The sequence below is a fragment of the Panthera onca genome, chromosome B3 (genome assembly GCF_046562875.1).
Source record: "Panthera onca isolate mPanOnc1 chromosome B3, mPanOnc1 haplotype 2, whole genome shotgun sequence".
Taxonomy (NCBI): Eukaryota; Metazoa; Chordata; class Mammalia; order Carnivora; family Felidae; genus Panthera; species Panthera onca.
The window spans coordinates 57,207,270-57,279,358 of NC_138344.1; the positions used below are offsets into that span (position 1 = coordinate 57,207,270).

General features: G+C 38.7%; 1 pseudogene; it reads left to right on the top strand.

The window, feature by feature from the left end:
- The first annotated feature begins 4,205 nt into the window (after positions 1 to 4,205).
- Positions 4,206 to 36,322, top strand: LOC132669658 (elongation factor 1-alpha 1-like; annotated as a pseudogene).
- Positions 36,323 to 72,089: the final 35,767 nt, after the last annotated feature.

Genomic DNA, 72,089 nt, shown 5'->3' on the forward strand with positions numbered 1-72,089 from the left:
CACTTAATCCTCCTCACAATAACTTCATTAGTTAGAGACACATTCTCTCCATTTTATGCACAAGGAAATTGAGGTTCAGAAAGGTTAAGTAACTAGCTCAAGGTTTCCTAGCCGATAACTTATGGAGCTCTGAACCCAGAGCCTACATTATTAACCACTATGACATATTGTAAGGTGGTATGTACATGTATAATAAACCTCCTTCCAGGGCATATCCCCAAGAATTTAAAGAGGACAAGAAGGAAAGAGTCCTTCCAATTTATTTTTCTCCTTTGTGAAATTTGTGCAATATTTCTACAAACCTCTCCATGAAGTGAGTAGGAGAGGATAAAAATATTTATTTGTGGGGCACCTGGGTGGCTCAGTCAGTTGATCAATCAACTCTTGATTTCAACTCAGGTCGTGATCTCGAGGTTTGTGGGATCAAGCCCGGTGTCCGGCTCCATGCTGACAGTGCATAGCCCACTTAGGACTCTCTATCTTCCTGTCTCTCTTCCTCCCCCCCACTTGCTCTCTCCCTCTCTCACAAAATAAATAAATAAGCATTTAAAAAATATTTATTTGTAACCCTTGGACATTTTCCTGGAGTCTCTCCCACTAATGTTAAACCATACTGATCTTCACAGTTTGCATTTTCCCCAGATAGAGTTCCTGAAAATTAGATGAGATACCAGATTGATTTCAAAACTTGCAGTACTGCTAATATGCCTTGTACTCTTTCACCTTACTGCTTTGCTAAATTCTGATCCCTTGACTGGGGATGCCCTTGCATTTTTTTTTTTTTGTCCCTTTATTCAGGATCATTCCTTCCTCAAATCCCATTCAAGATGTCACTGCTTTCAGGCATCCTTACCTGAATCATCCTCTAACTCAAGATGGCTTGGATAAGGTACCATCACCACCATAGGCATCCTTAACCCAATATGTTTTGCTCTATTCCAAAGCCTATCATACAGTTCTGAAATGCAATAGTTAGAAGGTCTAGTAGTGGTCATTTGTCACCTGTATCTATGTTCTCTCCATATTTAGGAAATGTTTCACCTTATAAGACTTGGTGGAAATTAGAGCTGATTTCTTTCTTATATAGTAGATCAGCTGTGCTCGCACTGTCTTTGGAAGATTTGGATATGCCTGGAGCAAGTTTTCCTGAAAATAAAATTTCAGGGAAGTTCCTCAGGATTTGGGAACGAAGTCAGACCTATTTGGGAAAGGTAGCAGACTCTTTTTTAGAGCTACCTATTACTCTTGTAACTAAATGCCTGATCATGGATTAATTGCTGACCATATGAGATGAACAGTTCATTGTTAACTGGGTTTTATCTAATACACTAGCCATAAAATCAGGCAGGCCTTTAATCACTCCATCATCAGGTGGAAGTGGTACGTAGAATATCTGGCTTAAGAAGTCCGAAAGCACAATTATTTTACATGGATATGAAGCTTTCGTTTCAGTGCAGCTAACCCTTGCCACATAGTCAAACTTCCTTTAACCACTACCTGTGGATCAGTTCCTAGACTAGTTGGCTGAGGAGGAAAACATCCCATCCTATTTTGTACATGGTGTCACAGGTTAGGTTCTCTGGAAATCGATACTGAGATGGAGTTTGAAATGGAGAATATTTATTAGGAATCAATACCTGGAAAAAGAAGGGGATAAAGGCATATTGAGCAGAAGAGGAAGCTGAATGGTGTTGGAGGACCAATAAAACTTGTTCAACCCCAGAGAGAACTCTAGAACGTAGTCTCCAGCACTGTCCTGCTCTGAGCCCAAATGCCCAGGCCTTTATACTTTCACCTCAATCAGTTGTTTGGTATATGCTGCCTTGGGAAAGTTTTGCCCTTTGGCAAGGTGGCTTTTGCAAAGGAAGCAAACCCTGTAGGAGCTCACAGATGGAGCCTGTCTGATGACAGATGAGACAACTAATCCTTCCTTAAAAGATTAAAAAATCCTCCTGGTGACGCAGAACTTTAAGCTGTGTATCTGACTGTTCGCTTTACCTTGGAGGAAATATGACCTGAGTTAAAGCTCTTTATTCTAAGATAACAAATTGGAATATTGGTGTAAAGGAGTTTCCGTGAAGCATCGATAGACCTCTTGGAACGGTCTCAAAATAGGAGCACCTTGTTTTTAGTGTCAACATTTATCAAAAGTCCTCCTTGGTAAGGAAGATTTTCAGCAATGAAGTGGACAAAGTGGATCTCTTTGTGAATGAATGTTGTTAAGCCTCATTCCATGGTCATTCCAACCTTTATTCAATAGGCTCAAAAACAAAGTAACCTTGGTATCAAGGATGAAGTTTTGTAGGAACTCAACATTATGAAGCACACCTTTCCAAGGCTGACCTACTTACATCATTGGTGACTGATCAGTCGATAAGCAGCAGGAACCAACATTGAGTGACATTCTCTCCCAATATAGGATAATATCTCAGGGGAACCAGCCATCCAGTTGAACTTCAGTTACACTGGATCCTTATCATCAAGGAATAAATGACAATTGGATATTTTTATCTGGCGATGGTTTTGCATTCTCTGCTTACCATGTTTATAGCAGCATCAGCAACTGAGGAATCACAGAATGCCTTATTAAACACTGCAGTGAGCTACAAACATACTTCTAACTAAGGAATACTCACTTTAAAAAAAGAGGCAAAGACAATGGGCTTATAACCACATTCTTTAAAAGCATTTGGACATGTAAAATGATGGGATGGTCTATTAAAGACCCAGGCACTGTACCAGCAGCAAATTCTCTGAACTATATTCCAAACTATAATGCTAATTTTCCTATCACCAAAACAAACATATGGGTCTTGGAACCAAAGGTTGGAAGTGGGAGAATCTCCTGTTAGTATTAGACCTAGTGTTGAACGACCCACTTGAGAATGTTTGCTTCCTTTGCCCTGTAACATTGGTGTTTAGTTCTCAATCTCTAGTGATGGGATGTTTCCAGCAGCACATGGAGCTCTTACCTTGGTTTGCTGCTGCAAGGGAAGGAAAGGGAATGGATAGGTCCTGTAGATTGCCCCATAATTCTCTTTCCAAGTGGTAAAATTTAATGGAAGATAATAGCAAATCTGTACAGGAGTGCCATAAAGCACCCAGATCCTTCCATGATAAGAGCTTGGTCAGAGAACCCTAACCAAGAGATGTGATGGCTGAAAGCAAAGGGCACACAGAACTGTTCATAAAAGAAGGAAATCGTGACCAATTATTGCCTCTAAACCACCTTCAGAGATAAAAACCATGGCTCTTATCCATGCTTCTTTTTTTCTTCTATATTTTATGCAATTAAAAATGTTAACTTATTTTTGTCTTTTTTTATATCTCCCTTCCCCCACTATCTTGTATAGCTATGGTAGGCGGTGGTGAAACTTCCAATCTAGTCCACACATTACAGCTGCACCTGTGACAGAACTAAAGGTACTTTTGGCAACACCAAAAATTGTGAGTTTTACTCCTCTTGGGAAGGAAGGAAGAGTGCTTGTGGTAGTATAAGAGATTTTTGTATCATGCTAATAAAACACCTTTTTTTTTTCAGTTTAAGTGTTTCTACTATAACTGGTCGACGTGTTCCTAGAAACCCCACATCCTGGAAAATCGCTTATAAATGACTATAGAGCTTACCAGAAAAAGTAGATCAAGGCAAACATTTGAGGGTTGAGTTTGCTGATCTATGCAGACACAGGCAAACTATACAAAGAGGAGGCAGAATCACACAGTGAGCCCCTGTTGGGCAGAGCACATGCCCAGAATAAAACAGGAAGGAGAATGTGAATGGGCACCACGTATAATACTGTGCTCCTCCACAGCTTTCTGTGTTCACCTGTGTTCACTAGTTGTTACTTGAGGGGACAAAATATTTGTGTACTGAGAAAAATCATAAATGGACCAACACAACGTCAGTGTTATATTGACATCATTCCCTTGTCAACAAATCTTGTAAGACACACACATTATCAGAGTAGGCTGTATAAGTAAGGAAAGAAGAGTACACATTCATTTGAGGTAACCAAAAGGAGGGACTATAGTGAACATTTGTCACTGTGGTTGTCCTGTATACCAACGCCATTCTTAAATTTGGGGAATTCCATCATAGAAGCTGAAAATGTCAGAAATTCACTTCCTGGCTTCTCTTTTACCTCGACTTGGGCACCTAACCGAGGCTCACCGGTTTACAGACCCATAGGAGTTTTTAAACCAAAATGATTGATGCAAAGAAGCAGAGGCCAGGAGAAAGTCTTCCAGGTGATGATGACAGCAATTGCAATAAGATCAGGTCACCTGGAGTGGGCATCAGGGACAGAGGTCAAAGTGGCAGCTTCCAGTGCCTGTTCCCAGATGTGTTTCCAGGGCAAGCTGCAAACAGGGTCCAATGCTTGTGCCTGCAGCATAGACACCTTCACTGCTTCTATTATGGTGTCATTTTGGACCTTGTTTCTGACTGTCTAGACTTAACTCTGATTCTTTTGCTTTCTGGGTGATTTTTTTAGCTACTGCATGTCCTTTAATGAAATTCTTTACCTGCTTAACTCAGAGAGCGTAACTTCTGTAGCTTGTAACCAAGAGCCCTGACAGTCACAGTCAACTAGACTGTGAACAACTTAAGAAGAAGGACTCTGCCTCTTATCACAGAATCCAGAATGCATAACCCTGGACCTGGAAGGCAGGAAGTGCTAAATAAATGCTGCTTGTTGTGCGAATAAATGAAGAGATGTGGTTGTGAGAAATATATTTGCCTGAAAAATGAGATCCAAGTAATTAAAATAATAACAAATATATTAAAACTAGAACAGCATTAAGATGCTAATATGATCTTAATAGTAAATATTATAATTATTACAATGTAAAAATTATAAATGGGAGCAATAAATATTATAAATGGGACCACTGCCATTTTATTTTAGATAATCATTTCATGTTAGACTTGTATTAAGAAAAGAACACTTGAGGGGCACCTGGGTGGCTCAGGTGGTTAAGCACCTGACTTCGGCTCAGGTCATGATCTCACCGCTTGTGAGTTCGAGCCCCGCATCGGGCTCTGTGCTGAAAGCTCAGAGCCCGGAGCCTGCTTCCAGTTCTGTGTCTCCCTCTCTCTCTGCCCCTCTCCCACTCATGCTCTGTCTCTTTCTCTCAAAATAAATAAACATTAAAAAATGTAAAAAAAAAAAAAAAAAAGAAAGAAAAGAACACTTGATATCTATTCAGTTGTGTTTTTTTCCCCTTAGCCTGGTGCTAAGATAGTTGCCCTCATTATGCTCTCAGCTGCCTACTGTTTCCTGCTGCCAACATTGGAAATTTTTACTAATTATTCAGCCTATAACCTCCATCAACTGAAGAACAGTGACTCACTCCAAATTGTATAGCAGTTAGTGCAAAATATGGCTGGCATCGAAAGCCGTTAGTACTTCAACTCTGCCTCTGAGATTTCCAGAAAAGTAAAACAACTTTAAAAAAAAATACAGGAATTCATGATAGTAACAGAACGAAAAGAAAGTAAAGATATTATGTATAAATTATTGAGAGTTGATATTTACATGCAGGATATCCTTGTCTTTTAAGTGTAATGATTGATAATTAAGCAAATTTCATCCAATATATCTAATGGCTCCAGCAGCCCTTCTCAGTATTCCAATCAGTAAAACTTGGATGCACGTTAAGAGGCCAGCTTCTCAGATATGTAGCCCAGAAGAGATCAAGGTAAAAAGACAAGGTTAATAGGGAATGTGAATGGAGTTGGGCTACAGGATATATGCTGACCTGCTCTTTTGCTCTGCAGTCAACAGCAGATGCCTAGATAGCCATTGATTAGCTTTTTGTTTCACAAAAAGGAAGTTGTTATTATTGTTCCTGCTTTAATCTTGACAGCAGACAAATGGGAAATTATACATATTAGCAACACACTTTTCTCTAAACCTATTTCTTTCCTTTCAAAAAAAAGGGGGTAAAAGTGATGTAAAGGAGGAAACACATATATAAATACAATATTCATTTTAGGTCTGGATTCAAAATTTGAGCATCATTTTGTTCCCACCAGCCTAGGCTGAAAGGTACTTTCGTTAAGCAATTTCCCAGGCCTCGTTCCACATGTAAATGTCTTAGATTGCTATCTATCTATGAAAAATAAAGAAACAAATGCAGGAAAAGGCCTACTGTCTCTGCAAATGGCTGACGATTTTCTACTACTCTTTTCCTTTTAAAATGTTCTCATAGAGCCAATTTCCATGCATTAACCTGGGAGAGCTATTACATTTGAACAGGTTCCATGCTGGCAAACTGCATTTTGGAATCACCAAGGGTCTCCTGATGCTTTATTATCAGCTGACTAAATTAGTCTCCTTGCCTATGGTTTTACACTTGGATGGGTAGATGCATTACCTCACACTCTTGAACTCTAGGAGTGTAATAGCCTCTGAGGAATAGCCCAGGGCTCCTACTAGCAGTGAAATAGGCCTCAGGGTCCACTTATGCAGATTCTTGTACTGTGAGGATCTTCCCTGGATTTTGCTTGGTTCTTCAGATATGAAGGAATCTCAAGGAGGTGAATTAGTTTGAAATTCTTACTAGAAACCCAAGATCCCAACTCTAGCCTCTCTGTGCTTTCCTTCTAATGGTTACCACCTGCAATTGTCTTTGGAGGAACAGCTTTGGGCTACTGGAGCAGATTTGCCTGCAGGTAGAGAATCAGAAGTCCCCAGTACTTTGTATGGCCAACACCTCCCTTCTAGAAGAAGCCAACAACCAATTATTGACTTATGTGAGAGTATGAAAGTCTAGCCTCCTGGAGACAGAACAAACCTGAGGTATAATTTGTACTTCAGAGCTCCCCATAGGATCGAACCGAGGCTTGAACCCTTATTTGGCTTTTTCCTCTTCCTTGTCCTGCTTCCTCTACTCTCTACATTCTTTTCTAAGAACGCTTTTTAATACTTGTTCAGGAATCCTTGTCACAGGGCTTGCTTCTGAGGAATCTGACCCAATACACCGTATTGAGAAGTCAATACTTGCTTCTGCCTGAAGGAGAGATAGTATTGGATTTGGAAGTGAAGAGGGAGAAGTAACTCCATGTCAAGAGGGACCTGTTCTGTATCGGAATGAACAACATGAGGAAAGGACCAGGCTGGAGTCAGGGACTGGCATGATGATGTGTTGGAGTACAATGAAGGAGAATGTTATGGCTGGATTAAAATACTGTATAAGGAAAGGGAGGAGGCGTCCCTTCACTTCATCTTTACGCTCCCTGTAAGAACGAGCTTCTTAAAAACAAAATTCCCCTACCCGGAAGTCATGATTTAATTTGTTTATTTTCCTCCCAGAAAACCTGAGAGATAAAATCATAAGTATGCATGTCAAGTTTAAAGATGTGCAGAATAAATCATTTTAGGAGATAGAGAGGAGAGAATTTCTTTCTGGCCCTTAATGCAATGTGGATTGCTCTCTACAGATGCACAGAGTGGACGGGTAAAAGGAATTCTAAAGGATCTGGGTGGAGTAAAGACTGGCTCTGGTACAGTAAGACATTCCTTCCCTGCTCCAGCCAGACCAGTTTGTTCTCTAAGATTCTTTGAGAGTTACTTTTTCTGCCTCTGAGACAGTGAATCTGTGCTTCTTTCTTTTGGATGTTCCTTGGTGCCTAGACTACCACTTTGCACATAGAATGAAAACATTTTTTCCCAAATGCTGTTGGACTTGGGCAAATTAAAACTCTTTATATTTTCATCGTGTACATACCTGAGAGTGAATGGTTAAGAAAAAAAGTGAATAAAATAACAAATAAACACAGTTATTGTTTAATCCTTAGCACGACATGCAAAGACCTTCATAATAGGCCCCAAGCTGCATTTGAAGCCTTCTGCTATTCTCCTCCACATACATAATTGGTTAATCCTTTTGCTGCTGTCTTTGCCACATTTCCAACACACTATACTATTTCACACTCTCATGCTTTGTTCTGCTGCTCCTTGAAATGCCCTTGTACTTTTTCTCTGCTCGATAAACTTTGCTTATATTTCAACACCTAACTAAAATTTCACATTCTTTATGAACTTATCCTACATTTTCAGGAAGTTTATCATTTTTGCCTCTGTTTTGATCATATTTGGAATATACCTTTAATATAGTGTTTAGACTGTTACCTTTAAATGCAAACAACAAGACCATGGGATTGTGGAGAGATGTGTTTTTCATCTTTGTTTCTTCTCCCCACTGTAGTGCTTGGCATACTCCTAGCTCTCCATAAATAATCTATGGATTTTGAAATGAATTGAATAAATTTGGATTAATAAGGAAAAACCAAATTCCAAAAACTCTTGGATGATAAACTGACTTGAATTGTAGCTTAAATATAGGGTGGAACATTTTGAATTATTTGAGTAAGGGAATGAAAAACTGTTAAATGTCTGGTGAGATAATAAAACCATCACTATTTATTTGCTCTTGCCTCCAGCCTCTCCTAACACCCAACCAGACTGTGCATTGGTTTCCAGTAGCATGAGCCAAGTGAGAGAATGCACATACTGGTCACTATAATTGCGATTAGTTTAAACATTTCTTATTTTATATATTCACCAACATATTTGAGAAGAGAAGTGGTTTCCAAAGAGCCTAATGGTCAAGAACAAGGAACTTAAAATGGAGATATTTAGATTAAAATACTGACATTACCAATTACAGCCATATAACTTTGGCAAGTTATTTTTCATTAGTGAAATAACGCACTGTTTCATAAGCTGTTGTAAAGAATAGTGTTCTGACTCAAAAATTGGGTATTATAAATAGTAATATTATTGAGATTTTCTCTGACTCCCTTTCATTATGGAGTTTCTGCCAGGGTGCCCCATTCAAAATGTGCCAGCATTAAGTTTTTCCATAGGTGGTTAAGAGGAGAATGGAAATTCCAGATTGAGGGACCCACCATGTGGAGGCATAAGAGCATGTGACATGTTTAGGCAATGAGTATCATGGCTTCTCTCTGATCCCGTCCTCACCCATCTTCTCGCAGACTGAAGCACTGGCTAACCTAGGTTAGTACTCCTCAATCTCAATGTCTCTTTCAGATATTATGGGCTTTCTGGGCCTTGTTTAGCTATAAGGACAGTCTCAAGACACTGATTAGTTTTCAACTCCCCTTCTACTTTCTGCTGCATAGACCTGGCCATAGGTCCTCAGGCTCCCTGAGGCAGCAACATCCCTGCTGAATCTCTTTGTGACTTAGGTAATATCTAGGCACTTGTGACCACCATGGGATCATATGTATTTCTTTTAAAGACTATACTCTCAGTACAGAGTCTCATCTCTTCTATTTTGAATGTTGAGTATCTACAGAAATACTGCAATACATAGAATACTACAAAACATAGAATACATAATAGTACAAAACATAGCCAGGAATTTTCAAATGTGAGAGAATCTCTTGATTCAAACCACACTCTGGTAAAGTGAGTGATAGGGGCCCCAGATTTTCCCTGGAGGTTTATCTCTTTCTCAGACTCTTTTGCATTAGGAAAGAAGGTTTATCATTTCTTAAACTTTTACGTTCCTCTCTCCTTTTCATATATTTTCCATTAATATAAGGCTAAAGCTCTTGGTTGATGAGAAAACAGTCTTTCTCTCATTACCGAGGCTCTCCTTTGTTTTATGCAAAATTTGTTTTATAAAAGCACAGCAACATGGTAGGGTGGTTTCACCTACTTCTCATCATAGAATTTACTTGTGATCATGGAGGTCCATGTCATTAATTGTTTCAACTCTTCTTCAGCATGACCATCCTACACCACAGGGCTCGCACTTATCATTCCTAAAGAGGCCAACTTTACCTCCTACACTCCCCATCTTGGATCTCCAACTTCTCCTTGAGCAACATTGACAGTAACCCATCCTCCTCAGTTAATCACCCCTCTGGACACTCATTTCCTAATTTATCCTCTCTCTCTCTCTCTCTCTCTCTCTCTCTCTCTCTCTCACACACACACACACACACACACACACACACCTGCACCTTCATACAAACACAAATATCAACCACAAGGACTGACCCCCTGTATAGAATATGTTTCCCATTCTATCATAAGCATAGAGCAAGACTCACAATACTTTTTTATACATACAAAAAAATCTCTATACCGCTTGAAGTAATAATAAATGCATATTCAAGATCCATAGGGGTTATGGGGGTACATATGGAATAGTTGTATTATAACACATATGCAGCATTTCACTAAAAATTTAATCATTAGATATTTCTTTTTTGTTTGTTTATTTTTGAGAGAGAAAGAGAGCATGAGTGGGGGAGGGGCAGAGAGACAGAGGGAGACACAGAATCCAAAGCAGGCTCCAGGCTCTGACCTGTCAGTGCAGAGCCCAATGTGGGGCTTGAACTCATGAACTGTGAGATTCAGGGAGTAACAAGAGATTCAGGGAGTTTATGTCAACAAATCCCTGAGGTGACTTTTTTTTGTTGTTGTTTTTGTTTTTGTTTTTTTCCTTTCCTCTCAAATTCTACAACTTCCTCCAAATTTCCCCAATTGATTTGGTTGTTTCCACCTAGAAGTACTTCATAACATTCAATGGAAATATTCCTAAAACTGAATTTACCTTCTTCACTCAGTCAGATCTATTTATAACACTTCCATTTTCCTCAGTCATTCAGGCTTGAAAGCTGACAATAATCTTTGGCTCACATCTATTCTTGATCATATCTGATCTATCACTGGTTAGTTATTCTTCCTAAATTTCTTTCAATATGAAATCCTTTCCATATTCCCAGTTCTGGGCTGTTCAAAATCCTCAACACCTTCTGCCTGAGAATTATAAACTCTATTAATGAGCCTACCATCCTCCATTGCTAATTCTTGCTACCCATCATTGACAAATAAAGCTTCCTGAAAGATCAGTTTCTTGGATGCCATTTCTCTGTTCAAAAATCTCCAGTGGTTCCCCAGTGCCTACTTGTTGAACAAGTAAGAATAACTAGTATCATTAAATTATTCTCCTATGACTCTGATTCAAACAAGCAAGAAATGGGAGTGCACATAGTTTGGGTTTATCACAGGCACCTTGAGGTATCGATATGTTGCTAACATATTTAACTGTCTTCTAGAAGTAATTGGCCAAACAAGAAGAAAAAGAAAAAAGAGTATGGGAGGGAGAGGAAAAGGCAGAGAAAATAGAAGAAAAGAAAGAGAAAGAAGGAAGGTGGAAGAAGAAAGAAGGGATAGAAACAGAATAGATGAAAAGAAACTCACCTAAGAATAATACATAATTGCTTCTTTCCAGATTGCTTCTTCCTTTCAACATCTGGATTTCTCTTTTCATGTAAGGCTATTTTCTAATTTAAAAAAAAAAAGTTTGTTCTAAGTCCAGAAAAAAAGTAAAACTCATGAAACTAAAAAAAAAAAAAACAAAAAACAAAAAACAAACACATGATTTGCTTTGATTTTTATGCTTTCTTAGAAGATATTAAACCAAGATAGCTCTCTCTTCCACTTTTCCAATTTAGAAAAGGGAAACAGGAAAATATCTTTGTGACTTTCTCTCATAAAAGTCAGAACATCCTGTATATTTGAACCTTACATTGCTCAGATGTGGTACTTAAAATTTTTCTTAAGATTTTTTTTCTGCCACCTTTGCTTATGTGTTGATCAGTATGCCAAAGAGAATATTGAGACTGAGAAACAGTAGTCTATGTTTAAGGTGCTTTACTGGCACAAGATATAGAAAATAAACATCTTTAAAACTGTCAAGCAAGTTTCTCAATTAATGTATGCTTTTAAGAGTGAATACTGAGACCAAACTGAGAAAATGAAATTAAGGATCAAAGTATCCTTCATCCAAAAATAATTCTGTTTTAAAGAGGAAGAAATAACAAGTAATAGCTGCTTCTAATTTTAATATTGAGCTTGGTTCTTTAAGTCACCCTGTAGAAAATCCATTGGGAAGTAGACCCTAATGTGAAGGAGTTGAGTTAAGGTCTTTTAATTAAATTTAAAGATTTTTCTACCCATGGGAAAGGGCATAATTAGCTGTTTTCTAATGCATTTGACCTGAAGATGCTTGAATCAGCAGATAATTGAATGTATTAAAAGAAGTCGCAAATTCTAATTATGAGACTTAGTTGTTGAAGTAGGAGGGAAAAAAAAGTGATTCATTATTTATTCAAGAGAGTTTATACAAATGTAGAAGGGGTAGAGAAACAGGCAATTACTAACTGTCTCAGGCCGAAGACTGTGTATCTTCACAGGGTGACTCTTAGGAGGAGAACTGAGAATCAGGCAGTTCAGGACTTGAGTCTATTTTGTTATTTCCACACAAGATCTCAATCTGAATGCCAAATAAATCACCACTTATAGAGTGAAGTGCTCACAGTAGTAGAATGTACCAGCTGGACTGATGCCTGCATCACAGATTAACTCTGATATATTGGGCTTTGGTATGTTGCTGTGATGTTTCTGAGGGCACATGCATCCAAATCTATAGGCTAACAAGCTGTGCTCAGATGGAGTCCTACTGAATAAGTACTTGGGTCATATGGTGCTTACAAAATTCGAGTAAGGCATGGTCTCCTTTTAAAGGAAAACAAGTTTTATAAACTCCAAGTGGGAAATTATTTAATTATTATATTACCTAAGTATTGATTCATGTTACAGCTATGAATTTAAATATGTATTTTTACACTTACTAATTTGGGTACAATTTAAACAACAGTCTATAAAATAAATACAAGCAATGAACCAATAACAGTCAAATTAACAGAAATTAATGTGATGGATAACACTGTTTTGCTAAAAATGAATCTCCGCTCAAGACACAGGTATGGCATTGACTGCAAGGACACAGATCCTATTGAGTTTGTTATGCCTAAACTGTTGTGTGTCTTGTGGTGATTCAATTCTCCATCACTCTTCTTTATTTGAACTAATGCGAAACTGATCTTCTTCTTTCATGCCATGAAGGTATTTGGTTTTCATTGGCATCAATAAATCATTTAAGTCAACCATTTATCTCTCTTATTAGGTCATGTATAAATACTGGAGTAATACCAATCTGAATAAAACTAAAACAAACATAAATTCAGATGCTAAATATCCTGTGTAGTATGTTGCATTATTTTACTCTCTTAGCAGATCGAGAAAGTATCATTTCATTCCTCATGCATTCATGCGTTCATTTATTCAACAAATAGTGCTTGCTATGTATTAGCTACTACAAATGGTGATGAGTCTGCTGCTGACAAGGATGGCAATGGTGATGATGTTGATTGGTATTGCACAATCCTTGATCAAGAAAATAAAAAACCTTAAAATTAGATGTTCAGCGATAAACCATGTATTCAAAGCCCTATAATTTCAGGCTAGGTTAAAGTCATTAGAGAAGTGCATGAATATGGTTAAGAAGTTTGAAAATAGCAAAACACATCTCACTGGAATGAGAAATATGGCTCAAAATTAAAAATAATTATAACAGCAATAACATTGATGATGATGATGCTTTACACATGCTATTGTCTATCAGGTGCCAGTTACTGGTTCGTCTTTACCTTATTTAATCTTCACAGCAACCTAATGAGATAGTTATTATTTTCATCATTTTATAGATAGGGTAATTGACACCCAAAAGCACACAGTGAATAGTGATAAAAGTAGGATTTTAACACAGGCAAAATAATTCTAAAATGTGTTTATATTTCTGCATAAAACTGTATATGAATTGGACATTTTCCATTATTAACAAATATGAATTGAGCACATACAATATATTGGATAGCCTGGGATGCCAAGTTAAGTAGTTCACACAATAATGGTGTTTAATAAATTACACACACACACACACACACACACACACACACACACACACATCATAATAGTATGATGGTTAATTATATGTGTCACATTGACTAGGTCGCGGGGTGCCCGGATATTTGGTCAAACTATATTCTGAATGTTTCTGTGAGTTGAAGAACAGACTAAAAACTTGAAAGGCTTCCAGTTTACCCATAGGAATATTTGCTGAGTTCGACTGCTGAGGGGGAGTCTGGTTAGCTGTGCCAAGTTTTCTAGAGGAGTGAGTGAAATATTCTGCTATTGCATGGTGCTTGGCTTTCTTGAGAAATCCCACTGGTCCATCCCTAAAGACTTTCACCGTATTTGAAGGCTCATTATGCACAAAGCCAAAGAACTTGGATGAGAATCTCTGAAAGGCAGACCTACATTCCTGAAAGTCTTCAGGACTGACGGACATACTGGAAAGACTCCTAATACATATCCCATGAGGCACATGCCTAAAGAAGAAGATGAACAAGAATTAGACTGAGTCTTTCTAACCCTGCATCCAAGTTTTGACCCAGCTCAATTTCTTATTGAGTTGAGATGATCTACCCTCATCCTACCTGTGGAACACAGGAAGGGAGAAACTATCACTGGTGCAATATTACATCCCCTGCTTCTCTAGGCTCTTTATAGTACATAATGTCCAGCACATAATTTTTTTAAATTACAAATGAGAAGACACTAGGAGATATCATAGAAACAGAAGAGAAATAACATCAAAACCATCATAAATAGACCCACATATGCTCTAGATATTGCAATTAACACAAAACAACTTGAAAATAGCTATGATTCATATGTTCAAAAAAATAGGACAAAGTGCACCTAATAAATGAAAGGGTCAAGAGTCTCAACAAAAATTGGCACCCATAAAACTAATTGAGAGGATATAATGGAACTTAAAAATTTTTAAATACATATACCTGAATATAACTATATTAGAGGAGTTTAACAGCAGATAGCAGCCAGCAGGATTAGTAAAATGGAAAACATTGGGCAAATAAAATAGACACATGGGAACATGGCAAAGGCACTTAAAGTTGGAATCCCAGAAGGAAAAAAAAAAAGTGAAAGAATGAGGCAGAAACAATATTTGAAGAGACAGTCAGTGGCTATTTTCTAAACCTGATAAAAGGCATCAACCCAAGGAATTCCGGTGAGGAAAGACACAATTCAAAGGAGGAAAAACACAAAGGAAATCTCATCGAGGCATATCATAGTAACAATGCAGAATATCAAGGACGAAAAGGAAGTCCTAAGAAGTGACAGGAATTAAAACAAAAATTACTTTAAAAGTAGTAACTATAAAAATGGCAACTAAATTCTCAACAGCACTGATGCACACCAGAAACAATAGAATAACATTTCTAAGTGCTAAAAAAAAAAAAAATAGCTGCCAACTTAAAATTCTATATGCAATAAAAATTTGTTTCAAAAAATAAAGGTAAAAGAAAGCCATTTTCAGATGAAAATCCAAGATATATATATATATATATAGAGAGAGAGAGAGAGAGAGAGAGAGATAGATAGATATTTTTTTTTTTTTTTGCTAGAAGAAAGAAAAAAGAAACTAAAAGAAAATCTAAAGAGAGTTCTTCAAATAGAAAATCATCCCAGTTAAAATCTTGACAAGGTAAAAGACAAAGAAAAATATTATCAGGTCATTCTAAAGGAATGTTAACTATATAAAATTACAATGTCTTTTTCAGTTAAAACACAGGTAAAACTAAAATGCTAAATAAAAATTACTTAAAAGGCAAGAGGGAATAAATTGAGCTTAAAGGTCTTAAGGTTCAAGCAGTATCAGGATTGGGATAAAAGTAATAATTTGTTTTAGACTTTAATAAATCAAGAATGAATTATTATGTCTTGAATATGTACCAATATGATATAAAACTAGTTTGTGAATAGCAGTTAAAATGCTGATACCAACTATTTCATAATTTTAATATGACTGACAAAATATGAATGGTGATAGGTATAACAGGGCCCAGTCAGATGTCTGTTGGGCCTTAGATTATCAATTATATATTCAATTGTAGCTGAAAAGAATAAAATTTAAAGAGTTAAGGAAATTGCAATATATATCATTGGAAATTATCTCTAAACCATAAGTTGTAATGAGATATTATGATGTTTTTAGCAATCTGGGAACAAAAGCACATCTCCTTTCAACATAAAGTCAACTTTCAATACTCAACTTGCATATGCACATTGAAGGACTCATAAAGAAAGCAGAGTACTTCTGGTAGCCAGGATCCCAAATACATAATGAAAATAATAAATATAAAATTTCATGAAAGGCAGTATGCCATGATACATTTATCAGGGAAATCTGCAAGAAACAGGTGGAATCTAAAGTAGGCCCTCGAATATGAAAAATACATTTCATTTCTTGACAAACATGTGCTATGGAGAAGAGAACAAATGCATCTCCTAAATCTTTGGCTAGAAATGGAAAATGACATCTAATACTAATAATAAAGATCTAAATTTGAATATTTAACTACCTTGCTCACAGCAATATTAGTTTTTGAGAATGGAGAACTGGAAAGGATGAATCACGTGACTGAAGCTAATCTTGTTTGAAAAAGACACCTTCGTAAAGTTTCCTCTCACTTTGTATTTTGCCACAAGCAAGGGATACAAGTTGGGCAATCTACATGGATCCTTTCTCCTGAGAAGCAAGAACATGAGAGAATTGAATACCAATTTGCCCAGTTAAATGATTAAAAGAGTGAAAAAAGAAACCATGAAGAAGTCCTCAGGTATCAGAGCTGTCTTCATAAAATGGCTTTTTATTCTAATAAAATTTTGAGGGTTAATTATTGTACCTGACCTCCAAGATAAAACTAGAATTATTTTAAACAGTGATTATTAATGTTGATGATGAGTAAGAAGGCATACAATTGTACTTAGGTGTCTTTATTTCATCTAGTCTTGTCCTTAAAGCACCATCGCTATTCATTATAGATTGGTTCATGGTTCTAATATGTTGCTTTAACATGCAATTTTTTGTTGTGTAGTATAACCTTGGATTGCGAGTAACTTGTTCTGCAAGTGTTCCACAAGGCGAACAAACATTTCTAATAAATTTTAACTTGATAAATGAGCATTGTCTTGCAATACAAGTAGTACATGACACTGAATGTCACATGATCACAACTGAGCCAATGGTTCTTGAAATTTGCTTTGGTATACAAGTGTTTTGGATTACAAGCATGTTTCCATAAGGAATTAGGCTCACAAACCATGGTTTTACTGTATTTATAAAAATGGTAAATTAGAGGAAGCACGTGTTCTTACACCAGTCTCAGTTAACCATGGCTGTAACCATAGTAATTCATTTGAACCATGAATTTATTGTAGAAGTATCACTGTGCAATTGTTGACGATTTATCTAGATTGCATAAATAGTTTGTGGAGAGAAAAATGATTATATCTGTTTGCTTGGAAAACCCCAAACTATGAGGAAATATCCATTGTCCTTAATAATACAATGCCAATGCTATGGCTGGATGTACAGCATGATAATATAAGTAATAGGTGACTATCCAAGGCTGCCGTGCCTTATAGGACCGGGGAAATAAATCTAGAGGTAAGATGTATGTTGCTCAGTCATATCCTCTAGGGAACATATAACAACTCCAGCATAATTATGCAGCGAGACTTGGAGTGGCAGCTATGGAATAACTAGCACTTCCATTTTCAACATTTGGCTATCTTTAAACTCAACTTTCTCTTGCACCAAATGTCTGAGAGTCTCTACAAAAAATGTTTAGCATATTTTCAACACAGTAACTTTACAAATACTTGATAATTTTAACTAAATTATAAACTTCAGATATACTTTGTAATTCCATGAAAACAGTGTTGCTCCTGAAACAAATCCTCCGTGGCTCTGAATCCCTAATTATATCTGGTTTTGTTTTAGATCTCAACTACATTTTTAAAAAACACTTTCATCATGTTTGAAGTGAAATAATTAATGAAATTTACACAAACAGTATTCTCTGAGGCATTGGTAACCAATCACCAAGGACAGCATACGAAATGTTTCTTAGAAGTGGCATGACAGCACATCATTCTAAATTTGGTTACTCCCAGAGAGTCTAAAGGAACATTATCAAAAGATATGGCTCAATGATTATGTAGCCTCAAGTAACTGAATAATTAAGTTATGATTTAACCCAATAATATCATTGTCCTAATTTGCTATATATTGTGCAACTTTCCTTCCTACATGGAAGATATAAGGTGCATGAAACAAATCTGAAACAGTCTTCTCTAGAGCATACCCTCCCAGACCACACACCCGGAAGTCCAATTCCACCCAAATTCAGTACTTATTCTAATAAGGTGAATCCTATATGCTGACATCCCTCATTAAAAATAGTCCTATAACTAAAGATCAATAAGCACATATGACAAATTACAAGATAGCCATATAGTAATGCAGAGGTCAAATTATTAGAGTAAGTTATGGATATTTTAATATCAATACTCTTAGTTTTTTTGCTAGCCCTTGCACATTATTAAATGATCATTTTATGGCCACCATGCTAACCCTAAATGTCCTGAAAATTCTTTAAGAATTGGCCCTTAGAACTCAATCAGTGCTACCTGGAGTATCAGACAAACGTAATGTTACCAGAGAAACGGGGTTCAAATATCAGGGGAAGCAACGGCAAAACTAAGTTTATATTGAACCAATGGGCAGCTTTAATAGGGCTTAGATGTTGCTCCTACCCAAGCCCAAGATTGTCGCTAAAGTCTACCTGGGAGAGAGTTAAGGAGACCCCATTGCCAAAGCTACAGAAATGCACCCGAGAAGAGTTAGGCAGTTGCAAGAACCAAGTCAATCAATTCTTCCGACTTCCAACTGATCCTATCCTCACCCCTTAGCCAGATGCCCTTCATAGTGCTCAATCTTTAGGTGAGGGTAGCAAGAAGTTATAACTGCAAGACAGAAATAAAATTATTAATTATGAATTAAAATTCACAGCCTCACCTTCCTTCTTTCCTCCAATTAGGAAAAATCCTGGCATTGCCTATTTGGCATTTCCTTCTTCTCTGATTTTAATCACAGAGGTGAAGAAATATATTAAGAAGAATGTTAAGAATGTGAGTAATGGAGGGGAGCCTGGGTGGCTCACTCAGTTAAACACCTAACTTCAGCTCAGGTCATGATCTCACAGTTTGTGGGTCCGAGGCCCACACTGGGCTCTGTGCTGACACCTCAGAGCCTAGAGCCTGCTTCAGATTCTGTGTCTCCCTCTCTCTCTGTCCCTCCCCCATTCACAGTCTAACTCTTTCTTTCTCAAAAATAAATAAACATTAAAAAAATTTTTTTAAGAATATAAGTAATGGAAAAAGAGGTTTTGGAGAGGTTGGGCATGTTTGAGAGGTAGAGAAGAAAATAAGGAATAGGGTATGGAAATAAGCAGCACTAGGGGTAAAGGATTGGATGTTCTTTCAAGTTCTGCAAGAAAGGAAGCAAGAAGTGACCACTGGAACTGTATGAAATTACTTTTGGTCACTTGACTGTGCTTTCTTGATTGTGACACCTCACCAGGACTGGAATTTTCAGGCATAGCCCAAAGCATTAGTGAAACAATGGGTGAGAAAGATAGGAGCAGGGCCTGAATATACCCCTGATCAACAATCACAGGATTGGGTGGAGCCTATGAGAACTACTGAGGAGGAATAGATTAGCTGGGGAATAGAACAAATATAATCAAAGACAAATCCAAGATTATGACCAGTATTCAGAAATTGTTTAGTTTTACCTTTGGAGTGGGACAATAATTATACAAAAGTTTTCTACATTGTCCCCTTTTATACATCACTGAGATCGTGGTATACCTCAAAATGAATACATAGCTTAATGTAGCTTTTTCTTTGTAAAGCTATTATTGAGCCAATGGTGAATCATAATCTACTGTCAGCTCCATGAATATAAGGAACGGTCTATTTTTATCATTATCATTATATTATTATTAGCTATCCAGCACAAACTATTGTACACTATTGTGTACAAAGCTGTAACATAATAAGTGCTCAATAAGTATTTATTGAATAATCAGTAGTGTCTCAGAGTTGGAGAAAAAGATCAAATGGAAAAAACACAGCTTATTTTTCTCCTAGAAATTTTTACTTTTAATGTGTGCCACATGGGGTAAATCTGTTATAAAGGTTACTGCATTTAATTGTGCATTATAGATATTATTATGTTAATTTCACAGGTAAGGAGACTGAGTCTCAGAGAGGTTAAAAAATTTAGTGAAAGTTCCAAATTAGGAAAGAGATGGAGCTGCTTTCGAACCCAGGTCTAAGGACTCAAGAGCACAAAGTCTTAGCATTATACTATGTTGTTTCAAAACAAGAATTCAGTAGACCAAATTGAATGGAAATTTGGAGGAAAGAAACAGAAGCAGAATCCAAGAACAGGGTCTGAGTGGAAGGGTTATAGATGGAGTCCTAGAGCAATGAGAAAACATGAGATCATATCAGGGGCTGTCCCTGCCCTGAGTTAAAGACCAAATGAAATGGGCCTGTGACTACTAAGAAAATCTGCGTTGTCATCACCATTCTTTTATCCATGTAATACTCGATTCTAGATTCCTCACGAAGAATGCACAATACCCCTGCCCCAATTTTCAGATCTGTGTAACCCAGCAACTTGAACATACCACATAGTATAATTTAAGGCATTAATTTTCCAAATAGTGCTTTATTGATTCAATGACCAAAATAAGTTTCCAAAAGTGCTTAACACACTCCATGGGAATAATTTGTTATACTGGAATAAAGTAGACCTTTCTAAATCAGTGTGACTTACAGACATACATACTTTGCATTTTTATTACATGAGCCAAAAATGTCACATTACAGTTCACAGATGCTATTTACATAAACAAAGGGAATTGATGTCAATCAACTCCTGCTAATGTACAATAAGCACAGAATAGCAAGAGGACAATGGCCTATATTCAGTAGCCCCCAAGCCAGTTGTAAAGAGGCACCAACTAAAGTGATAGGAAGTGATATCACTTCCTGTCTGCACACTGTTCTGTTGTGCAGTTTCATTCATTTCCTGGGACCTCTCCTTGTAAGCTATGAGCCTTCTTTCTCCCGGCTACAATGCATCCTACACTTGATAACAAATTGCAGCTGTCCACTAGTTTATTACATCTTCTCAAAGACCAAAGCAAATCCATACTTGTGTAAATGTGCCTTTTTCTTGGTAGAAGTTGAAATTGGTTACACATAGGTAATCATAACATAGTGTCACCTCTACAGTCAGAAACTGTCATTAAGTATCTCCTTAGTCTGCTCCAAACTCAATAATCCCAATGAGTTCAGTGTTTCTCAATCAACCATCTAATCATTTTCATTTTTATTCTCATTTCCTCTGGACCCTATCCAAATTCTCTGTATCTCAAATAAATAATAGGAGTGAAATTAATCTCACCACAATAGCAGTTAAGACTAAAACCACATGGGGGGTTCCGGAAGATGGCGGCGTAGGAGGACGCGGGGCTCACAGCGCGTCCTGCCGATCACTTAGATTCCACCTACACCTGCCTAAAGAACCCAGAAAACCGCCAGAGGATTAGCAGAAGGGAGTCTCCGGAGTCAAGCGCAGACTAGAGGCCCACGGAAGAGGGTAGGAAGGGCGGCGAGGCGGTGCGCGCTCCACGGACTGGCGGGAGGGAGCCGGGGCGGAGGGACGGCTCACCGGCCAAGCAGAGCCCCCGAGTCTGGCTGGCAAAAGCGGAGGGGCCGGACAGACTGTGTTCCGACAGCAAGCGCGACTTAGCGTCTGGGAGGTCATAAGTTAACAGCTCTGCTCTGAAAGCGGGAAGGCTGGAGGACAAAGGGAGGGAGAGCTGCTGAGCCCCCGGACGGCAGAGCTCAGCTTGGCGGGGAACAAAGGCGCCAGCGCCATCTCCCCCGCCCATCCCCCAGCCAAAATCCCAAAGGGAACCAGTTCCTGCCAGGGAACTTGCTCGCTCCGCACAAACACCCAACTCTGTGCTTCTGCGGAGCCAAACCTCCAGCAGCGGATCTGACTCCCTCCCGCTGCCACAGGGCCCCTCCTGAAGTGGATCACCTAAGGAGAAGCGAGCTAAGCCTGCCCCTCCAGCCCCTGTGCACCTTGCCTACCCACCCCAGCTAATACGCCAGATCCCCAGCAACACAAGCCTGGCAGTGTGCAAGTAGCCCAGACGGGACACGCCACCCCACAGTGAATCCCGCCCCTAGGAGAGGGGAAGAGAAGGCACACACCAGTCTGACTGTGGCCCCAGCGGTGGGCTGGGGGCAGACATCGGGTCGGACTGCGGCCCCGCCCACTAACTCCAGTTATACACCACAGCACAGGGGAAGTGCACTGCAGGTCCTCACCACGCCAGGGACTCTCCAAAATGACCAAACGGAAGAATTCCCCTCAGAAGAATCTCCAGGAAATAACAACAGCTAATGAACTGATCAAAAAGGATTTAAATAATATAACAGAAAGTGAATTTAGAATAATAGTCATAAAATTAATCGCTGGGCTTGAAAACAGTATACAGGACAGCAGAGAATCTCTTGCCACAAAGATCGAGGGACTAAGGAACAGTCACGAGGAGTTGAAAAACGCTTTAAACGAATTGCAAAACAAAATGGAATCCACGATGGCTCGGCTTGAAGAGGCAGAGGAGAGAATAGGTGAACTAGAAGATAAAGTTATGGAGAAAGAGGAAGCTGAAAGAAAGAGAGATAAAAAATCCAGGAGTATGAGGGGAAAATTAGAGAACTAAGTGATACACTAAAAAAAAATAATATACGCATAATTGGTATCCCAGAGGAGGAAGAGAGAGGGAAGGGTGCTGAAGGGGTACTTGAACAAATTATAGCTGAGAACTTCCCTGAACTGGGGAAGGAAAAAGGCATTGAAATCCAAGAGGCACAGAGAACTCCCTTCAGACGTAACTTGAATCGATCTTCTGCACGACATATCATAGTGAAACTGGCAAAATACAAGGATAAAGAGAAAATTCTGAAAGCAGCAAGGGATAAACATGCCCTCACATATAAAGGGAGACCTATAAGACTCGTGACTGATCTCTCCTTTGAAACTTGGCAGGCCAGAAAGGCTTGGCACGATATCTACAGTGTGCTAAACAGAAAAAATATGCAGCCGAGAATCCTTTATCCAGCAAGTCTGTCATTTAGAATAGAAGGAGAGATAAAGGTCTTCCCAAACAAACAAAAACTGAAGGAATTTGTCACCACGAAACCAGCCCTACAAGAGATCCTAAGGGGGATCCTGTGAGACAAAGTACCAGAGACATCACTACAAGCATAAAACATACAGACATCACAATGACTCTAAACCCATATCTTTCTATAATAACACTGAATGTAAATGGATTAAATGCGCCAACCAAAAGACATAGGGTATCAGAATGGATAAAAAAACAAGACCCATCTATTTGCTGTCTACAAGAGACTCATTTTAGATCTGAGGACACCTTTAGATTGAGAGTGAGGGGATGGAGAACTATTTATCATGCTCCTGGAAGCCAAAAGAAAGCTGGAGTAGCCATACTTATATCAGACAAACTAGACTTTAAATTAAAGGCTGTAACAAGAGATGAAGAAGGGCATTATATAATAATCACAGGGTCTATCCACCAGGAAGAGCTAACTATTATAAATGTCTATGCGCCAAATACCCGAGCCCCCAGATATATAAAACAATTACTCATAAACATAAGTAACCTTATTGACAAGAATGTGGTCATTGCAGGGGACTTTAACACCCCACTTACAGAAATGGATAGATCATCTAGACACACAGTCAATAAAGAAACAAGGGCCCTGAATGATACATTGGATCAGATGGACTTGACAGATATATTTAGAACTCTGCATCCCAAAGCAACAGAATATACTTTCTTCTCGAGTGCACATGGAACATTCTCCAAGATAGATCATATACTGGGTCACAAAACAGCCCTTCATAAGTTTACAAGAATTGAAATTATACCATGCATACTTTCAGACCACAATGCTATGAAGCTTGAAATCAACCACAGGAAAAAGTCTGGAAAACCTCCAAAAGCATGGAGGTTAAAGAACACCCTACTAACGAATGAGTGGGTCAACCAGGCAATTAGAGAAGAAATTAAAACATATATGGAAACAAACGAAAATGAAAATACAACAATCCGAACGCTTTGGGATGCAGCGAAGGCAGTCCTGAGAGGAAAATACATTGCAATCCAGGCCTATCTCAAGAAACAAGAAAAATCCCAAATACAAAATCTAACAGCACACCTAAAGGAAATAGAAGCAGAACAGCAAAGGCAGCCTAAACCCAGCAGAAGAAGAGAAATAATAAAGATCAGAGCAGAAATAAACAATATAGAATCTAAAAAAACTGTAGAGCAGATCAATGAAACCAAGAGTTGGTTTTTTGAAAAAATAAACAAAATTGACAAACCTCTAGCCAGGCTTCTCAAAAAGAAAAGGGAGATGACCCAAATAGATAAAATCATGAATGAAAATGGAATGATTACAACCAATCCCTCAGAGATACAAACAATTATCAGGGAATACTATGAAAAATTATATGCCAGCAAATTGGACAACCTGGAAGAAATGGACAAATTTCTAAACACCCACACTCTTCCAAAACTCAATCAGGAGGAAATAGAAAGCTTGAACAGACCCATAACCAGCGAAGAAATTGAATCGGTTATCAAAAATCTCCCAACAAATAAGAGTCCAGGACCAGATGGCTTCCCAGGGGAGTTCTACCAGACATTTAAAGCAGAGATAATACCTATCCTTCTCAAGCTATTCCAAGAAATAGAAAGGGAAGGAAAACTTCCAGACTCATTCTATGAAGCCAGTATTACTTTGATTCCTAAACCAGGCAGAGACCCAGTAAAAAAAGAGAACTACAGGCCAATATCCCTGATGAATATGGATGCAAAAATTCTTAATAAGATACTAGCAAATCGAATTCAACAGCATATAAAAAGAATTATTCACCATGATCAAGTGGGATTCATTCCTGGGATGCAGGGCTGGTTCAACATTCGCAAATCGATCAACGTGATACATCACATTAACAAAAAAAAAGAGAAGAACCATATGATCCTGTCAATCGATGCAGAAAAGGCCTTTGACAAAATCCAGCACCCTTTCTTAATAAAAACCCTTGAGAAAGTCGGGATAGAAGGAACATACTTAAAGATCATAAAGGCCATTTATGAAAAGCCCACAGCTAACATCATCCTCAACGGGGAAAAACTGAGAGCTTTTTCCCTGAGATCAGGAACACGACAGGGATGCCCACTGTCACCGCTGCTGTTTAATATAGTGCTGGAAGTTCTAGCATCAGCAATCAGACAACAAAAGGAAATCAAAGGCATCAAAATTGGCAAAGATGAAGTCAAGCTTTCGCTTTTTGCAGATGACATGATATTATACATGGAAAATCCGATAGACTCCACCAAAAGTCTGCTAGAACTGATACATGAATTCAGCAAAGTTGCAGGATACAAAATCAACGTGCAGAAATCAGTTGCATTCTTATACACTAACAATGAAGCAACAGAAAGACAAATGAAGAAACTGATCCCATTCACAATTGCACCAAGAAGCATAAAATACCTAGGAATAAATCTAACCAAAGATGTAAAAGATCTGTATGCTGAAAACTATAGAAAGCTTATGCAGGTAATTGAAGAAGATATAAAGAAATGGAAAGACATTCCCTGCTCATGGATTGGAAGAATAAATATTGTCAAAATGTCAATACTACCCAAAGCTATCTACACATTCAATGCAATCCCAATCAAAATTGCACCAGCATTCTTCTCGAAACTAGAACAAGCAATCCTAAAATTCATATGGAACCACAAAAGGCCCCGAATAGCCAAAGTAATTTTGAAGAAGAAGACCAAAGCAGGAGGCATCACAATCCCAGACTTTAGCCTCTACTACAAAGCTGTCATCATCAAGACAGCATGGTATTGGCATAAAAACAGACACATAGACCAATGGAATAGAATAGAAACCCCAGAACTAGACCCACAAACGTATGGCCAACTCATCTTTGACAAAGCAGGAAAGAACATCCAATGGAAAAAAGACAGTCTCTTTAACAAATGGTGCTGGGAGAACTGGACAGCAACATGCAGAAGGTTGAAACTAGACCACTTTCTCACACCATTCACAAAAATAAACTCAAAATGGATAAAGGACCTGAATGTGAGACAGGAAACCATCAAAACCTTAGAGGAGAAAGCAGGAAAAGACCTCTCTGACCTCAGCCGTAGCAATCTCTTACTCGGCACATCCCCAAAGGCAAGGGAATTAAAAGCAAAAGTGAATTACTGGGACCTTATGAAGATAAAAAGCTTCTGCACAGCAAAGGAAACAACCAACAAAACTAAAAGGCAACCAACGGAATGGGAAAAGATATTTGCAAATGACACATCGGACAAAGGGCTAGTATCCAAAATCTATAAAGAGCTCATCAAACTCCACACCCGAAAAACAAATAACCCAGTGAAGAAATGGGCAGAAAACATGAATAGACACTTCTCTAAAGAAGACATCCGGATGGCCAACAGGCACATGAAAAGATGTTCAACGTCGCTCCTTATCAGGGAAATACAAATCAAAACCACACTCAGATACCACCTCACGCCAGTCAGAGTGGCCAAAATGAAGAAATCAGGAGACTATAGATGCTGGAGAGGATGTGGAGAAACAGGAACCCTCTTGCACTGTTGGTGGGAATGCAAATTGGTGCAGCCGCTCTGGAAAGCAGTGTGGAGGTTCCTCAGAAAATTAAAAATAGACCTACCCTATGACCCAGCAATAGCACTGCTAGGGATTTATCCAAGGGATACAGGAGTACTGATGCATAGGGGCACCTGTACCCCAATGTTTATAGCGGCACTCTCAACAATAGCCAAATTATGGAAAGAGCCTAAATGTCCATCAACTGATGAATGGATAAAGAAATTGTGGTTTATATACACAATGGAATACTACGTGGCAATGAGAAAAAATGAAATATGGCCTTTTGTAGCAACATGGATGGAACTGGAGAGTGTGATGCTAAGTGAAATAAGCCATACAGAGAAAGACAGATACCATATGGTTTCACTCTTATGTGGATCCTGAGAAACATAACAGAAACCCATGGGGGAGGGGAAGGAAAAAAAAAAAAAAAAAAAAAAAAAAAGAGGTTAGAGTGGGAGAGAGCCAAAGCATTAGAGACTGTTAAAAACTGAGAACAAACTGAGGGTTGATGGGGGGTGGGAGGGAGGGCAGGGTGGGTGATGGGTATTGAGGAGGGCACCTTTTGGGATGAGCACTGGGTGTTGTATGGAAACCAATTTGACAGTAAATTTCATATATTAAAAAAAAAAAAAAAAAGACTAAAACCACATGAACTATATTGGGAGAACCACTTCATATTTTCAATGCTTGCTTTTTAGAGCTTGATTTGAAATAGTGAGCACATGTTATTAACTTCGTCACCTCATAATCTAAGGCCTTATCAAGCTATGTTTATAGAATCTGACTTAATAACACTAGCTCATATTCAAGTTCTACTAACTGCCCCAAAACACTGAGTGAATTATACTGAACATTATCAATTAAAATATTAGGCTTAATAATCTATCCAATTGCTAATGAAATTTTAATTTTAATTACTATCTATAGGATCCTAGTCTAAGTTGTACTGTCCACATTGAAGTATGTGTGTGTGTATAAGAAAAAATTTCTAAGACTAGCTAATCATAGAGTCATGAAATCTTAGAGGCAGAAGAACATTATGTTAGATTCTGTTCCTCCAGAGGCACCAGACTAGTTAAATCTTGATTTCCAGAAAAGGACAAGTAGATTCTGTGGTCTTATAGTATACATTCCATCTCATCTTCAAGAATGTGGATTCTAATGAGCTTGACATCGATACTATAATAAGGAAATAATAAAAAATACAGTCAAAGATTATTCCAAAGATGCATCAAAGATATTCATCATGGAATTGAAGACAGAGGAAATAATTATGAATTATAAATTATAATTATGTAATTATAAATTATAAATTCCCTAAATAAAATTGCCAAAACTAAGTGTATGATTAAATGCTTCTACTGGAGTCAGCCATTTTTAACTTAATTAACAAAAGGAAATAAATCCTCCATATATAATTTTAGTGTATTTTTTTCTGCCATGAGTTTGCTGCTAGAACACAGGTGCCATGAAAACTACTGCTAAATCTAAGCCAAATAGGGAAAGAAAAAACTCATATTAACATCAGCATCATTAGACATGTGATCCAGGCAAGTCCATGACTACTGGCCATCTGATCTACAAATGTGGGGAGACTGACAAAAAGAACATTGAAGAATTTGAGAAGGAGGCTGCTGACATGGGAGAGGGCTCCTTCAAGCATGCCTGGGTCTTGGATAAACTGAAAGCTGAATGTGAGCAAGGGATCACCATTGATATCTCCATGTGGAAATTTGAGACAGTATTATGTTTCTATCATTGATGCCTCAGGATATAGGGACTTTATCAAAAACATGATTAGAGGCACATCTCAGTCTGTGCCTAAAATTTTCAGGCCCGATTGCTGCTGCTGGTATTGGTGAACTTGAAGCAAGTATATCCAAAAATGGGCAGGCCCGTAAGCATGCCCTTCTGGCTTACACACTAGCTATGAAACAACTAATTGTTGGTGTTAACAAAATGGATTCCACTGAACCACCCTTCAGCCAGAGAGGTATGGAGGAAATCATTAAGGAAGTCAGTATGTACATTAAGAAAGCTGGTTGCAACCCGGACCCGGCAGTATTTGTGTCAATTTCTGGTTGGTATGGTGACAACATGCTGAAACCAAGTACAAACATGCCTTGGTTCAAGGGATGAAAAGTCATCAGTAAGATGGCATTGCCTGTGGGACAATAGTGCTTGAAGCTCTGGATTGCATTCTGTCACCAAGTCATCCAGCTGACAAGCCTTGGGTTTGTTCTAGGATGTCCACCAAATTGGTGGTGTTGATACTATCCCTGTGAGACTGTGTTTTCAAACATGGCATTGAGGTCATTTTTGTTACCATCAGTGTTACAACTGAAGAAAAGTCCGTTGAAATGTTCCATGAAGGAGGAGTGAAGCTCTTCTTCAGGACTGTGTGGACTTCGATGTCAAGAATGTGTCTGTCAAAGATGCTCATCATTGCAATTTGGATGGTGATAGCAAAAATGACCCACCAATGAACTAGCCGGTTTCACTGCTCAGGTGATTACCTTGAACCACCCACACCAAATCAGTGCTAGCAATGAACCTGTGCTGGAGTGTTGGTCATGTACCTCACATTGTTTGCAAAGTTTACTGAGCTGAAGAAGATTGATCACCATTCTGGTAAGAAGCTGGAAGATGGCCTCAGATTTTTGAAATCTGGTGATGCTGTCATGATTGATACACTTCTTAGAAAGCTTGTATGTTGAGAGCTTCTCTATCTCCTCTGGGTCATTTGGCTGATTTTTTTAAGTGTTTATGTAATTTTGAGAGACAGAGAGAGACAGAGCACAAGCCAGGGAGGGGGAGAGAGAGAGAAGGATATGTAGAATCCAAAGCAGGCTCCAGGCTTTGAGCTGTCAGCACAGAGCCTGACATGGGGCTCAAACCCATGAACCACGAGATCATAACCCAAGCCGAAGTCAGACACTTAACCAACTGAGCTACCCAGGTGCTCCTAGCTAATTGTTATTTCCAACAGACCGTTGCTGTGGGTGTGTCATCAAATCAGTGGACAAGAAGGTTGTTGGGACAGGTAAGATACCCAAGTCTTCTGATAAAAAACTCAGTAGGCTAAATGAATATTATCCCCAATACTTGCCACCCAGTCTTAATCAGTGGTGGAAGGTCTAGAACTGCTTGTCTCCATTGGCCAATTAAGTTTAATGGTAAAGTCTGGTTAATGATAATAACGCAATGTAAAACTTTCAGGGAGAAAAGAGGATGTTTTGTGGATCATTTGTTGTTGTTGTTGTTGTTGTTGTTGTTTTCCTGTGGCAAATTTACATTACTAGTTTTTAAAATCAGTACTTTTTAATGGAAACAATTTGACCAAAAAATCTGTCACAGAATTTTAAGACCTATTAAAATAAAGCTGAATGAGAAAAAATTCTGGGTAAAAAGTAAAATACAAACTATAGATATAAGATCAGTCCCCCAAATCAAAAGAAAATGAAGATAAGTAGATACTGTATAAATATATACACATATAGAAATGTAGAAAAATGATTGAAGGTAATTGATAGCAGTAATTATCTCTTGATAGTTAAAGATGATTTTTGTTTCTTCTTTTTCCTAAATTTCCCTGTTTTCATGTGTGTGTGTGTGTATGTGTGTGTGTGTGTGTGTGGTCTTTTTACTTTTTATTTTATTTGTTTGTTTTTTAATTTATTTTTTATCTGAGTATAGTTGACACACAGTGTTACATAAATTTCAGGTGTATAATTTAGTGATTTGACAAGTTTATGTATTATGCTATGTTCAGCACAAGTGTGGCTACTGGCTGTCCTGTTACATCACTATTAAAAAATTACTGACTTGGGGCGCCTGGGTGGCGCAGTCGGTTAAGCGTCCGACTTCAGCCAGGTCACGATCTCGCGGTCCGTGAGTTCGAGCCCCGCGTCAGGCTCCGGGCTGATGGCTCGGAGCCTGGAGCCTGTTTCCGATTCTGTGTCTCCCTCTCTCTCTGCCCCTCCCCCGTTCATGCTCTGTCTCTCTCTGTCCCCAAAAAATAAATAAAAAACGTTGAAAAAAAATAAAAATAAAAAAAATAAAAAAAAAAATTACTGACTTTATTATTTATGCTGTGCCTTTTATTCCCATGACATTCATTCCATAACTGGAAGCCTGTATCTTCCATGCCCCTTCACTCGTTCGGCCCAACCCTAACCCTTTCCCTTCTGGCAATCATCGGTTTGTTCTCTGTGTTTATAGGTCTGATTCTGCTTTTTGTTGGTTTATTCATTTGTTGTTGTTTTTTAAATTCCACTGCCTCTGAATTACTTCTCTAATTTGAAATTAAACTACTTTTATTCTAAAATTTTGTAAATACACAAAATTAATCATTAGTCTTCTTTTTGCATTCCTTAGCCTGATTGCTCAAAAACCAAGGCATTTAATTTCATAGCTAATCTGAATCACTAACTAAAAAAACATAAACAAAAGCACCCTCTACTCCCACAATTGTTATTTCTCCATGGATGACATCAAGCTAATATCTGAACCACAAAAAGATCTATGGAAATCTTGGAAATATGAGGAAGGTGAGTTGGTTCAGGGATGGAAGAGTCTAGACCTAAGACAGAAAGCCCAAGGAAACTTCTGCACAATTCTAATTTGGTTAAAATAAAGGGTACATAAAAATCACAGGGATTACAGTGGAGAAACCTTAAAAACACTATCCAAGCCAGTTGATAAAGATTAACATAATAGTAATAAGTCATGTTGAGGGGTGCCTGGGTGGCTCAGTCAGTTAAGCATCTGGACTCTTAGTTTCAGCTCAGGTCATGATCTCATGGTTCGTGAGTTCGAGCCCCACATCAGACTCTGCTGACAGCACGGAGTCTGCTTGGGATTCTCTCTCTTTTTTTCTGCCCCTTCCCCACTCACTCTCAATCTCTCTCAAAATAAATAAATAAATAACTTTTTAAAATAGTAATAAGTGATGTTGATAGAACATAATCTTGATATAATGTGATGAAAGTGGTACCATATGTCTTGGTCTTCTTCCCCCAAACCCATAACCTCAGTCTAATTATGAGGAAAACATACAAATCCCAGCTGAGGGACATTCTTCAAAATACCTGACTAGTACTCCTCAAAACCTTCAAACCCATCAAAAACAAGACAAGGCAACATGATAGCTAAATGTAATGTTGTATTCTGTATGGGATCCTAGAACACTAAAAAAGGATAGTAAGTAAGTAAATAAGTAAATAAAAATAAATAATAAATTTGAATATACATGGAATTTAGTCAATAATGTATCGATGTTGGTTCATTAGCTATTTCATAGGTACCATAATGTAAGATGTTTATAGTAGAGAAAACTGGGAGTGGGATATATCTGAAATCTCTATACTATATTTATGACTTTTATGTAAATCTAAATCTATTCTAAAATGGGAAGTTGATTTAAAAACTGTACACACATACAAAGGAACCTTGTATGCACAATGTATCCCCACAGTGCCGACACCACTGACACCCTTTCCCAAATACGAGCTCTTGAAACAAGGATATTGGTTACAACTACTTAAACCATGTTTTTTCTCCAATGTCCATGAAATTGAAAGAGAAGGAGACCGACCTAAGGTCTGGGGCCCAGCTAACTGAACAGTAAGAAAACAAAAGTTTATGTTAAGATGCCCTTTCCCACTCCCAGCAATCATTGAAGAATTTAATCTTATTTTGAGAGAAAGACTCATGGTAGTGGGATGAAACTGAAAAAGAGAAAGAAAAATGAACACAGGATAGCAGCCAAAGCACTAACGACAGCATACAGAAATCTCATAGAACCTATAGGCATCTTCAATTATGAAATTACCTAAAAACATCTTTGCTTGAAGCTTGAAAGTCAAAACTGGGAGGACTTATCAAAGAAGATGATACAGAAGACCTATATTTTGAAGGTTGTTCCGAGAATTAGATGAGAAAAACACATGTGAACACCCTTTGAAAATCACCACACAAATAGCAGTTCTTAAATTTCCTCAGGTGTGGAGCACCTGAAAGTCATAGTGCTCCTTGGAGACCACGATGAATACTAATGTGTTGAATTGCATTAAAGGAACCATTTTAATGGCAGAAACTATAACAATGTAATGCAGAATGAGGTCACAGCTATAAGTACATGCAACACACGCAAACACACACACACACACACACACACACACACACACAAACTGTTAGACTCAGCTTCATTGTTGCTTAACGATTTCTTGCACTAATATTCATTTGGTATGTTGTTCTTTCTTTTTCCTCCATCTACCGGTTAATTGTATGTCTTCCATACTGAACTATAAGCCAGCACATATGTCTTGTGAATTATTATATATCATAGAGTTTGGCACATAATAGGCACTCATTTATTCAAATATTTCTGGAGCACTTGCTAGAAGTTGTGAAATACAGTTAAAGACCAAGATTGCTGTTCTTGTGGTACTGACATGCTAATGCTAACAGGTTAAATGCTAGGAGGTGAGAAATGTGATGGGGAAAAGTAGAGCAGGGCAAGAGGGGATGGGAGTTGGTAAGGGAAACAGCAGTATTAAGCAGGTTGGTTGCACTGAGAAGATGAGCTGTGAGCAAAAACTTGAATGAAGTAATGGTTGCAGCCAAGCAGATAGTTGGTGGCAAAGCATCCAAGGCAGAAAAACGGGCATGGCTTCCAGGCCCCTCTACCTGGCATATTCAAAAAGCAGCCAGAAGGCCAGAGGGCCTGGAGCAGCGTGAATTAGAGGAAGAGGGGTAGGCACAGTCAGGAGGGGCCCAGCCACGTGGGGCCTCATAGGACATTATAGAGACTTGGGCTTTACCCTGCAGTGAAATGGGGAACCACTGCGAGTTTTTAACAAGAGCCACATCATCTGACCTACATTTTCTTTCTTTTTTTTTTTTTTTTTTAAATTTTTTTTTCAACGTTTTTTATTTATTTTTGGGACAGAGAGAGACAGAGCATGAACGGGGGAGGGGCAGAGAGAGAGGGAGACACAGAATCGGAAACAGGCTCCAGGCTCCGAGCCATCAGCCCAGAGCCTGACGCGGGGCTCGAACTCACAGACCGCGAGATCGTGACCTGGCTGAAGTCGGACGCTTAACCGACTGCGCCACCCAGGCGCCCCTGACCTACATTTTCAAAGGCTCACTCTGGCTGCTGTGTGGTGAATAGACTACATAGCAGCAAAGACAGAAGCAAACAGACCTATTAGGAGGTGATTACCATGATCTTTGGTGGCTCAGACCACAGTAGTAGGTGTGGCCATGAGGAAAATCAGTTGAATGCTGGATATATCAAAGTAGAATCAGTAGGATTTCATAATGGAGTCAACAAATAATTTAAATAGAAAAATACTGCCCGATATTCATTAAGGCAAATATCATCAAGTGCCAAAGTCTTAATGAACATTTATGGACAAAAAAGCTTAAAATAAAATAAAACCATATCTACTATATTAACGTTATGAGCATTACATTTCTATTATTTTGACAATGACTAATTATTATAAGTCTTTAGCCTTAGAATATTAGCACCCAGCTTGCAGACTCCAAGAGCTTTTTAGGCACAGAGTTAGAGAGCCACTAAGCTGCACACAAGTGAGGACTAGTGATGTTGATAGTGAACTTCCTTTTCCCGGGTGCCCTGAGAGGTATCTGATCTGTTAAAAAGAATGTCGTCATCTGATTTCAACCTGATGTTGGGGAGTCCATCTGGAGCCAGGCAGGTGGAAAGGCTCAGTGCTGAATCCTGGATATGGCTCTCCTTACCAATCGATACCACTTTCTGGTGCTCATTATTTTCATAAAGATATTAGCAAAGCAACAGTAAAAATTAAAGTGCTCCATAATCCTCAGCACCCACCATTAATTTCTGAAATATTATCGCACGTTAGCTTTTACTGTTACTTTACAAAAGCACTTACTGAAAGGCAGGGGAAGCCAAAAAAAAAAAAAAATCTGCTGCTGGTAGTAAAGGGGCAGGTGATTGCCTCTTTGCAGATTGTGGCAATCCCTTTCCCAAAGCAATAGGGGGCACAGAGATCTTTCGTGTCTCCCTTTTTCTGAACGTGGCAAAAAAACTGGTAGATATCTTCTAGAGTATGCGAGGGACAGAAGGACAGAACATGTCCCTCCAAGATCAAGAAATGGGTAAGATGTGCCTCTTGTGATGTCTTTCTTCTCTCTGCTTTCACTGGCCTCCCAGGGATCCAAGCCTACCCGCAGAAAATTAACTGAGATTCGCTGTACACATTTCTTGTGCCCTCTGTTGAGGGAGTGCCCATTATAGGCTTCTGTTGTAGAATGGTACTTTGCCCACCTCTCAGCTATCAGGTGGGGGGCATTATTTTACTTATTATTCAGGAGATATAGGAAGATACAGGAGATACAGGAAGCGTACTTCCTCAGGAGAGAGGGGGAGCCTTTTGGCATCTGGGGGTCTGTCCGTTTTCCCCCCAAGTCACCTACCTAACGGCAGCAGCCGCCTCCTCTAATTCCGTGCCTGATTCCAGGTCATGCTGAGAATGTAAGGCCCCGATTTTTCTCCTCACAAAATTGTATCGCTCTATGTAAACTCTTCCTCACAGCGCCTTTCTGGAGACAAACGAAATAATGTCATCTGTTCAATACAAGCCTGTCCCCCCCCCACAACTCAATGAAAGATGCTGTGTGTTATGGACCAAGCCTTCTCTTCAGCTGAATTCGGAAACCGCAGCTCACAGCGCTTCCTATGTTTATTCACGGTGCTATCACATGGGAAAGTAGAGGCCTGGGCATTTGCATTTCTCCTGTGGCTCCCCTCTCCTGGCCAAGAAATGCATGAAGAAGGGTCTTCACTGGCCCAGAGCCCCTGATAGGATTCCATTCATGCCCACCCCTCACTGACAGAGAAAGCCCCGCGCAAGAAGGCTCGGCTCTCATAAAGAGTTCTGCCAGATTCAGGAAGACGCGGCTTTTTGTTCGGCACCATAGGACCCTGTGTGACACTCCACGGCCTGGGCTAGGGACTGTCACAGCAGCCTTTCACAATTCAAAGAGGAAAGGAAAATAGCCTGCCTTTGAGCGTCAGAGATGTGGGAGAGGCAGGAATCAAATCATGAATAAATAAATAAAAACACCAACAGCTGTGATATTTAAAACAGACAATCACTGTAACAGCAAATGACAGCCCTGCAGCCTGCAGAATCTGCTAATAAACTGTCTGCTGCGACTGTTATTAAAGATAAACTTATGAGCCATGATTATTCAACCATTAAACCTAAGTGGAAATCAAAGAAAGAACTGTGTCAGATGATGTATTTGGTGCTGCGTGGCTCAGGAAAATTACTCATCAAATTTGAAGCCTGACGTCTCTGTCCTCTAAGGATTGGTCCCTTGAAATTTTGGCATGATTTATGCAGAAGCTTTCCCCCCCCCGCTTTTTCCTTTAATTATAATTTTAGCTTGCTAATGTGTGACTTTTTTGTTTTCAATAAATTGCTGTGATAAACACATCTCATCTCATTATCCGTAAAATAATGGGAATGCCGTTCGATTCAGCAGGGGCACAGCTACTAGAAGGCAAGAATAGAAGACCTTCCTCAGAGCCACCTGCCGACCTGAGCACCTTCAGTGCTCGCCGAGATGTTGAAAAAGCTACCAAGAAGTCTGGATGGTGGGTAGCTTTGTCGATGTATTAGCTAATTTAACCTAACAAGAATCCAGCAGAAGTCAGCCAATTCCCATTTCATTTGGATCTCAATCACTGCTGGGGCTATTACAGTCCATGACACGGTTAATAGGAAGAGTGGCTTATTATGGCAGAAACAACATTACAGAATAAGATTATTATATGAGTGTGCCATTTTGAAGACATAAAAGGATGGCCCAGATTGAAAATAATCTTCGGTTAATGTCCTATATTATTATTATATACAGGATGCAGCAGAGCATAACAGTAGAATCAGAGCTATTCAATCTGGTAGGATTTTCAAGGGTTGCCTTTCAAATCTCTGTTTGATATTAATATTTCCAAAGAGCTTTGAAGGAGGAATTTGAAATAATCTTCAATAATCAGAGTAATAGTAATTTTTCTTTTTAAATGAGAAACACAACACTAGCTGCTAAATTTGTACAACCTAGAGACGAACAAAATTTTGTGACGGGTTAAGGGGATAAAAAGACAAAAAAAGTTTCACCTTTTTTATATCCTGCAGTTTTTTTTTTGTTCTGCTTTTGACCTTTCCACCTCAACCACCTGGGTGTCTCCATTTGATGCCCTCCTTCCTCAGAGAGACTTGCTGTGCCTGGGGGTCCCCCTCCTTTGTGCTCTTACATCTGAAATAAATGTGTCTGCTGGGCACATATTACATACCCAACAGATGTTGAAAAATAAATGAATAAATGCCCTAACCACTTAGATACAGGCCTTATTCTCAAACTATTCCAGATTAAGGCATCAACTGGGAAAATAAATAAACATGGTGTTTAGAGCACAAGTGAAATAGAAGTCAGGGGCCAAATACCAGCTGCATCCAAGGACCATGAGGATGAAACAAGCCCACATAAAGCATGGACTGGGGATTCAACATGGTGGTGATGGAACTACAGGGTGACAATCACATGAGTGACATTTACCCTGAATTCCCAGACGCCTTCAGGAAATGTAAGACAGTGATTCTCATACATGGCTGGACTTTAGAATCACCTGGAAGGTTTTTTTTCTCCCTTTCAATTCATATTCCCAGATCATCTCCCCAACCAGATCAATAAAAATATCCAAGAGATGGAACCCATGAATCTTTTTTTGATAATGACCAAACGGGCGACTGAACCTCCACCTGAACTTCACCTACTCTGTGAGCCACCTCGTGATAGCAGTGAGGTCCCTTGAAGTAACTTTGCCGGCATGATTTCAGCAAAACCACACTTAATCTAAACATCTACCCAGTAACATAGCTGAAATAATATGCAGAACTACAGAACTCCATCATATGCTCAGTCCCTGAATATCTCAAAATAAAAGTGAGGCTGAAATAAACCTCTTTAGATTCAATAGGTAAATGCTACATTATAATCTAGGAAATAACTAAAAGTTTGTCTTTTATATACTAGCCATCTTTATAATGAAACTTTGCTTAGGATAAGTAGAGCCACATGCAGCATCTAAAGAGCCCCTCCTGGGGCACCCGGGTTGCTCAGCTGGTTAAGCTCCCGACTTCAGCTCAGGTCATAATCTCACAGTTTGAGTTCGAACCTCGCATCAGGCTCTGTGCTGACAGCTCAGGGCCTGGAGCCTGCTTCGAATTCTGTGTCTTCCTTTCTCTCTCCTCCACTCATGCTGACTCTCTCTTTCTCAAAAATAAATCAACATTAAAAAAAATCTTTTAAATAAATAAAGAGCCCCCTCCTGCTCCCGAGGACCCGGCAGCAATCTGAAATGCTGTTTTCATTTTGTGATGTGAGAGCAGAATGTGCCCGGTTCTCATGACAGATGGGTTTTTCTTAAAAGTTGTGTAAAAAAAGTTGGAATTTTTTAAGTAGTTGAACTGATGAGCTCACTATTTAAAGAAAACATGAATTTTGTTTGCATTGAAAAATTTACTTTTTAAAGTTTTTTTATTTAAATTCCAGTTAGTTAACATACCATGTACATTAAAAAATATTTAGAGTTTCTAAAACTACCTCTGAATATGTCTGTTTTATAGGGTTTTTAATACTGTAGAGCTGTGTAATAACTAACTTGTTAATATGCAGGCTTGGGCATCATACTGTCCTCTGAGACACAAAACTACATGTCACAAAACTCTGCTGTAACCTAGAAATTATTAGAAAACTAGTGGTACTGAAATTTTGGAGAAAAGGACACATCTGTTTTATGAGAAAACTATGTTTCTGAAAACATAATTTAATGGTTGTTATTACATGCTAAAGTCAACAGTTTTTAATATGGCTACATCATTATTTTAAAAATGGGAAAGAATACTATGTGTTATATTTTATACCAAATTTTCAGAAATGTCTTAAGTTCCTTAACATGAGTCATGCCGTTGACTTGCATTTATAACGAAATTTTTGTTTTCCAGCTTTTATTCACATGAGCTATTTAATTATGTGAAAAAATTATGTGTGGGAAATTAAGCAATGAAGCGTATATCCTCTATTATTGTTATCCCCATTTTGTAGATGGAGAAAATAGGTTCAAGGAAATGAAGAGTCCTGTCCAAGGTCACACATGGAGTCAATGACAGAAATGGAAATTTGGTTCACATTTTCTGGCTCCCAAGTCATTTTCATCAGACCATGAATACAAAGAAACAGCTTGCAAATGTTAATGCACCTTTGGCTCCATATAAAGTAGAGCCAAAAATGTCATTTTATAGGGACCAGAAATGAATTCTTGGCCCAAAGTAGAATTGCCATAAATTTCTATCCAAAATTTAGAGTATATTTAGACCAAAGCTAGCAACAATGGCCTTTTTGCCTATAGTGGTTATAAATAAATAAATAAATAAATAGGAAGGAAGGAAGGAAGGAAGGAAGGAAGGAAGGAAGGAAGGAAGAAAAATGTTGCCAACAAATTTATCCTTTGCTTTGAGCAGGGTTTTTGAGTCAATTGGCCTTTTCGTGAAAGGAAATGAAAAATTCATCACCTGTGATGACTCACTGTTCATATGAAAGGCCTTACAACCAAGAAACAATTATAGTCTGTATGTGGTAAACCCTCATCATAAAGCTATAAGTAAGCAAAATGAATATCAGATTCTTCCCACTGAATAACTTGGGAAAGAGGAATGGGGAGGCAGGCAGGAAAAAATTAAGACTTCTCTATCGGAGCAGGGCACTTTGCCCAGGGGTATTTGGTACATGGTTTTGAGGGGGGGGGGGGATTCTTATTCTCCACCTCTTTATGTCTCTTTTCATATACATCATTATGGGTTAGCATTATAATCTTGGTCACCCTCTGTCCCCTCATTCACTCCACTCTCATTTAGTGAGTTTGGAAGGAGAAACTGGGCACGTATAGCTAGTCTTCCTCTTCTCTTTGCCTTTTAACAAAACATCTGTCCACAAAGATCATGGGCTCCAAACTGCAATCTACCATGGGTAAACCTCTCTACTGAGAGGCCGTGTCCCCTTGTTAGAGATGTCTCAGGCAAATCCTGTGAGAAGTAGACTCTGAAACAAAGATTAGCCTCAGCATTTGAATAAGGATCCCTTACATAATTTGGAGACAAAACCAAATCTTTATGTCTACTTCAAAGGCTACCAAATTTATATACAAGAAGTTAATCCATCTATATTCCCCATAATAATTCACCTGAGAAAATAGTATATCTAATCTAATACTAAAGAATTTAGTAAAAGGTAAGTATGTGTTCAAACTTGTATGGTAACCATTAAAACATATTTGTGTCTGTGGTGCCAGGACAATTCAATGGAAAAAGAGTAATCTATTCAAAAAATGGTACTGGGCAAACTAGGTATCAACATGCAAAAGAATGAAGTTGGATCCCAACCTTATACCGTATAAAAACTTACATGAAAATGGGTCATAGATCTAAATATAAAAGTTAAAACTGCACAAACTCTCAGAAGAAAATGTGCGGATAAATCTTTTTTAACCTCAGGCTAGGCAATGGTTTCTTAAATATGACACCAAAAACACAAGTGACAAGAAAAAAAAAATAGAAACATTGGACATCATCAAAATGTAAAACTTTTGCGCTTCAAAGGACCTCATAGAGAAAGCTAGAACATAACCCACAGAACTGGGACAACTATCTGCAAATCATATATCTGATAAGGGACTTATATCCAGAATGTATAAAGTCATACAACTCAAAAATAAGGAGACAACTCAATCTTAAAAATGAACAAATGATTTGGAAAGATTTATTGAAAGAATATACAAATGGCAAAAACAAATGAAAAGATACTCAATATCATTAGTCATTAAAGAGATACCAATAAAAACTATGACAAGGTAGCACTTTGCATATCATAGGCTGACTAAAATAAAAACCACCAGCAATAGCAAGTGTTGGTAAAGAAATGAAGAAAATCAAACGCTCACTTACCATACACTGTTGGCGGCATTACATAATAGTGCAGCCACTTTGGCAAATAGTGGAGAGTTCCTCAAAATGTTAAGGACGGAGCTACCATGACACAACACTTCCACTCCTAGATATATACCCAAAAGAAATGAAACATACATCCAAAGAAAAAAAGCTGTCCATGAATCTTTTGAACAGCATCATGCATAATAGGAAAAAAGTAAAAATAACCCAAATACCCATTAACTGATGAATAGATAAGCAAATTGTGGTCAATAAAATATTATTCAAACATAAAAAGGAATGAAGTGCTGATACTTCTACAACATGGATGAACATTGAAAACATTATGTTAAGTGGAAGAAAGCAGACACAAAAGGCCACTGTGATGGCTCATTTTATGCGTCAACTTGACTGGCCTAAAGGATGCCCAGATAGCTGGTAAAACATTATTTCCGGGTGTGGCTTAAAGGGTGTTCTGAAAGAGATTAGCATTTGATTCAGTAGACTGAGTGAAGACATCCACCCTCACCAATGTGGATAGGCATCACTTTATCCACTGGGAACTCAGATGAAACAAAAACATGGAGAAAGGGCAATTCTCTCTTCTTGAGAGGGGACATCCATCTTCTTCTGCCCTTGGACATCAGTGCTCCTGGTTCTTGGGCCTTTGGATTTGGAAGTAACCCTATTGGCTCCCCTGGTTCTCAGGCCTTCAGACTTGGACTGAATTTTACCACTGACTTTCCTCATTCTCCAGCTTGTAGCTAGCAGATTCTGTGACATCTCAGCCTCCAAAATCACATGAGTCAATTCATATAATACTTCATCATATCTCAACAGGAAAGTTGGTTCTGTTTCTCTGGAGAACCCAGAGAACCCATACAAAATGACCAATACAGCCACATACTGTATAATTCTGTTTATGTGAAATGTCCAGATTAGGCAAAGCTATATAGACAGAATGTAGATTAGCAGTTTCCTGGGAGTGAGGGCAAGAAGAATGGGGAAATGATAGCTCCTAGGTATGGGGCTTCTTTTTAGGGTGATAGGAATATTTTAAAATGAGATAGTGGTAATGTGTCGTAGACTCTGGGTCTGAAGTTCTTTCTTGTCCAGCAAGAGAGCAGAACGCAGGATTGAAAGTGCAAGAGAGCTAATGTCCGGGAGGAAAGGCCCCAAGTAAGGGTGCTTGCTCTGTTTGCATTAGGATCAGAAGGCTTACAAGTGTGATAGGCATGCACAGAGGGACAATAAAACCATGAACATTAACTCATGGGTGTGGGGAAAAGGGGGTTTTGGAGGCACCTTTCTTTTGCTAATTAGCTCTGCTCTGGGTAACTTCACCTTGCTGCAGTCTAAATTCCTGTTTTCCTGTTTACCTATTTTAGCCCTTCCTTCTTGTGAAAGCGGTTTTCTGCTATTATACTAAATTGGGGAGCATTTCCACCCTGAATACCTAATCTTGTTTACCTCATCTTGGATGTTTTCATCCCTAGATTCCCTCTTCCTATACCTTTGTCCTATACTGGGGGTCTTTACCCCATCTACCTAACCTAATCTTGTTTACCCAAACTGGGATATATACATTCTATGGATTTCTAATTCTTTATGCCTTGTAAACCCATCAGTGCAAGCTCAGAGAATTCCTAAGCTTATTCCCCACAGTAATGGTAGCACAACATCTCTGTAAATGAGCTAAGACCCACTGAATTGTATAGGGTAAATTTTATGGTATGTGAATTATATTTCAATAAACATATAAAAATGTTTGCATTCATAGAGTAGTTATAAAGAGCTATAAAGAGTAGTTTGCAGTTATAAAGAGTGTTGCTGGAGCATCTGTTGAATAGGACATAAATCATCAAGGAAACAAAACAATTTACCACATGCATTTAAGAAGACTAAGAATTCAAGAAAACCTAGTCAGACAGATCTCCATGCATTTTGCTGAAGACTCTGAGATCAAGGTCATCGGTACTCAAAAGTGACTTTGAGATAGCCTCTTGTTTAGGGCAGATTGCATGGCAAAACAAGCATGTTATACATGACAGGTATACAAAAACCTAGGTCTGGCATTCAGAGCCTTCCAATGACACATCCGTCTAACTGAAGCTTATCTACCAGTTTCCTTCCAATGACACATCAGTCTAACTGAAGCTTATCTACCAGTCCCTATCTAGTTTGGACTACTCAGCACTTCCCCCAAATCCATCTCATTCTTTCCCACCTGCTTGTACTCTTACAATCTCTAAAATGCCCTGCCACCTTATCTCCTTACAGGTTCGTTCTATCTTTCAAAATCCTGCTTAAATACCATCTTCTCTATGGAGCCATTGCAAGTTTTCTCCAGTAATAGTGCTTCCATGTTGCTTTGTTTCCCAGTTTCCTCTGCTTTGTATTTGTTCTCTATAAATGTATGTTATTTTATCTCCTACAAGGGCCCTTGCACTGGTGGTCCACAGAGCGCGTCTATGAGAGCAGGGACTATACATCACTCTGCTCCATAGCATCTGCAGCACTCAACACTAGTGGCAGAGAAACAAATATTTGTTGACTGAATTAGGCTTTCTGCCTATTTTACAGTTTGTCAACTTCGTTTGTGTGTGTAGAGATAAAACATTACATTTGATTATTTAACATTTAAACAATCAGACCTTTAACCTATTAAAAGTATCCTTTTATATTGAATATTCCAACACAGAAACATCACATACCTTGGTATTTATATATTTATATTGTGATTTTATCTAAAAATTTAAAAGGAAGATGAAAGATGAAATGTGTTTCCTAGTATAATAACTTCTAATTTATTCAGCGTCGTAATGAAAGAGAATTTGCCAGGTGATAAAAGCTTACCTCTTCAAGTTCCATAATTGTAAAAAATTTTTATGTATTTAGGAAGGAAAATTTTAATAAATTATACTGCATATATTAGTATAGAGCAAGAGAAGTACTTAAGTGGAATACTTTGGCCTTAAACTGCACTTTAATTGAAGAGTCATCTTAAAAATCATGAGGTTATATTAAGCATAGAACCTCTGTTATCACTTACCACCTAAGTTGATTAACAAATAATAAAGTATTTTTGAAGTGGAAACTGAGGCAGGTCCAGTGAGCCGCATGCCCATGACCTATATGTCCTTATATCCCAAATGCCATATATTTCTTCTTCATAGAACGTCAGGTCTCTAAGAACACGGCCTGTGCCTTCCATTTCTCTGTGTCAATTTTATTGTGTTTCCATATGTGCAGAACACGAGTTATTGCTGACTTTCATTTTATAAAAAGAAATAGATTACCCATTAAAAGGAAAATCCTGCTTTTCAAAAGGTTGAACAAGAGAGTAGTTTTTTAAAACCTTAAATAAAATTCCAGCTAGTTAAACTAAAGTCATTGAAAAGAAGCTTAATTGAAGAATATTTTTTGGCTCTAAGCCACTATCTTTTCATTTGATTGTAAATTGGATACAATTTTATTCACTTCAGTCTCCTGTCTTTCAGTATTTTATTCCACTGGGATGAGTAAATAAGTGTTAATAGCCACGTTGAGCTCAGTTAGACTACTTTCTCTACTTAAATTACCCATTTTGGTTGTATTATTGCCAACCAGCCTTTTGCTTGTTGACGTTTTTATTGAATGATTGGGCAAGAAATGTTGATATCTTCATACATTGTTTTGACCCTTCACTAATCCTCTTTATCTGTCATTTGTTTCATCTGAAATACCTTCTTCTTCCCTCACACTTTTATTATCCATCCATCAAAGCATGTCTTTTTTTTCCCCCTGTAAAATGATTTAGACTTGTGTCCTTCAGGAATCTTTCCAGAGAAGAATGTGTCTTCTTATATTTTAAGAGTCACATAAGCCAAGAGGACACTGAGTTTCCATCATGGCAGAGTTTTATTTTTTCTTTCTTTGCCACAATGTTGTGGGGTTTTTTTGTTTGTTTTTTTGTGGGTTTTTTTTTGGAGGTAGAGGACAAAATTGGTGAGGGGCGAAAACATTTCAAAGCAACAAAGGATGGCTTGTTGAAAAAACTGCCTTTGTGCTTTGTTAACACAAAGCATTTGCTAAGTAAAGCAACTGTCAAGTAATGCCAACAACTGGGACCCAATTCTCATACCCACCTTCTTTTCTCTAAAATTCCAATAGCATTTCTACCTAAGTTTATGACCATGGAGTCATACTCAAAATACAGCAGCTTCATTGCTCTTATCTAGTCTTTATTCATATGAAATATTCACATGCTAATATATTTGAGTATGTGCTATGTGGCAAACAACATGGAGATACAGTGATGAACATGTTGAAGCATATTCAATAGACTGAATAAAAAGAAAACACAGCACAAAAGTGGGTTAGAGTAAACAGAGGAAAATTCTAGACCTGTGGTTGAGTTTGAGGTTTCTTTTGGGTATTCAGATGGAAATAGCCAAAATGCAGATGGATATACAAACTTTGGTTGAAAATAAATAGATCTTAGTAGACATATAATAGCTAACATTTACTGAGACACACTTTGCCACTATATGATATTTTTTCTACTTCTAGATAAGAATTATAAGCATATAGATGATAATTGGCATCATTGCAGTGGATATGATCACTGAAATAGTTAAAGAAAAGTACCTCAGATAGAAATCTTAGGAATCTCCAATCTGTCGATTCTTCCCTATAGTTTTTAGTATTTCAACTTCTATTATGGCAATTCCAAGGTATCCATGTCTGTACCAACCACTTTAATAGCTTCTCCTTATCCAACCTACCTTACAAACAAATCCAGGAACTGAATCTCCAAGCCTGCCTTTTGAGAACCCGAATGGATTTAAAGTTGCATTTTGACCATACAAAAATTCCTGGTCATAGGCTTTAAGACTCTACTGATTACTAGAACATTCTTCTCCCTGCTACTTTGCATTATATACTCCACTCTAGCCACAGAACACAATTAATATGACCTAGCTCACACATCTGTTTCTAAATTACCTCATTTCTTTCTCCGAGAGGCTTCCCCACCTTTATCTCCCTATGCATCAAACTACCTCTCACCTCTGCTGCAAAACATACTCATCTTCTTCAGATAGCTTTTTTATATAGATTCCTACTTAACCCACTTACATCTCATTCCCATTATAAATCACCATGATTGCTCGATATGCATAAGTAATTCTGTGCAGATGTTGCTAGAAACAAATGTTTATCTGTTTCTCTAATTTTGCTTATAAAAGATCAGAGAATGGGATACTCTAGTTCATCACAGCTTCAAGTTACCAGAGCTATGTAATATATATGGTGCCTGAATGGCCAATTGTCTAGTAGTAAAATTCACTAATAGCCTCAAACCTAAACTATTCTGCAAATACTTTAATCTTCCTTTAATGATTCTGAAAGCACTTTAGGGTTTTGCGGAGTCTCAAGGTTATCATTATCATTGTCCTATATATGTAGGGGAGTAATAAAGAGTTCCAGTTCAGAGGTTATCAGATTGATCAGTTTTTACTGCCTTTCTTTGGCTTTGCCTCACCTTCCTATTGCATCGTATGATCTTTAAGAGCCAGAATCATGTCTTCTATTTATTTTGCATTTCTCATAGGACTTTCTAAAAGTGGGTGCAAAATTCATTTTTTTATTATCTGTGTTAGAAATTGGAGTGTACAGGAAGACTCTTATTTTAATGATTTTCTCTCTTTTACTTGTACTTTGTCTCTCAGGACTTAACTTATTTTTCCATGCCAAAACTAGAAGAAAGTAGGAGCAGTAGCCACTCTCCCCTCTGCTACCGATTAGTGACCCGTGGTCTTTTGACTCTACCTCTACATAGCATACTGTATGAGTCAGCACTTTTCACCAATGGTTGAAAATAAATAGATCTTAGTAGACATATAATAGCTAACATTTACCTGCCACAAAATTAAGCCATACACCTTACTTGCGCAGTGAAATATGAGTGGAAGTGACAGGTGTCATTTCCTGGTAGGATATTTAATTCTGTTGCTCCACTCTCTAGCTCTCTCTTCCACTGTCATGATGATCCTCAAATCACCTGTTAATGTGAGATTGTCAGAAGATTGAAGTAGCTAGAACAATAAACCAACATATGGAGGCACTCAGACCCACAGCAGGCAATGCATGAAAAAGAAATAACATTGTGTTTTGCAAAGCCACTTAGGTTTGGGGGTTGTGGTTAAACCACTGCATAACCTGATACAGTTCTTACTTTATAAATGTTTATTCACTTTGTTCCATAAACAGTACATTCCTTGAGGGTAGGAACCATGTCTGAATCATTTGTTTACCCTCAGTATTCTGCCAAGATAGTTTTTAGTAGGTTGTCAAATAGTATTTGTAGAATGAATAAATGAAAAGTAAATAATCTTTATTTTCATAAGAAATATGATAATATCCTCCACTTGACTACTTTTTTTAAGTTTGTTAATTTTGAGGGAGAGAAAGAGAGAGTGCAAGCAGAGGAGGGGCAGAGAGTAACGAGGAGAGAGGATCCCAAGTAGGCTCTGCGCTGTTAGAGTAGAGCCTGACACGGGCCTCAAACTCACAAACGCTAAGATCATGACCTGAGCTGAAACCAACTGAGCCACCCAGGGGTCCCTCCACTTGACTACTTTTTTACTCCTGTCTTTTAGAATTAGAGTTTAGCCTGAGGAACATGAATTTCTATTGTTCGTCAATCTGAAGTTTCTTCAAGCCTTCTAGTGTTCATAAATTGCCTCTGGATAAGAGTCTCCCCCAAACCTAAAATATCTCCTCAGTCCCATCTTGGATCTCTTTCTTCTTTTTTCTGAAGCTAATTTTCTCCTTTTTAAAGATGTCGTTTGCACTATTGTTTAGGTTATTTCCCTCCAAGGCTAGCTTCACAGGAGATCATTTTCTCATCCCTTCTTCCATCTTTACCCATTCAACAAGCCTGGTAGGATACCTCTATGTTCCACTTTACACTAACTCTATGCAGAAATAGACTGGGAGTGCCACATGTAACTAATGTGGTAAAGTTACATATATCCCTGACGTTTTCAAAGCTCTCATGCCTCCTATTTTATAATTATTAATTTTCTTATTAAGTGATTCAGGGAAGACTTCCTGGGACTCTTCTAAAATCTGATATAAGCAATGTGAAGTGTAACCCAAGGTAGATTTGTGATGATCCTTACCCATCCGCCATCTAGCTAACATAGTATTAGGAAGGAACCAGGCAAAGGTCAATGCATGGGGCCAACATCAATTGATCCAGGTTATAAGATCAATGCATCATTCTCTTTCTGCTCAACAAGCAAGAAGTTTTTGAAAATTAGGATATTTAAGCATGCTAATTAGACACAGACAGGTAGTATCACGTATTGGAAATAATATGGGCTTGGAAGCCTGACAAAACTGGATTCAAATTTCAAATCTAACATTTCATTGCTGTGTGACACAGTGGAAAAACTTCTTATGTGAAACAAGGAGAATTGTTCTTTTTGAAATTGTTTGTTTTACACACATAAGCACATACATGCACAGGCAACATGTGCACAAAACACATGATTTCAGTTGAACATGTATATGCACATGATACATCTTTTAACTTATTTCAGTATTTCCATTTTTCTCAGCATGGTTTTATAGTTCATACTGAACAAATTTTATACATATTTTGTTAAATTTATTCCCAAGTATTTTGTATGCTTATGCTATTACAAATGTTTGTTTAAAATTTCAATTGTTAGACTAAATATTCCAACCAAAAGACAGATATTGTCAGAGTAGCTCAAAGAGCAAAACCAATTATAGTCTGTGTATAAAAATGCGCTTTAAATACAAAGACACAACAGGTTGAAAATTAAGGAAGAAAACAAGTGTGTACAGTCAAGATAAGAATGTTGAGGTGGATACATTAATATCAGACAAAATAAGGAAAGGAGAACCTTTTTAATAACTGATGTTGTAACAAAAGAACATCAACCCTTACCTCACAACGTAAACAAAAAGTATCTAAAAATAGAAGTATATGTGAAACTAAAACTCTCTCATAGAAGAAATTATAGGGGAAAATCTGTGTATCAAAATAGGCAGAGTATTTAGGTAACACTCAAAAATCATGAACCATAAATCTGATAAAATCAATGTCACCAAAATTAAAAACTTCTGTTCTTTGAATATGATGGCTAAGTAACAGAAACACAAGCCAAAGAATGGAGATTATGAGATCTTACATGTAACATAAAACTGCATATATATAAAATACATATATACTTATTTATAAAATATATTTATTTATGAATATATACATTTATATATAAAATAATGAGTGAACTGATATCCAGAATATGTAAAGAATTCTTTCAACTTAAGAAAACCAAAAATTAAAAATGGATAAAAATATTTGAACAGAACAGACCCTTCATGAAAGAAGATATTCAGATGGCCAATAAGCACAGGAAAATGCTTATTATCATTGGTGATAAGGGAAATGCAAACTGAAACCACAATGAAACACCAATGTCAACCTATGAAAATGAATAATACTAAAAAGACTGACAATACTAAGCGTTGATAAAGATATGGAACAACTAGAATACTCATGTCATTTTGAAAGGAATGTAAAATAATAAACCACTTCTTGGGGCTTCTGGGTGGCTCAGTCCGTTAAGCATCAAACTTTTGATTTCAGCTCAGGTCATGATCTCATGGTTTGTGAGATCGAGCCCTGAGTGAGGCTCTGTGCTGACAGCATGGAGTCTGCTTGAGATTCTCTCTCTCCTTCTCTCTCTGCCAGCCCCCTTCTGTCTCTGTCTCTTGGAATAAATAAATGAGCTTGAAACAAAAAAGAAAAATAGGGAAAAAAGAGAAAATAAATAAACCAATTCTTAAAAAGCTTGGTAATTCTTATAAAATCAAATGTACACTTACAATATGATCCAGAAAGTCTCTTCCTATGTATTTACTGAAGAAAAATACAAACATGTCCACACAAAGACACATACAAGAATATTCATAGCAACTTTTTTTATAATAGCCAAAACTTGGAAACTACATAAATGTCAATAAAACAAGGGATAGATAAACAAGTTGTGATATATTTACACAACAGAATAATACTCAAAAGAAGAATTCATTTCTGATATGTAAAAAACAAATAAACAAACAAAAAAACCAGATGAATCTTAAACTGAAAAAAAAAAAATCCTGAGTGAAAAAGTACAGATGCCAAAAAGTAAATACTCTATGATCCATGTTTATAAAATTATGGAAAACATAAAAATAATCTGTATTGGCATTAAATAGATCAGTGGTTGGCTGGGGCCAGGGAGTGGGGGAATTGCCAGCAATAGACATAGAGAACTCTTCAGGAAATGAAAAATGATGGAAAATGTTCTGTATCTTGATTGTAGGAGTGATACACAGTACGTAAATTTGTGAAAACTCATCAAAAGATACTGTTAATGTATGCATTTTATTATATACAAACTGTACCTCTATCAAGTTAAATAAACAAAAATAAATACTTATATCTTAGATATAAACATGCAGAATTATATCTTATTATATCTCTGTGATTTGAAGATGGAGATGAAGTAGCCTTTCATTTCATTAGCCTCATCATTGATGAGCTAACAAAATATTTTCAGCCCAAACCCACAACTTTGGGTCTGCTAGTCCAGAGGGCTTAGTTTCAAATGGAAGAATGCTCCTGCCAGAGAATGCAGCCATAGTTCCTTTAAACCTTGGAAGTTGATACTGTCACCAGGCCACTTTCAAATTACGTTGTTGGTGGAATGATTGATCTTGACTTTCAAGGGGCAAATTGAGCTGCTATTCCACCATGAGAATATGAGTGCTTATGCTTGGAATACACATGATACCCTGAGGAGCGTATTAATAATTCCATGTCTTGTGATAAAAGTTAATGTAAAACCACAAACCAATAAAAGTTGGACTGCTACTGGCTCATACCATTCTGGAATTAAGTCTTGGGTCATCCCACCAAGAAAGGAATCACTATCAGCTGCAAACAAAAGGAATACTGAATAGATAGTGGAAGAAGCCAGTGTAAATACCAGCTATGACCATGTGACCAGTGACAGAAATAAGAACTGTAATAATTATTAAGATCTTCTTTATTTTAATATGAAGAAAGAGAAAGGTGTGGATATAGTCACCGTTTTTCTTACCTTTTCCATTTTCCTTAAAATAAGTTAGAGGTAGTTATGCTTGTTTCTCAGTAATTAAATGTAAGTATGCTCAGCTATAAGAGGAATGAACATTCCCTTAGCATAGATAGAGGGACTTGTATCTTATTTTGGAAGACGGCTATTAAGGAAGTTAAATATGAATAAAAGGTGTATATGGATGCCAATTTGACAAAGAGTAGACTGTTGTGGCTTTGGGCTGTATCAGTGTGCCTTAACTGGAACTAGGTGTCCCATGTTTTTCTTCCTTGTATAATTCTGGGTTAGGTTTGGCTACTTACCTCATGTAAAAATCTATATGGGATTTGGCAAGAAGTGAAGAAGTAGTAATTTCTGTGTTCTGAAGGCTAGTGCAGAAGTCTAAGCACTATCCCTTGTATACTTTCAGTGACCTACTGGCTCATTTTGTTGACCTGGGCAGCACATAACACAACTCCTCAATCTCCTCCCAGATCTTTGTCCTCAGTTTCTCCAAGTCCTGGTCTAGACACATGTCTAACACTGTGTCAAGATATACTAGCTTCTCCCATCGGTCACCAACATGACTGAGGCTGGAAGTGAAGAAAAACATGGGTTCCAGTTTGTCCTCATGGGTTCCTGCATCTCCTTGTCCCTCCACCTCATGTCCAGCTTTCCTTCCTAACTACCCTGCAGCTGACCTAAAGCTACTCTCTACCATCAGCATACTTCTTTTCCTCTAGGAACCTATTAATAATGTAAAATTGTGTTTAGTTTAATTATATAGTAAAGGCACCTTTTTAAAATTTTTAATGTTTATTTATTTTTGAGAGAGAGAGAAAGACAGAGCAGGGAAGGGGCAGAGAGAGAGGGAGAGACACAGAATCTGAAGCAGGCTCCAGGCTCTGAACTGTCAGCACAGAGCCCGATGAGGAACTTGAACTCATGAACTGAGAGATCATGACCTGAGCTGAAGTCGAACACTTAACCAACTGAGCCACCCAGGTGCCCCTAAAAGCACCTTTTTATATCTGGGAAGAGATTTCAAGTTCTCTGATGTCGTTTTATCATTTGCAAAGTTAGCACGCATTTCATGTATTGTGATATAACCTGTGTCTAAAGAACAATTTTTTTTAGGCAGAGTTAGGGGAAGGGAGACAGTGTTTGGATGAGTAATTGATATCTTGCTCTAAAGATGAGTGACAAGACAAGGGTCACTAGGGAAGAGTGGCTACAAGGCCAGGACTATGGTGAAACACACAGAAATCAAATCAAATATAAATATATATACATGCTATGTAAATTGGTATTACATTCACCATGTTGATATAGCTAATGACATTTACAATACATGACCCAGTGATTATTTGAGAAGATGCACTCAAAAAATACATAATTCAGACCAAATGAATTACCAAAATCCAAGGGAAAAAAAGTTTCTCCTCAAAAACTGATATAACTGTTTCCTTATTAAGAATAAAATTATATAATCAGTCATTTCTTTTGCTCTAGCCACTTGAAAAGACTGTCACTTGTTAAAAATTAATTTAAGAAAGTATTTTTCTCCATGTTTTATACATATATATGTATATGTATATATGTATATATACACATAAATGTACATATCTATATACACACATGTATGTTTATATATATACACGTATGTATATACATACATATATGTACTCTGTGTGTGTGTGTGTGTGTGTGTGTGTGTGTGTGTGTATTCCTTGTCTTTCTTGGGGCAATTAATTATACTTTTCCAAATTATAATTTACAACAGTCTTGGGGCACCTGGGTGGCTCAGTTGGTTAAGTGTCCAACTCCTGATTTCAGCTCAGGTCATGATCTCCCAGTTCATGGGTTCAAGGCCCACATCAGGCTCTTCACTGACAGTGCAGAGCCTGCTTGGGATCCTCTCTCTCTCTCCCTCTCTCTCCTCCCCTCCCCTGCTTATGCTCTATCTCTCTCTCTCTCAAAATAAACAAACATTAAAAAATAATTTATAACAGTCTTATAAGCTGCTAGAAAGATTTAAACAGTTGAAAGAAATTAATGCATGAATAAATGAATGAATGAAAAACAGACAAATTTAATAGACATTTCCCAAAAGAATATTTCAATATAAATTATAGGATTTATAGTTATTAATACTAAATAGCTATCTGCTTATTTCATTTAATATTAGTTGAGTGTTAGTCATTTAAGACCATTTTATGATATCAGGGTGCCTAGGTGGCTCAGTTGGTTAAGCATCCAACTCTTAGTGTGGCTCAGGTCATGATCTTGGGGTTCATGTCTTCAAGCCTTATGTCGGGCTCCACAATGACAATGTGGAGCCTGCTTGGGATTCTGTCTCCCTCTCTCTCTCTGCCCCTCTCCCGACTCACACTATCCCTGTCTCTTTAAAAGAGAGACAGAGACAGAGACAGAGACAGAGACAGAGACAGAGAGAGAGACCATTCTATCTTATGTATTTCACTTAGAACAACATATTCTAAAAGGCATGATAAAAATTCTATTGGATGGTATATGTATGTATCACTCAGTCTTTTTCTATGTCAACAGTCTATATTTCTTTTCCATAGGAACATAATAGAATTATTTCAACTAATATATTATCTTCATGAAGGTCAATTCTGAGCACATATGGAACAGCTTATGGTATGGTAGCCTTCTCCTAATTTACAGCAAATTTAACCTATTAATTTTTAGATATTACTCAGTTTAGGCTTATTATATGATATGGTTTAAGACAATATCTGAAATTGAGGAAAATATTAATATATCGTTAGGTCTTACAGTCAGTTCATTTCAAGCCACACATCATGGGGGTTATCTATTCCACTGTGAGAATATTCTCATGTTTTACACATCAGTGTTACTTTAGCACATAAGATCTAACAAGAGACATATCGCAGTCATTCCAGATTCCACATGCCCTAGTGCCATTAGCATTCATGCTAAATGAATGCCGTTTCATTTAATAAGAAGTCCATTTCCGCTGTTCATTCACTGCCCCTTTAAAGTGCCTGTTTCCCTATCTAAACCTGCCACAAGGCATGTGTGCAACCAGTAAATTGAGGATTTGAAAAGATTTTTACTTTATATGCCTTGAACTGAGTTGCTCTTTACTGGCAATCTAAAAGTAGATGGGATCTATGGCTGTGTCACACTCTGTCTTCTTTCCTCACCTCTTCGTACCTTCCATAATGTTCCCACAAAGTGGCTTATTCAGTAACCTAATAATTTGAGTATCAACCTTTCAGTCCCATTTATTTTTTGATGAATTGTTTGGACTTTCTTTTTAAAAATAAATGTTTGGGTACCAGTCTTAGGGCTGAAAGATTAATAGCGCCTTATTAATCTCAGGTAGATGTTATATTTAAGTGTTTGAATCTGAATGCCTTTTTATACTTAGATGATTGAAGTTCACAATAAGAAAGCACAAATTCTAAGAAATTATGTAGCTGTTGAAATGGAGCTGCCATTTTCTAAAGTATAACACCCATTTGTTATATGATTTTTTATTCAAGATGCTGAACTGCAAACCACAGAGAATGAGATATTGGCAAAGGAGATGCTATAGAAAGAACAACAACAACAAAAATCCTGATAGATTCCTTAATCATATAAGTCACTGGTGAACAATAAAGCACTGTTAAGATTGCTTTAGAAATTAGGTCTTGACCTGACTTTTTGAAAAATAGCACAAAGTAAATTGAAAACATAAATGGATATGTGTTTCTGAGAGAGGTTGGGAGAACTTCAGTATAATGAAGATGAAGAATGTTTGTTCTATCAAAGACAAACATTAGAATTAATGATACCAATCCTAAAAATGATGAATTATTCAATCTTAGAGTCTGTAGCATATATTCATGCCATAGGTATGTATATAAAGGGTGTGTCCCTACTCACAAAATAATTTGACGAAGATGAGGAAAATCAGGCTCGGAAAACATGCAGTGTATTCAGAGGTGCGTGTTTGAGGATGCACGGGAGCTGTGGTATGTCCGTGACAGTTTGCACACAGAACAAGGTAATCTCTTGGGTCCTACCACACAGTGTGTTATTCTCCCCAAAGTCTTTGCTCTCCTTCACTTCTTTGCTTCCCCGAGCTTTCTTTCCCTGATGCTGGCCCTCCTTTTTACAGCCCTTTCTATCACCTATCTGGTTCCTGATTAACCGATGGTTACTTCCAGAGCCAGCCAGAGACTGCTGAGCCAGCATCATACCTGTCCCCAGGCAAGACACTCTGGCCTTCAACCCAGTCGTTAAGATTCAGCACTGCTTAACACAAGGGCCAATGACTGCATTGTTTATTATTGTTTTGGCCATTTTTTGTGCTTCTTGTTAGGTAAAGTTTCAGAAGCCAAAATGAAAACAGTACCTGACCCCTTGGCTGTTGCCGTCAACAGGTGCCGGTAGGAGCCAGGAGCTTTGGTGGTGGAAATAGAGCATCCTGGTGACTCCAGCATTTGCACGAACTAGGTTCACAAAGAAAACATTAATTAAAGAATGCATAGTTTCAGTCAACAAATAAAAGACAATTTATAAACCGATAATATTTTGATCCACATAAGGATAATGAAACCTAAAATATCAAGTAGTAAGAATCACAAAATAGTCTGGTATACATAGTATTTATGTATACATAAATTTTACACTAGTTAAACTCTTCTGGATGATTCACTGTTGTACAAACTGCATGTTTTTTGTTTGTTTGTTTTAGTCAGAGAGATTGCAGACTAGTGACACTGCCCCGGGACTCTGCCACTTTGAGCTGGCTTGATTAAGTCACAGCACCCTGAGGTACAATTGCTATATCACTGAAACGAAAATATCTACCTTTCAGAGTTGCTTTAAGTTCTTTAGATAACATTAATAAACTAGCATATGCTAGACACTCAATAATTTACATATATATAGTATATAGATAATATTTAGTATTATAAAACTAAAATTACTATAGCATCCCATATATATAAGTGTTGCATACAAGTAACACTTATAATTACTCTGAATATATATATATACATATATATATATACATATATAGTATCTAAATACATGTACACATATACACATATAGTATCTAAATACTATAATTGGTGATATTTTTAATGTTTATTTATTTTTGAGAGATAGCCCCCGTGAGCGGGGTAGAGGCAGAGAGAGAGGGAGACACAGAATCCGAAGCAGGCTCCAGGCTCAGAGCTGTCAGCACAGAGTGGGACACAAGACTTGAACCCATGAACTGTGATATCATGACCTGAGCTGAAGTCAGACGCTTAACTGACTGAGCCACCCAGGTACCCCTTTAAATGCTTCAAATATAACAATGGGCTTTCCACATTTGTGGCCACAAAGCCACAGTCGCTGACTCTCTGGCATTTTGCCTTATTTCCTCCTCCTCCACTCAGCTCAAAGTAACTTCCTCTATGTTCCCTTTACTAAGGAAGCTGCAAGTCCATTGGGTCTCTCAATTCTTATGAAGGAGGAGAGGAGATAGAGAAATCTCCACATTTTTAATACATCCTGTGAGGAGTAAATATTTTTCGGCATATGTACTACCCCATTCCAGTCTATTTTTATTCAACTAAAGTGATACTAACCAAGAAAGATCAGAGAGAGGTATCTTTTCACTTGAAAACCAGTTTTCAGGGGTGCCTAGGTGGCTCAGTCAGTTAAGTGTCAGACTTTGGCTTAGGTCATGATCTCGAGGGTCCTGAGTTTGAGCCCTGTGTCGGGCTCTGTGTTGACAGCTCAGAGCCTGGAGCCTGCTTCAGATTCTGTGTGTGTGTCTCCCTCTCTCTCTGCTTCTCTCTCTCTCTCTCTCTCAAAAATAAACAAACATTAAAAAAATAAATAAATAAAAACAGCTTTCATCCCTGACTACTCCTCACTTAAAACGCCATTCTCTTTCCTTCTAGTTGTGTTTCAAATTTCATTCTGCCTTTATACTTTTAGGCATATTGTGCTGCCCCAGGTACACCTGTCCTCATGTGGGTTTGTCCCCATTGGCTAAATTCCTTTGACGAAATAGCCCCATCATAAAATTGGAATAATCAGGTAAAAGTTACCCTTGCCTTCCTTGCGCTGATGGATGTGTTTATTGCCAAGCTAACAAATTGTTACCCTCTCTTCATCTTCCGTAAGAAGCCCCTTGCCCCTTAATTTCCCTGCACGTGTTGGAATTTCCTGCTCAACTAACAACACTTCCAAGGGCTTTTTAGGTGATTACTTTAATGTCTTTAACTAATTTTAGTTACTTAGTATACTGCGTGTCAGTATATTTGCACAGTTTGAAATTACTCCAGATACAAATAGGCCTCAACAGTATAAAGATGGTTATGCAAATTGACTTGTTTTTCACGACGGTCTGTCTAGGATGACTTGGGCATTTCTCAAACAGAGGTGTATTTTCATATGTAAAAAGCCTCTTAGATCTAGAGAGAATCAGAAAACATAGGAAACTTGACTATATAGAATGAGAATTTTAGCTTCAGGAATTGAAACTCCGTGTGTGTGAGTGTGTGTGTGTGTGTGTGTGTGTGTGTGTGTGTGTGATGTGGAAACAAGGCTCAAAAACTTAAATAAGTTGCCAGGTCAAATAATTAACACATAGTACAGTCAGAATATGAACGAGAGCCATGTAGGGCCAAAACCCTTATTAATCCTATAAAATAGTGTTTCTCCAGGGAACATCATAGAAAAGTTGACTATTTTCACCTAGCGTAGTGAAAAAGTTGGAAAGGGGTTTTAAGGGAGGGTATAATATTAACATTCTCAAATGGACAAAAATACATTAATAAAGAGTGTGAGCACAAAAACATCCATGGAGACATTTAAGCCATAAATGAAGACTAATGAACCATTGTTTGGTTCATTAGTCTAATGTGAGTGAGAGAACTAGAGATATATTTGGGAAAGCAGGCTGGAGATAATCTGAAGGCCTTGAACTCCAGGATGAGGAGTCTGGACTCCTTGCATGGGTCATGCGGCACTTGTGGAGGCATTTGCCAAGTGGGTTATATTTCAAGAAAAGCAACATGAAAGCGTTTCACGAGGAAGAAACATGGGGAAGGAGACTCACGCTGGGGAGACCATTTATCCAGTGATCAGAGTGCTTCACGTGTCTTAGAGCTTTTAATAGCGTTGGGACATGGGAGAGAAGGGAGAGAACAGCTGCAATCTTAGAGGAGGATCAAACATGGTGTGAGAAGGACCTACCCCACCTGTGTTTTTCTCAGCAGCTCATGATTTGTATGCAATGCTTCCTCAATACCCAGCAGTTGTTAAAAAAAAAAAAAATAGAAACTAAATTTTGGGTTTTGGATCAGGAAGGAATCAGGAAGTTTCTAAAGAGATGGCACATTTCTTTTTTGTTTGTTTGTTTGTTTATTTTGAGAGAGAGAGACAGTGCCAGTGGGGGGTAAGGCAAAGAGAGGGAGGGAGAGAGAGTCAGAGAGAGAGAGAGACAGAGAGAATCCCAAAGGATGCTTAACTGACTGAGCCACCCATGTGCCCCAAGAGATAGCACATTTCTAACTCAAAACCACTGGCTCTAAAAATAAATATCATTATCCCGGAAAGATAGGGTAAACTAGGAGAAAAGACATAATTGCCTTCACATATTTTATGTCAGAATTTCATTGTTGGAAAGAAAGAAGAAAGAAGAGTGGAGAATTTAAAGGACTAGTTAGTTAGAAGGACAAAGGAATCCAATGGCTTTCCCATAGGTTAGGGACTGTCCTCCAGCTATCCACCTCATGCCTTTCTCTTGCCCTTGAAGATAAAATAAAGTGTAAATAAAACTAAAACCATAAGTGCAAAGCAAACACATACAATTTAGATAACAGAAGATAACAGTATAAAATAAACAAGATAAAATAGCAAACTAAAAATTCAGACTAGATAAGATACAGTAAGAAAGATAAGACAATAAAACAAAAAAGATGAAAGAAGTTTTAATAAGTAAGTTTTGCATAAAAGAGTACACTAGGAAAATGGATCATTTAAGGGCAAAGAATCCAAGCTAATAAAAACAACCTTTTAAAAAGAATAGAAAAAATGAAGCCCTATAGAGCTTAGAGTTAACCCTTGGGACAAATTGAGCTATCAATTTCTGGTAGTCAACATACCACACATCTTCCTTCTGAGGCTGGGCTTCACTCCAGAAGTTCTACCACCAAGAGTGGGAGCCCCCAGGCAAATGTACTCAAGCAAGGAAATCCCGAGAGATTTGTCCTTTAGAAAGGCTTTCATTTCTAACACCTGGCCTTCTTTACATCTTTGACAATGACACAACTCCAGCCAGTTTTTCTACCTAGGTCCTGCAAGTTAGCAAATCTCTCCTACACAAAATAAGAAAATGAATCTGAAGATTCAGCAACGAATTGAGTGTGGAGAAACAAAGGAATGGAAGAAATAAAGGAGGTTCCAATGTTAGAAATTTTCATCCAAGGCTATATAGTAGGCATCAAGGGGTTTTGGAAATGGGAGATACATTCCCTCTTATGTGTGAAGCCATCAATACTGAAAGACAGCATCTCACAGATAAATCACATGGAGACAAATCAGCAAAAACCACTATCAGAGAAATGTTGGTGTCTCTACTTAATTTTATTATTGAAAAGAATCACACTTTTGATCAATTCTACTAATCTCTTAGAGTCATCATCAATGAGCCAGTAGTTCAAAAATTCTGGTTAGTTATCAACCTCCTAATACGGCTGGACCTTTTATATTGGCCAAATCAAAACCAAAGGTAGTCACTTTGATGTTGTTTAGTTGTGGTTACAGCAGAAGGTGTGAAGGTGTTCTCTGGAGCCACCCTGCCATGTTTGGCCAAAGGCTCTGGCATTTCCTAGCTGGGAAACCTCTGACAAGATACTTCAACCTTTATGAACCTCAATTTCTTTATCTGTCAAATGGGGATAATGCTATAGGTTTGTTATGAAAAACAAAAGCATTAATCCATGTAAAGCACTTAGAATCTTCCTGGGACTAAAATGGTCTCAGTAAATATTTGCTATTACTATTATTATTCCTATAGCAAGAGCTGGATATTTGGAGGCGATGACAGCCAGAACACCTTGAATTCTTAAAATCCAAGTACATCTGAGTGGAAGCTATAAAGCTAGGACAGGTTTTTAAAAACTTGATCTTCAGACAAAATGTCTAATACCAACACGTAACCTTCCTTATGAAAGTTTTAACAAAATGTCAGTTAAAGATAAAGGGTACAAAAATAATACAATCTAGCATTTATTGCAACCTTAGTATGAACCAGGCACTGTTCTAAGCATTTTACATTTATTCTTGACTCCTAATAATAATAAAGTCAAGAGACACCTGGGCGGCTCAGTCAGTGGAGCACCCAGGTCTTGATCTTAGGGTTGTGAGTTCAAGCCCCACACTGGGCGTGGAGCCTACTGAAAATAATAATAAATAATAAATAATAATAATAATAACGAGTCAGTACTACTATAACCAGCCCACTTTCCTGATGAAAAATACCGCAGTCCGTTAGGTAGCTTTGCCCAGGGACATACAACTAGTTTGTAGAGGAGGCAGGATCCAAACATAGGCATGGGTACTACATAGTCTGCTTATCTAACAACCGAATCCTCTAAAATAATTCCATTCTTCCGATGAAATAAAATTAAATTTTCTCCTCTTCCCAGAAGATCGCGCTTATTGAGTGAAGAGTCTTTCCTATAACCTATTTTCCTTTGGGATTCTTTAGTTGAAACTTCTGTTTCTATGAGCTTTCCTGATGTGAACCTTGGTTTCTTTCCCCCGCCTCTCCATTCTTTCTTCGTGGGCTCTGTGTGAGTCACAAATAGACTGAGAAACCTAAGAGAGAGAAGGCTAAATTTGGATTCAGATCTACATACCAAACAAGTGACCATCTTTATAGCAGAGCCTGTTAGACTGAAGCTTTTGTTTACTTTGAAATGCATTTGGATGATACATATATACATACATTTGGATTTTATATATGTAAGGTGAAAGAACTTACATTTTCATTTTTGGGTATGGTTTTTGTTAGGCTACCTGGATGTCCTTGTTGTTATTGTGACAAGGCTTTTATGTCTTTTGAGTTATTCAGCAAAATCTTGAGTCCCTTTCTGTCTGGAGTATTTTGAAATATATGTATATTCCTCATTTATACCTCATTAAACCTATATAAATCTATGTGTTTTATGTAGGTTTATATATTTCCATATATGAATATCATATAAAAATATATAAATAATCTATTTAACAAATAAATTTGTATATAATATATTTATATTTATAAATGTATTTACATATTTATAGTATATATTAAATGCATATTAAAACTATACATGACACTCTTCATTGTTGATTGCTGGGAAAGATTATTCTGAAATCAAAACCATTCTGTTCACAATATGTCTTCAATATCATTCAAAAACAAATTCTGAGTAGTCAGCCACAGACTTCACCTGACATCTATTTTTCTCTTTTGTAATTGAGATATAATTGACACTAACATTGTATTAGTTAGTTACATTTTTTTTCTTGTAATGAAAACTTTGAAGATCTACTCTTCTCTCTTTTTTCTTGACATTTCTAATAGTTCAACCCATTTGCCTTTTGGCATCCCTACTTCTCCCGCCATCCCATCCTGTAGGCATAAAACTGTAAAATAAAAACCCTCTGGAATAAAACCCAGGGAAGATAATGGCCTAAAATTGAGCAAACAGATAAGAGCAAGATACCTTTGAGAAGTGTAAAGAAAAACCAGATGAGCAGAGAATGCACCAATTTGGGATGAGACAAAATGGTGACTATATCGCACAGAGGAGCTATAGCACAGAAATAGCAGCAGAATATTGTAACTACCATCCCTTCCCACTGATTTATGGAGTCAGGGTTTCAGGGGATCCATGGAACTGGTATCCCAAAGGCACAATGCACCACCACCTAATCAATTCATGGGTGACCCCATAGCATCAGTCAGTGGAGGTTAGTGGTCATTTAAAATTCACTGTGGAAGAAGAGCTTTTTTTTTTTTTTTTTTTTTTTTTTTATACTTATTTATTTTTGAGATAGAGACAGAGCATGAACAGGGGAGGGCCAGAGAGAGAGGGAGACACAGAATCTGAAACAGGCTCCAGGCTCTGAGCTGTCAGCAGAGAGCCCGACGTGGGGCTCGAACTCACGGACCGCGAGATCATGACCTGAGCCGAAGTCGGATGCTCAACCGACTGAGCCACCCAGGCGCCCCGAAGAAGAGCTTTTAAGGGAGTCTTTAATCAAATGTAATTAGTCCAGAGGGTGAGAGAGGACCCATTTAGACATGCCTGTGTGAAGTAATATACAGTAACCCTAAGTAGATCTTATTTACCAAATCAAATTTAGTTTACTTTCATGCTTTCTTCAAAATGGTATCTGAGCAATTTTCTTCCGTTACTCACCTCACCTGATTGTGACCCATTGTAATGACCAAAGAGGTCCCTATGGTTTATCTCTCCACACTCTACCTTACAGTTGCAGGGAGAAGCAGTTATTCTCACAGACAGCATGTGTCATTGTCTTTCTGATTTATTGTTTGTGATCAAATAAATTTGAAAAATGCAGAGAATCATGTGGGAAAGGATCAACACTCAGCAATAACTGCTGTTAATATTGTGACATATGGCCTCCCAGTAATTTTTTTCTTTGTCTTTAGATAAATATCTTAAGCTTTCTTTTTCTATGCTTTCTAATTTTGAGGCTTCCCTGAATCTGAGAAATCCACATGGCCTCCAGCAGAATTGGGACTCCTACAGCAGGTAGGCAAAACGACAGTAAACTAGCAAACTTTAGTCTGCTTGACCTACAGAAGTGGCAATTACAATGAAAGCAGAAGACCCAAAGGGAAACCAGGTGTAGAATTTATTGCAAGATACTAGATTGGGGGAGGAGAGAACAGGACATCTGAGTTTACCACCCCTTGGGAGACTGTTTGGGGGTCACCAGGGAGTGGGGCCACTTTGAGCTGGGACAAGCCATGGCTGGGGTAGGATGGTGAGCAGGTGAGCAGATGGGAGGGATCACATGCAGGGCAGTCATGTGAAGACCGAGGGGCTGCTGACAGCCCTCGTATTCCAGCATCTGTGAGAAACTGAGGCAAGGTCCACTGTCCTTCTGAGCAGTTATCACTCATCATCTTTGCGGAGGAGACCTGTTAGCTAGTCTTGTAACTTGAGAGAGGGCCTCCCAATCACAGTGGAAAGCAGGCTAGCTAACCAACAGGATCCCCAAAATGAAACAGGGGAAGCCTGTATTTTCAACCCCCAACAAGGGTAAATAACTTACATTTTCATATTTGATGGTGGTTTTTGTTAGGCTACCTGGATGTCCTTGCTGTTACTATGAAAAGACTATAAATCTTTGAGTCACTCAGAAAAACAGATCCTAAGGAGTCCCTTTCTATCTGAGATATTTTGAAATATATGCATAGACCTCAGATCACTAGATTATGACTTTAATTAACATGAGAAAGACAACTCAGAACTTCACAGCTTTTTGCCACCATGATCATATTGTACCCAAGAATATTATTCTGAGAGCTGCGAAAAAGATTTTGACTGTGTTTGATCTATGGTAACAAACATTGGGCTTCCAAGGCATATGGTGCAGATATATGTATGGTGCATATGGAGAGAGTTGATGGCATCATTTTTTCAGCCTCAGACTGCTTAGAGAACAGTTCAGTTCTCCTTTCATCTCAGGCACATAGGTGTTTGGTGTGAAGGAAGAAGGGCTTCTTCCACCCTGATCCATGTTGCTATAGCAATCACATCCACCAGCTCCCATACATGTCCTTGTAGGATGCCCATGGGCGTAGAAAGGACTGGCCTATTGCAATTTTGCTGCTTCCCGGAGGGCTGGGCAACTTGCTACCTAGCCATAAGAGCTTGCCTCTGGGGAGGTAAGCAAGCTCGTTCTCTAGTTTGAAAAAGAGAGATCCACTTTTCTGATTTGTGCTGGAGAACAAATGCTGCGATTCCTACCTTATCAATGATGGACTGATAGCACCAGGTTTCTAGGCTTGTCTGTGAACTAGGGAGCACAGGAGTCTGAATTCAGAAATTCTGAAAGCCTGGTTTCCAGTGGACATGTTGGGGCTTCCTTCCATTAGATCCATGCTTTCCACCCTTTATTTCCTTCTTTCACATTCTATTTCTCTTTGTAACTCTTGCACATGGCAGCTGACTAAGTAACAAATCAAAGTATGGCCCTGGACATGCCACTGTCTCCCTGGGACTTATCTCTCATCAATAAATGAGGGGTCAAACTAGGTAATTTCTAAGTTCCAACGTTCCAAAATCTCCAAAGATAATGCCACTAGCATTTTACCTGTAGTATCTGTTTTTCTGCCAGAGCTGCTATCTTCCCTAGACCAGAGTAGACGATACTCTTAAATGGTTCATGAGCCCCCAAACCTGAGGCTTTTTCTATAATATTATAGAAACAAATTTGCCAAAGAAAGAATTTGCCAGGTGCAGGAGGGGACCAGTGTAGAACATGAATATCATAATGAGATGATATTCAATGAGAGCACCTAATGGCCGTGTAAGCTAGGCCAGAGCAGAGGAGAGTGGCTGTGCTTCACTTGAGCGATCTGGTGCAGTGAGAGGATGCTGGGGGTCAGGAGTGCTTCCTCAAGGCTCACCGTGGCTCACTTGTGCATTTGTTCTCTGTTTTCCAAGTCATCTTCTGACGTGAATTTGACTTTTCAATACCAAGAAAGAGGGTAGTCTGCTCTAGTCAATTGAAAAGCATATTTTATGTCATCTGGTAATTGACATCCTGATTTAAACACTGTGGTAAGCTGAATAATGGACCCCCAAAATATCCAGACCCTGATCCCTGGAACCCGGGAATGTTACTTTCTATGAAAGAAAAAAAAAGTGGCCTTGCAGATGTGACTCAGCTAAGGATATTGAGATGAGGAGATGATCCTTCGTTATCTGTGTGGGACCTAAATGTCACTACAAGTGTACTTATAAGAGGGAAACAGAGAAAGGTTTGACACAGAAGAGGAAGGCAACGTGATAACGACAGAAGCAAGATGCTATGCTGCTGGTTTCAAAGATGGAGGAAAGGGTTATAAGCCAGAGAGAGCAATGGATGCCAGTGGCGGTCTCTGGAGGTTGGAAGAGATTAAGAACAGATTCTCCTCTGGATCCTCCAGAAAAAACCAGCCCTGCTGAAACCTTGACTGTGGCCCCGTAAGAATGAGTTTGGGCTTCTGACCTCCAGAATTGTAAGAGAATACATTTATGTTGTGTTAAGTGACCGAATTTGTGGCAATTTGTTACAGTGGCAATAAGAATCTAACACAAACATAAACCCTCTTGTAATATTTGTATTAGTGATTCCTTGTCTAAAAGTCAAATGGCTTTTAGTTACCTTAAAAAAAAATAATTAAAAACAAACCTAGTCTCTGGGCATTTAGTCCCTGGGCTATATATAGCAAAAATCTTCTGGAAACCTCTTGCCCATCTCAGCAATGTCTTCAACTTTGATTCACATGCTTTTTCAGTCTGCAAGAGGATACTATTTGTCCTGAAAAAAGATATTGCTTGGTTGACTTTGCGTGTAACTATAAGGAATCTATTGGATTAAATCTTAATCTTATTTAAGAAAAATAAGCCCAAAGAAAGTACCACTATACCATTACCTAACATGCACCTAAGAGGTGCACCTCCTCTCATTCAAATGCAGGCATTCCCCCTCACTTCCTTATTACAGGATGCCCTTATTAATCTTCTATAGGCATCAATGCCACCCAGCCCTGCCTGGACTTCTGCTAGATTGGTATTTCTCAAACTTTAATATATGCATAATATGCATAGGAAGCACCTTGTTAAATCTTGTTAAAATCTTGTTAAAATGCAAATTCTGATTCAGGTCTGAGGTGGGATCTGAAATTCTAAATTCTAATAAGCTCCCAAGCGATGTCAATGCTGCTGGTCTGCAGACCACACTTTAAGGAATAAGGTGCTAAACTACATTCTGGACGTTTGGGCCTAAGGTGGATTCAAACTGGCATTACCAATAACAAAATCTTGTGCATCTTCTAGCCCTTGCAGAACTGACTGTGAAACACCTTCCCTAAATGTGTTGCTCAAGCTTACCTGCCCTGGTCCTGCCCTGAACATTAAATTCTCCTCGTATGCCTCTATCCACATAATACCCCTGTCCTGTCCTGCCCTTCTAAAGATTCTTTCCTTAGGGTGTGAGTACTGGCCTTGCAGGGATCTCTATGCCCTTCTTAAATGTCAGGACTTCTCCAGTTCCCTGGAATCTTTATCCCCAAATTGTCTTCTCTGTCTGGCTTACGTGCAACCCAAGGCTGTTAAGGGTATGCTCAGCCTTTAAATAAAGTCTTTTTCTCTTGATTTGGATTTGTATCTAGACCTAAACCCACCAGGGCCCTGGGTCTCATGAGCAGCCATGGATCCACCATCACCCCACAGGCTGCCATGGCTTTGTAGGCTCCCTGCAATATCTCAGAGCCTATTTTCATCTCTTCCTGGTTTAAAACTGCCACTCCCTATTGCATCCCCTATTGATTTCAGTTTCTCGTCTGAATAACGACTCTGGTCTTTGGTTAATTTATGGAGCACAGACAACCGGCATACCCTGCGCCTCATAAAGGATCAAGTATTTCCTCCTTCACCTGCTTCTGGTTCTCCCGCTCTGCCTGCTTCCTCTGGCCTCTATCAAAGGGCTTCCCAGCTCTCTGCTGCCCTCTCCTGGCGTCCTCTAGCACTGCGCGCTTCAACCCCTGGAGGGCCCAAACCAATCCAGGTTCACAGACCCTGAATGATCTGAGACCCCCTAGGAAGTGGATCGAACTAGTAAGATGAACTGGGAACCTACTACCTTTATCAATGTTTTTTTTTTAAATAAGGGTTTCAACAGACAAATCAAAGGAGAACATCCCTAACAGACTGAAAATCACAAGACCAAGCATAGAGAGGGAAAACTTGGAGCCTAATTAAAGGAGAATGAGAATCCCAGTTTGGCTAAATCAGTCCCAGTTCCTAGTCCTCACTGGAAGCATATCAGGATTGTTCTCTGGGTCCCACAAGAGTCCAACTAAATAAGAATCTCTGAGGGCCACCCTGATTCCTAATACTGGTAATAACCTCCTTCCGTGATTCCGGTATTAAGAGCCTCCTTGTTAGACTGTAAAGCGTAAGACGATTGGGAACTGAAACCTGGGTCATAAGATGGAATATATTGAATGGCATACCTATCATTTGTAGACAATTTCCTAATCTTTGTTTTGTTTTTGTTTTTATTAAGAAGCTGTCCCTAGCTGACCTCCCCACTAACACACACACATAAAAGAGCGTCTTGGTAATTACCTTTGATTTGCAGACCAGTTGCTGAACCACCCGATGATGGGGCATTTTGCTCAGGCCTGAGCCTGTTCCCTCTGTACTTGCCCAGCCTGTCACAGCATTAGGTGTTTGCACACTATCTTCAATGTCACCCCACAGAGGATAAGTGGCTCCTCCCTCCATCCCAGCAGTGCAGTCTCAGGCCAAGTCAGGGAAGCCGCGGGCACTCCAAGGAGCATGCCTTTGCCCCGCAGCCAGTTCCCCTATTCCACGGGCAGACCTAGACGGTGGAGGCTTTGGGCAGGGGAGACACATGGAGTCACACTAATGAGGGACACGACAGGGTTTTCTGACACTGTTGTCGCCACTAACGTTGGTTCTGAGTCTATGAAAGCAATTTTCTGTCACCTCAGCCGCCGTCTTCCCCATCGTTCATTTCTATCCCACTCAACATCATCACCATCCTTTCCCAAAAGACTTCCTGACTGCCCCACTTCTCTCTTAGGGTCCCCCAGCGCTTTTCTTGTGTACCATTATTTTGCGTGAATATGCTTGTGTACCATTATTTTGCGTGAATATGCTACAGTTTTCTTTTCTGCAAGCTGTGTGCATTCTCTATCTTAACTGTTTGTGTGTTTAGTTGTTATATTGCAAGGTTATCTTATCTTCTTTATACATCATTATTACCCTAGAAATACCACGTAGCGGGGGTCCGGTTAAAATTTGCTGATTGGATTTCCTCCAAACATCGCTGACTCAATCCATGGAAATAAAACTAAACTCTGCTAAGCTTCCTTCTGGGGAACTTCCCCCTCCTCCCCCAGATTCTCTAGGGCTTACTCGGTCTTTCCTTATTCTTCAGAGACCAGACTCCACGTTTCTTACCTCCTTCAGCACACACGATCATTTCAATTATCTAGCTGCCTTTTCTCCTTCCCTGTGTTTACTCTGCTTACCTAGAAGATCGCTGGCAAGTTCAAATTTGCATTTTTAATCAGCCATTGCATCAGATTTTTGTTCTATTATTCTGAGTTCCTCTTACATTTAAGCTACTGCTGGGTGAATGGGTGACAGCAGAAATGTAAATAAGAAAGCAATTTGCTTTTCTTCATCTTTAAAAAAAAGTATCCTACCCCTTAGAGAATCTTATATGAAGCAGTATCACGTTTTCTTCCTTGCATGGAAATGCTGCTAGTTATTTTTAAGGTAAAAACAAAGGGTCTCCTAGGGCAAAACCCTCCTGATTCCAAGCCGCTTCTAGGAACAAGCACTATTTAAATTCAGTTAGAGTTTTTTCCCCAGGGTACACTCGCAGAAGGGAGGGAAAAAGTGCACTTCACCTTGCTCTTTTCCGCTCTGCTCCACAATGCTCCTCCCCTATAATTCTTGTCCATTACAGCTGTCCCTCATCCTGGAATGGCCTGTCACACAGAGCGACTGGAGCCTTCTAGGTTTCCCTCTTGCTGTTTTACTTCCTGTGCAGCTGGGTTCCCGTCTCACCCAAGTGAACCCCACAGCTGACTGAACATCCCCAAACATTTCCCTCATTTAGAATCTTTGTTGCCCTATTTGATGATGATATTCCATCCCGGGAGCCAGAAGCGAGCCTCCGTCGCTCCCCTCTCTCTGCTATCCCACTCCCAAGTCCAATGGCCCTTAAATGATCTTAGGGTGAAAGCATCCTCGATGGAATACAAATGATCTCTGCTCTTGGAATTAACTGAGAATATGGAGTGACCCCAAAACCATAAACGGAAAGGCAGTGGGATACCCAACATCATGGGAAGTTGATGAGGTCTGCAGGGAGCCCCTGCAGGGAGCCTCCCTCAGGGGGCTGAGGGAGGAGATGAATCCTAAGGCTCTACCAGCCTTGCCGGCTACCCGGCTTTCCTCATGCCGAGTCATTTAGCCATTGTGCTCCATCTTTTCCAGCCGCCAAATGAATATAATATTACCTCTGGGCTATTCCAGTAAGCAAAGAGTAAAACTAGTTAGCACTCATATTGTGTCAGGCACTGTGCTGAGCGTGACATGCATTTCATCTTTCAATCTTCGTAGTATCCACCGGAGGTAGGCAGGTGAGTGCCACCCTTGTCCCACTTTACAGATAGAAAGACTAGCATGACTGGCTACGGAGGCACTTTTTAAAGCACGGGCAGTGTGTTGTATTTGACTAAAATATTGACTTAGAACACTAGAAACTGATGCCAAGAAAAATAGCCATGTAGTGGATATATTACAGGAAAAAATAAAGAGAACGCACCAAACAGGGCCCGGGCTGGAGTCAGCAGATCCTCAAGGGCCGGGGAGGGAGGGAAATGCCAGACAGGTGGGCAAACTGAAACTCAGAACAGATCACATGCAGAAGGGCATGAGTGTAGGGCTGAAGAACAGAACTGTGGCCTCAGACTTCCTGTGTCTAAATTTTACTTTGGCCAACTGTCAGCTACTTTCAAGCAGTTAACCCTTATAAAACAGAGAAAGCAAAATCTACTTCATTAGATTATTATGGATGAAATGCTTCACAGAATGGCTGGTATACAGTAAGTGCTCAATAAGCACTAGCTAACGTTGATGGCTTAACCATAGGACTCCACACAATTTTTCTCTCAGTGAGGAAGACCAGAGGTCACAGCACCAGGAAGTCACTTGACATGTAAATAAAACTGGGCTGTAGGGTTATGATATTTGTAAGAACCCAAAGGAAATAGCAGTTGGACAGAAGCACGGGTCAGAGTTCCTGGAATGTAGGCTGACATATTAACAGACATTTGCAAATGGCCCCAGGTGTGACCTCGGACTAGGAGAAAGTCCAGGAGAAGAAAACAGAAAAACTGCAGTTTTCTTTCTTTTCTGTCCTCTTACTGCACACACACATAAGCGCGTGTGCACACACACACGTGTGTGAGTATGTATTTAAATTTTTCCTTCTAGGGCTGAACAGATTCGCTTCCCACCTCCTCCCTGGGGCTGTCTTCACATTGGAGACAGTGCTCTAACCTTTGACTCCACCCCAGAGCATGCCTGGATTGCTACTTTGCGATCCTGGCAAAGCAGCAGGTCCCCAACAGCTGACAAACAACAGGCAAGGCCACGTTGCTGGTGGACATTAGAGCCAATAATCAATAGTTGCAATGGTGCAGAACGCTGGATGGGAACCATCTGTCTAGCAGGTAGAGTTTAATGGCACCGATTCTTAACAGCACAACTTAGCATGTATTTGACGGCTCAAAGCTGGCTAGCTCCCTCTGCTTTCCATTGCAGAACAGGGACAAAGACAATAAGGATTTGAAGATTTCTTGAAGATTAACTTTACCAGTGTGGTTATTTTTGTTACTCCCCAGCTGTTTTTCTGTAGTGTTTTGCAATAAAATCCTTAAAAGAAAAACGACAGGGTGTTTATTTCAAACATATAAGCGAAGAGAGAGAGAATGGTGCATTTTTTATCTACTTTGCACACTGTCTAGTGGTTAAGAGAATCCCTTAGTTAACGCCTAGCTTCACAGACCAAGGAGTGGTTGGTGATCCTGTCTGAGGACTTGACTTGACTTACCAGAAGAAGATGAAGGTGGGTTTAAGGTGCAAGGAGAAACTTCGGTGCATTTGAACAGGGACGATAGAGTTAGCTGAACTTTCTCTGGCCATGGCTCAAACTAGCCACCGCATTGGGCTGGCTCTGTCTTTCCTGCCAACTTTTTTTTTTTTAATTCCAGATGGATAGGCATGAAAGTCCTGCAGAAATAGTTTCTCTTCACTCTAGATCTCTGCTGAGTTGAAGCTGTACAGGCAGCCAGAAATTTGCATCTCTATCACTCCTCTCTGATGCCTTCTTCAAAAACTCTTGGACTCATTGCCTCTGGCTGACTTCTTACATTTCAGCTGGAACTTCGTTTTAGGAAAGACCATCATTTCTCATGAACATCAGACTTTGTTCTTTTTCTGTGTGTGTGTCTTTTTACCTTTCCTGGCTGAACAATCTATAGGTGACAGGAAAACTCCGTTTTCCCTCCAGCCCAGTTAAATCATTAGGAGCAACTTCAAATTTAGAAAACCCTGGTTCCTTACACTTTTTTAAATGATTTATTTTTCCGAGTGTTCTGAGTAAAATAATTTCTTAAAGTCACCCAGGTTATATTAATTCAAAACTGTTTCATCTGGTTTTGTAGTTTTTAAGCTATATTGGACTAAATATACACCTTCAGGAGTTGGGGAGTCTTAAATACTAAGAGCAATTTTCTACTTCAAGCAGGGGGAAAGCCTTAAGCCATCTCTGCCTCTTTGCCTCTCTGACTTTCCTCCCCGAGGCTCAGAGGCTGCCTTTACTCCCCACATTAACTGTGACTGAGTCTCAGCTGTAAACCAAAGTAGGCTGGAGTTAGGATTGCCTGTAAGAAGAGTACAGGGCTTGGGAGCTTCTGGGGGGTGAGCTATTCTGGAGGGTAATGGACTGAAGACCATTGTAGAGCCACAAGGTGAGCTGGACAACCACAGAAGGATATCCCACTTGGAGGTTTGGAAGGGTGCCTTTCATGCTGATGAGTCCACTTGTAGTCAACCACGTAGAGACACGGTGATTCAAAAATAGAAATTATTTAATGCTCAGTTACTTTAAACAGATATGCTCATTCCTTCCTCATCCTAGTGTTAAAAGATAAACTGAGGCAATTAAAATTGTCAAGAGCTGATTTGAGCATGCACTGATGCGAATTGGGTAGCCACCAAACTGAAAGTGGTGAGGAGTGCTCCACCAGCGGAGCTAAGGGAAAGGTTTCTGTAGAGAAGACCTGGGAGAAGCAAGGAAATTGTTTGACTGGCAATAGCTTCATCAGTTGCCTTATCTGGGAAAGCCCAGTTGGCTGTTTGTGAGCGGCTGTTCTTAAG